The sequence below is a fragment of the Bacillus rossius genome, chromosome 1 (assembly GCF_032445375.1).
Source record: "Bacillus rossius redtenbacheri isolate Brsri chromosome 1, Brsri_v3, whole genome shotgun sequence".
Taxonomy (NCBI): Eukaryota; Metazoa; Arthropoda; class Insecta; order Phasmatodea; family Bacillidae; genus Bacillus; species Bacillus rossius.
The window spans coordinates 165,018,902-165,090,990 of NC_086330.1; the positions used below are offsets into that span (position 1 = coordinate 165,018,902).

At 39.4% G+C, this 72,089-nt stretch overlaps 1 protein-coding gene across 1 annotated transcript; it reads right to left on the minus strand.

Moving 5' to 3' along the window:
- Positions 1-3,351: 3,351 nt before the first annotated feature.
- On the minus strand, positions 3,352-36,609 carry LOC134527092 (ribosome-recycling factor, mitochondrial). Its single transcript, XM_063359443.1, has 6 exons — positions 36,464-36,609; positions 24,122-24,363; positions 14,733-14,870; positions 12,670-12,880; positions 5,273-5,429; positions 3,352-3,475 (listed from the first exon to the last, which is right to left on the minus strand). Exons 2-6 carry the CDS (start codon positions 24,360-24,362, stop codon positions 3,392-3,394), a joined length of 831 nt encoding a protein of 276 aa, XP_063215513.1. The 5' UTR covers position 24,363; positions 36,464-36,609; the 3' UTR covers positions 3,352-3,391.
- Between the last annotated feature and the right edge of the window lie 35,480 nt (positions 36,610-72,089).

Sequence of the window (72,089 nt, forward strand, 5' to 3'; positions counted from 1 at the left end):
TCAAAACAAAGAAAATTAGGTCAGACAAACTTTTTTAGTCATCAGAAGTGAAGATATATAAAAGTGAAGAAGGGAATACCTATCACCAAGATATGCAAGTTAAAATTACATTCAAAAACCAATGTGCCATTTTAAATTGATTTCGGCTTCAATAATATTAACTATAGAAAAAAATTTTATTTGTTTTCATTTCAAGGTGTCGAGGATCTAGCCACTGTCCCTTCTTTCTCTCTGACTCCTTTTTATTATTATAGTCCGTTTTTACCTGTTAATATGAAACTGGTAAATATGTTTCTCCACTACTTTTGCTTTTACTGGTGTAGTGTCATTATTTATTGTGCTGAATATTATTACTATTTGTGGGCGCCATGATTATTCCCTTATTAAGCTTGAGTGTGTGACAATACCATAGGACATGGGTATTTCTATTATTATAAAACAAATTACTATCAAATATTAAGATTTAGCTCACACATATTTTTTTTTATTCTAGGGAACAAAAGGAATCCAAAATCATAAATCGAATTAATTATAAATACATAGCTCTATCTCCATCAGCACAAGAATTACTGTTAATGTTATTGTTACGATTTACCTGCGGGTTAGTAAAGGATAGCCCAATTAAAGATTTTTATTACACACACAGTTTTATTTATTACCACTACTTGTCACTTACAATTAATCTTCTAAGATGGCAAATAATTAACTACACTTAAAGAAATGTCTATTCCCCAGTCACTCGTTCCACACACCTCGCTGGGCCGCACCTCTGGCGCAACTCTCGCCGCAGCACCCCTCGTGGGTCTCTGCCGCGGGACTCCGTCGCCGCACTCCGCCGCCGCCGTCACACCCTTTGCCGAGATCCCACACGACGACTCGCTCGCAACTTCACTCGGGACTCCGCCGCGCCCGCAACTCTATCGCCCGGAAACTCCCGACTCCACTGAACTCACTCACTCCCTGCCCTGGAACCTTCGTCCAAGGACTTCGCCACTCTGCCGCACCCGCGGCACTATCGCCCGGAAACTCCGCCGCGGAAGAACTCCCCACTGAACTCCTCTCGAAGGTCGGCCCAACCTCCTTATATAGCCCTTGGGTTCCCGTCCAGAACAATCGGGCATGTCTCCGAGATATCGCGCGACCTTCGCCGTCGAAATGCCCAGAAACGCGTCGTGAGTCCTCGAAGGACGCGGCGGCTGCTCAAAGAACGCCGATAAACGCAACAAGCATCGGGTTCCCACAAAACGCGCCGATAAACATGTCTGAGTCATTTTATTCCGCAGTGCGGCCTATTTTAAGTAACTCGATCTGAGGCAGGTGCGCGCTGCGACGGTCAGGATGTAGCGAGATAGTATGGCACGAGATACCAGGGAGAGGATGCGGGTGGAAGGGGGCGCAGACAGGCCGAACGAGCGCGGCGACGCCAAGCACTGCAGCCAAGCGCGATCGTAACATTATTATAATAAAACCTACAAAGATGTTGGCACTCCAGAACACATGTAAATTTAAAAAAAAAAGTCTGGATTTAGGTTGCGCACATTTACTCCAAATTAACAAATGTCTCTCAAAGTCTATGATTTATTATTTTTACACAGTTTTATATTTTTACCTCGGCTAGTTCTCAGTTTTCTCATTGATATGTCGGTAGATACACAGAGAAACGTCTCCCTGGACCTCTAGATCCCCAAGTCGTATGTTAATGGGTATTTAACAAATATAATAATTTTTATAGATTTTGTGTGTTCAAAAATACTTTACAGTCTTTTCAAAGTCTCAAATCACAACAATAGATCCAATTTAATGTTAGGTAGTGTATTTTACAATTATTCCATACCAAAGATGAATGGTGGAAAATAGGGCATATGTTACTCACATAAAAATATGCACTCCTAATTACTTTATCATTTTGATAAAGCCCTACCAATAATTATACACTTTAATTCAATCAATCCTTATCGTCCATTTGTGCGGACGCCTATTTCCAGCTTACATTCTTGTTGATATTTATCTCTTTGATATACTGCATGCAAGTCCCATCGAAGCCATCATAAAAAACTATCTTTTTTTAAAATTATTTAAAACTTATGCCTTTGTTGGCAAGGCGGCTCCTCATTGGCCGGAATCTAGTGACAGTTACACTTAATTTACATTTAACTTTTGAATCAGGTGCTCAACAATAACACCAAAACATAATATTCACATTAAATTAAAAATAACAATTACAGACCATAAAATGTTACATAATTAAAACATCCATCAAAATATTACTTTACCGTTGTAAAACTCAATTGTTTCTAGAGGGGTCTCTCATATTGTTCGATTTTAATGTTCATATTATACTATAGAGTTTGTATTTCATAGATACTCATTAATAAAACCAAAGAGCATGTAATTAACATAAATAAAATATTAGGTGACACAACTATAATTAAAATAAACAAATAAATATAAAATCTGAACTAGACTATGGTTGCAGTACAAAGGATAACTTCATTGTAGAAGGCGTACGGGTTGAGTTATTTACTGGCAATTTATTTTAAAGTAAACTATTTTTTTTTATATCAGCCAACAGTTTCCATATAATCAACACACAAACAATGCAAAATTTCTACAAAAGACGTAAATCAAAACTATGTGCCCTGCTTTAATGCATAGTATGCATGAGGAATTTCCAAACCATTAGGATTTTTCTCTCCGCTAAAATAAATAAATACAGCCTTTTCGTATTCTTTGCCGTGGATATCAACAGGCATGTACAAACACATCCTTACCATGAGTTGCTATCCACAAATTGTTATAATACAAAGAAACACGAAAACTTTACTTTTTAATTTTAAGCCTCTTGCCTTCCAAGTCCTCAAAAAGCAATATCCATAATAAATTTGAATGAATTCCAATTAATTATAATTTTGAAAAGACAACTTTTTCAACATATGTAGTTTATTCCATTATCAGTGAATGATTGCTTACATTCTGTGTCCCACAGTTACCAGTGGTGCTTTCACGAGCCTAAAACTTAACTGCTTGGCTCCACCCCATTTCAAGTCATCCATTGCAATTAAATTTCTATAGTGTATGTGTGTGTGGTGTGTGTGTTTGACTGTCAGAAACACGTTTTTGTTTTATAAGTTTACCTTCTCAGTTTAAGTTTAAATAATTTTACATTTAAATTATAAACACATAAGTTTTGAACATTTTAAGAAATATTTCTAGTTAGGTATGAATTTCAAGTCCCCCCCAGGTATTCCAGGTATACCCCTACGAGGTATACACTTGGTATACGTATCAGTTTCAGCTTGCATAATGCCACATGTCAATAAGCCACTACACACTACTAAGACACACACCTACCTGTCTTAGAATTCCTGACACAAACATCTACACTCTAGTCTCAGTCTTTTCCAATAAGCTCAGCTTGTTTTTCTTCTAGAATTTTTTCAGCTGCCTGGATGTACTGATCAGCTAATGCAATAATCTGTACAACAAAAAGAAAACAGAAAAACAATTTTGCAAACATTCAAACAAGCATCAGCGACAATGCTATCACATGAAATTTCCTCAATAACCAGTAAGACAATATGTACTAGGTTTGTTTTAAATTCTTCAGAATGTTGGTAAAATTCAGGAAGATAATGATTGAATAATGAAAAATAAAAACCACAACCTCCCAATGATGATTGATAGGTCAACAAAACACCCCAATACAAGTCATAATTAAGAAGACTCTTTTGTTTTTATTCTATCTAATTTTTTTAACTATCCACAAACAAAATTAACGACACAGTAAAAACATTTTAGAATTGTGCCCATTAATATTTTTTGTCAACTCCCTGCATGATCAGTCCCATAAGATGCAAGTGAAAAATTGAATTTTCATGTTGACATTGTTGATAGTTTAGTTGTAGACTAAAATCTAAAATCACACCAAATCTAATGTTTCTCACTATGCTTCTAGAAATTACTACAGCAGGCTGAGCCAAAGAAAATAAACCGTACACCTATCCCTCACTTAGCACACCTTCAGATTGCACGGATTTATTTATCGCAATGTTAATTTTACTGCCCCAGTCTTAAATAGCACGTCTGTAAATTTCAGTTAGCGTAACATTTCCACAGGCAAAAAAAAGTCGGGTACGTCACCACGAAGTCTGTTTTGTAAACAACAGATGTGCCGTGGGATACAGTTAGCCTTACAATGGGGGAAGAGATGCGCGTGCAGATCTGTCTACGCTATCAGCTGTTGTACAAACATCAGCTATGGCAAGTTAAATTGCGGCTATGGAGTGTAAAGGACAAAATTTTTTTACGTGCGCGTGTATGCCGCCGCGCCATACCATTGTTGCCTGGCCACGGACCGGGCGGTGAACTCAGTCTAGCCAATGGCAAGGAATTCACACAAACCAAACCGTTTATAAAAAGGTAGCCAGCTCTAGTTGGCATCATTCATGTTTGGCTATGTTGCTTCCCGTATAGAGCGCGCACACGTAATCAAATATCGATATTGATATGTCGCCGATTGCATGCAACACGCGCTCTCTGTCTTATGCTGAACTATTACATTTGATAGCCTGCACTATTTTGTGGTGTGTACTACGATAGTTATGCGTTAGTTCAGGCTCGCATTTGGGTCACAGATTTTGATTTTCTATTTAAAGTTGAAGAAAGGTTTTTGTTGCATGACTTATTCATTTAAATTGTTTGGCGTGCTTTTCTATACTCTAATTTTTAAATAAATTTACTTTTCATGAATGGGTTATATTTTTATGAATAACTTTACCTAACAACAATTTTTTTTTTTCATAAAAATCTTATTATAAATTGTGCGACGTTTATGCGATAAGACACGGTAAGTACTTTAATTTTTGAAAAATTAAAATGGAAATATCCGGACAGATTTGTGACGTGAGTTGAAGGTCACGCCCGAGCGGGCAAGTCAGCCAGCCGACTGACGATAAAGTACATAACCACGTATCTCCTGTTACGTGGTGTCGTATTTGTCAAACAAAGTGTGATAAGAGGCATATAAAGATTAATGGTGTGACATATTTATCGTTGAGTGTTATTCTACGCATTTATATTATGTAAAGTATATTTTCCTAGACAATTTTGGAACAAGTTAATTAAATTAGCCTTGCTATTTATGGAAACTAATGCTTCAGAATACGTGATTTCGAATAACACAAGCATTTTTAGGAACGAATTAGTCGTGCTAAGTAAGGGATAGGTGTATCTTAGCAGTCTTGTGATATTTTAGGGGGAAAAAAATACTTACTTGCTCTTGACAACTATACGAAAGATCTTCAGATATTGTCTTGTTATTTTTCACAGCTTTCACGTATTTGTTTTGGACATCTTTGATTGAATCTCTGCATTTGATAAACAATGTCTTAGCATTTTTTGCTAAGTTCTCTCTGTGCTCTCTCGTAACCCTGTAAATATTCTTAGGTTAAAATTTTATTAGTAAATATTTTTATAACAATTAAAATATTAGGAATCTTACAGCTCTAGCAAACATTTTTATATTATTTATACATAACACATTATTTTTACAGAAAAAACACATAATTTTAAGTGTCCTCAATCTTTTTTGTGCACAATGTGCTAGAAGCTATGTTAAGAAACATCAAATTTCAGACCAAGTGATATTCTGCAAATGTGGTGTGCTGGTAATGATACTGACATCTGAAATACAATATTAAAGCAACTATAGATACAAAAGTGTGGGTGACTTTTTTTTTTTAGGTAAAGCCATATTAGAAATCAAAATATTTCAGTAGAGTCAAAAAACCAAAACTCCAAACTTACCCCCAGAATTGGTTGTAAAAGTATGCATGCCTCATAACTCCTTAGTTTTAATTAACATATTAGACAAGATAAACCACACTCATGACTGCTTACTCTAAAAATTACACCTACATAAACACCTTTTAAGCTAAGATTCCAAGCTAAACACTAACTTTCTTCAAGTTAGGAGACACAATGTTTGCTAATCCACTTTTCAAAGAGTTCAAAACTAATTTAAGAGGTTTGGGCAAATAGAAATTGTGTTCCATAGAAACATTTAATGATGAAGCTGGATAAGGACACGCAGAACAAAATTTTGAGAAATTTAACGCAAAGATTAAAGAGTAATAAATGTGGAGTTACAAGGTTTACTAATTAATTAGGCTGATGATATACAGTAAACTCTCGCCAGTCTGTGGCCCGAGAATCCGAAGTTCTCAGAAATCCGGGGTATTTCCGAAGTGACATGATCGTTACTGTTTAGATGTATGTATCACTATCAGTGGCGTAGCCAGGATTTGCATATGGGGGGTGTTAAGAAGCATGGCCCCCCACCCCCGTATTAAAGCGGGGGGTCCGGGGGTCCTCCCCCGGGAAAATTTGGATTTTAAGGTGTAAAATAGTGCTATTTTAGCAGTTTTCGGTACTTAAATTTAAATATTGTAATGGTAAAAATTTTATTAATTTTAATATGAAATTTGTTTGAGTGATGAATAAGAAATTAATTAAAGATTTGGTGCTAAGGGGGGGGTTCGAACCCCTAAAACCCCCCCCTGGCTACGCCCCTGATCACTATTCTCAGTGGATGATAAGAGCGACGCTCACTGATATTTATAGCGCGGTAAAAGGCTGGCGCGCAGTCATCTCGTTCCCGTCAGATAACTGTGAAATTTGAGCGGTGACCGTAACATTATATGGCGGGAAAATAAAGATAAAGGTGTAATGCCTTTTCCTCTGGTGCTTTCAAGAAATTTTTTAACGGTTTTTTACACCTAAAACTTCAAAACCATGCCTTTTAGCCATTTTAACTCCTCTTAATCCGATATAAAAAAAACAGTTGGGCATTAGCAAATTCTTAAATGCTTTTCGTAAACAGACTCCAGTCGGATATTTAGAGTAGGTTGGAAATCGCGTAGGTTTTCCTGAAGCTCTGGGCACCGTGTGTCAGTGTGTGAAACATGTTGCCAGTGACAAGTTTCCTAGCTGTGCGCGGCACACGACTGTAGTTGTCATGCGTCACACGCCGGGAATGCTGGCCGGAGGGAAGGTGAGTATAGTTCATTTGCGGTAAAAATAAATACTCTAACCGCCCTGCTAAATTTTTCCATTAAAGAAATTTTGAAGTTTCAGAGATTTTCCAGCAGAAATAATGTTCTGTAACTAACAAACAAATTGTATCAAAAAATTAACGGTAAATGGCTGCCGTGGGGGGCCTTAAAAAAATGTTCATTTAACCGGGAATGGACTATACAACCTGGCTTTCGTCGCATGCAGTGTGGAGTAGGGGAGGAAGGATGTTGACAGTTTCACACGCAGAAAATGGCTAGAGGGCTGGAGAGAGGGAGAGAGATGGTTTGTTGTCTGGGAGGGAGAGGTAAGCCGTATGACGTCATGCATCCGCTGCCTTTGCAGCCGCCAGCCTGTCTAGACGAGATTCTCGCACTCCCACTTACGTCGCACAAGCTACTGCTGCCGTGTTTTTAAACGGACTGTCCAATTTTTTTTCTCTTCTTATACGAACATTAGTAAGTGCACTATAAACCAACACAAAATATATGCTGCATGTTAAATAATAGCTTTGTATAAGCTTTTATTGTGAGTTTTACCATTTTTTCCCCGATTATTTTTGTTTTGTGCCAAAATTTCAGATTTTTGATGGTTCTAGTGTACAATTAACAAATGATTTTTTTTTATTTCTCCCGTTTCTCTTTAGTTTAACCATTGAATATATATAACTTATAGAAGTCGCGAGGGGATAGGATTTATTATTCCAATTTTCGGATCCAAAACTGTGGTAGTTGTTAGCTCCGCCGCTAGACAGCTCTTCTTTCCACAAGAGGGTACTCGTAGTTACCAGCTTCCACGCCAGAGCGCTGTAGCGTCACTTTTTTCAAGGTCGTGCGCGTAATTCTCTGTCTCACTCTATCGAGAGGCGGTGCCTTTTGTTGAAATCCGAGCGCTTAGATACGGGCGGGCGCAACTGAATTGGAGGAGTACGACCACCGAAAAAAAAAGTGGGGTTAAAAGATGCCAACATCAAAAATTAATTTTAATAATAAGAAAACTACAGAAATTTCTTAAACGTAATAACATAAAAAAAAATTACTGACATTCGTAGTTCAGAATTTATAAAATGTTGTGTTAATGGAGTGGCGCATTGAGTAAAACAGCAAAACATAATTTGGAATAATTCTTGACAACGTTGAATGATTTTGGTAGCTATGAAACAACTATGGCTGCGATGACTGTTCAAACACGTGCACGTGTTGTTATTAGTAACTGAAACTAATGGTATGATGTCATACTTTGTGGCTATGCAGTTTATAATTTTTTTAACATAAGATGAAGCACTTTTACATAATGTTTTGGTTGTTTCGTAATTCAAAATAAATAATCTTAAACGTTATATTGTGAATATTCCCAGTAACGAATGACCAAAAAAAAAAAAAAAAAAAAAAAAATCAATTTTGCCAACATAGATCTGAAAAGTTAACGATTTACTATGTTAAGTTGCTTATAAATAACGCACATTTCCCGGATCTCCAAATAAAATAAGAGTATTTGTTATAGCATTGAGTTCCCACTCTATATTCCTTGCTTTGAGGTTAGATACACAAGTTATGTTCGTAAAAACGATGCGCAAGTATTTTGAATACAAATATATTTTATTTTAATAACCTAAAGGTAAATATTATTTCCATTAAATATAATACAATTCTTTAAACACAGACAACATATAAGAGCTATTTTTTGTTTATTATTCCATCTGGCGTGATAAATATTATATTTTAAAAACAGTTTGTGGATTTTTAATATAAAATAAATATTTATTTATGACATCAATTTAAGTTGTTCAAAAAATTCACTTTGGTATGAATTCAACCAAATTCATGTTATTCGGGGCACAAAATTAGAAACTACCAAAAAAGATTATCTACATTGCTGTTTTGTGTAAATCTGTGCACGGACTTAGTAAGTGATATATTTATAATTCCTCATTTTAGCAACCCATTTTAACACAAGAGAAAAATGATTTTATACTAAAAATTATTATGTTAAACCATTAATTATAAGGAAACATGTATGAATAATCTATTTAAATTTGCATTTGAACAGTGAATATTATTTTGCAATAATAAATATTTTTTATCATCGTATATTACGAATGAAAAGTTTGTATTTCCATCTAATCAGAAGTATTATGACACAGTTAATTAAATTGCTTTACAAGTTTTTATTTACATGAAAATCATTAAAAATTGGTTGGGAAGTTATATAAATATACAAAAACAAATCATTATACATACAATTTTATTATCTTAGTGGATTTAAATTAATGGTGTCCCAGTGACTACTGCGAAGAAAAAAGTCTTGCGAAAGGTTTCCTCGTAATTGAAATTCGTCAAAAAAAAAAAAAAATCTATCTCTCATTTTTGGTGACATTTCTGACAAGTGGTACGATCAAATTTGAGACTGGCAAATGAATGTTGTGAAGCAATAAACAAAATATCACATTAGTGAACTACAAATGTATAATTGTTTTTATTTTATAATAAAAGTGTACCTATCTAATAACCCGTGGCTTTGCTCACGTAATTTCCGGGTATTGCTGATATTCTACCATTTTAAGAAAAGTATGTATTAAATTCCAAAGATTTTTGAAGAATTATACACAAAGAACTGTCAAGTATAGAACATATTTAATAAATAAAAATATTTTTACGATTTATTTTTAATTGGTTTAGCGTAAGTCTATTTTAACTTTTATTTAAAATTAAGTACCTACCTTATTTTCTATCTCCCGGTTTAGTGACTTTGAGAATATATTTTTCCTTGATGAAATATTAACTCTTTTCCATCTGACGAAGAAGTCAATTAAAAAATAAACCAAGACTCGCGCACTTATTGTATGTTAAGACTGTCATCGTTGTAATTACTGTAATTTTTTTAGTTATAGTCATGCTTAGGATAATAACCAGTGTTGTTAAAAGTACTCGGAAAAAGTAATTGGGCTCAATTACAATTACTGTGGTGATAATGTAACTAATTACAAGTAAAATTCACTTTATATAGAAGTAATCAGTAAAATTACAATTACAATTACAATTACTTTCCGCTACCATTTTAAAACTGACCTACGCTTCAATTTTTTTTACACTTTGTTACATTAATAAACATACATATATGTTTTGTTAAAAAAAAGATTTCATGTAATGATTAAATTTATTATCTTTAATTAAATGAATAATATTTGAGTACAAACTTGCTTGAATAACATCAAAAGACTTCATACAAGTAGCTACCTGTAATAAAAGTAACACACTTTAAATTTTGGAATTGACCTTACGAAACAATTGCATTTTAAAGTTCTTATCAGATAGATTCCCTCTCTTGATGGCAAAAACATCTTTACCAACACTAAAAAGACGCTCAACGGGAGCACTTGACGGTAGCGATGTGTTAAATTTTAAAAATGCAGATTTTAGGATAGGGTAATGTTGGAGACACTGCAAGTCACTATGGATCTTCATTTTTGATCATAGATGTTGTGCATACGATCGTAGCACTACAAGCGTAAAATTATAAACTTTACTAATACAAAAGTGTATGATCTTCTTGTTCTTAATTGTATTCATTATACGTTCCGAGAATAAAAGTAACGGCAAGTAAATATAAAGTATCGATTACCTTAATGTATCGATTACAATTAATGTTATGTATTCCGATTACAAGTACGAATTACATTTTTTAAATGTAATTCGTTACAAGTATAAATTACTTGAAAAGTAATCATTACAAGTAATCCGATTACTTGTAATTCGTTACTTAACAACACTGATAATAACATAATATGCCTTATTACGCATACATTTCAGTATTCATGAAACCAATGCATTTTTATTTGAAATGTAGAGCAGTTACCAAATTTCTTATCTCGAATATTGATTTTTTGGTATGGCTAGTATTACTTAAACTAAATTTTTGAATTTTCACTGATGTACTATTTTCCCTTTTCTATGTGATTTAGAAAATATAGCAATATACGTAAACCAATTAAACCAAAATCATCCTGAATTTTTATTACCGAAAAAAGTTAAATACAAAAAATTTTAATATGCGTATTTTAATATTGAATTTATATATATCTTGCCAATACTGATTTAGTGGGTTCCATTTTTTTTTATTTTTAAAAATAATATCTACCTTTTACTACTTAATAGATAACGTTGAATAAGAGAAGGTTGTTTAATGTATGTTGATTTTCCTTGCCAATATCTAAAAGTAAATTTGTACAACGCGAAATATAGTTTAAATAAGTATTTTACTTTTAAAATAAAACCATATTTTGAACGGAACACTGACAATTGACCCAATACAAAGTTTTAATAGCTAATTTTCACTTCACTCGGGTACAGAATCCCATCATTCAGTGATTTCCGTGGCTAGCTTCTTTTGGGATTTCATCATTCTCAAACGACGGTAAGGGAAGCTCATCTTCAAGGTCGCCTAAAGATGCTGATAAGACCTGCCGGGTAATTTGAATCGTTGGTCTGGGATTTTCGAAGAGGGGGGGGGGGGGGGGGTGAAGGATGATGTCACGACTGGGCTGGTTAACCTAGTTCTGCCAAATACCGCCAGGGGCGTATACGGCCGATACCCAGCGATGAAAGCGATCGCAGCGGCGGAGCTTGGAACTACAACAATTCTTCTAAGAAACCGGACAGAAAATTTAACCTGGGCTCGCGACTTCTATACATTATATATATTCAATGGTTTAACTGGACTGGCCGTGTGTCTGTGAGGGAGTGGCCTTGAGTCTCTTGCCAGCTACGTATCGCTTCTCTCAACCGCCCCTCCTAAATTCACTTCCCCTTATCAAGGGGCTTCCCGTTTCAGCGCACGCCACATTGCTACGCCTAGCTCTTTCACATCAAAGTGCGACTTCGGGTGCCATTAATTTAATTTAAGATGACTTTAAATTACTTTTTACACAATTTACTACCAACTTGAACAAATGGGTGTGTTAAATTTAATCAGGCCAGGCTGTAAATTTTCAGGAAAAAAAATTTCTCGGGTGCTTCATTTACTATGAATGGACTATACTGGTATTGCTTACGTACCATTCTGTTAACTTCTCAAGTGTCTTGTTTATTATGACGTCCTGTGGTAGTATTACATGTTCATTGACTACCATCTTATCTTTTAGAATTTTTTTTTGTATTTTAATGAAAATTTTTCAAAAATCCGAAGTTTTCAAAAATCCGAAGGTCATAAATCCCCGACACCCACGGATTTGCGAGAGTTTACTGTATTAGCTATATTCTTAACACAATTACTTTTATACAATAAGTTAAAAAAATAGTAACAAGTTATTTTAAAAAAAGTTTGTTACTTTTTGATTTGACTTCCACAAAGTACTGAGGATTTTTAAATTGTATCTAGGAATGATTTAGCCTAGGATTTTACTTAATAAAGATTAGAATCTGTTTCATAAACCTGCTTTAAACATTAAAACATTAATTTTAAACATATTTTAAAACATTCAGTCCTGTCAAAATAACAATTTCACTGATCAAGAATTATTATTTTGGTTAAGAACTGAAAGAAGAAAAGGTAAAGACCAGTCACACCTCATAACTAACATTTTCTGGAAGTGAAACTCACTTTGGGACAGGGATGTACAGAGTTGTTTTATCTTGCTGTGGATTCAGATTGAGACCGCTCTTCTGAATCGCCTGCAACACAGCGGGAATCGCTTGAGGAAATATCGCCATGTTCACGACAATCGTCTTTGGATTTTTCCTCACTATCTGTGCCAACTCCTGCAAAGTGTGTTCCTTTCCTTCGAACTCTACAGGCAAGGATTCCAGGGAACCTGATTCATATAAGAAGCCATTAATTAAATGCCTATCCTCTAAACTCACTAAGCAAATACTTTTCCTGTATAAAATATGATATACAGAAGTTAAAACTCATACACCATAACCAATGAGCACCTTGACTTTTCACTTAGATATTTAAAGGTATTAAAAAATTACAAATTGTATGCACCTGGGTGACATAACTACTAAAATAATTATAATTGTAGCCAAGCACATTTTCAAAACCCTGACATTTCTAATATATAAATCTTTCGGAGTAATCACTAAGTATTAGAGGTGTGGTTATTAAGAGGTTCAAATCATAACTCACAAACAGAAATAATAACTACAAATATATTGAAAAATATGCAGCTTATGTGTATCACATGGAAGTATTCTTAGAAGACCACTGTAAAAAAAAAAATTATATTCTCCAAAATAAAAGTCTGACAGATATGTAAAAAAATTACAAATGAACTCCTGAACACAGTACAAAGGTGGTATGAACCTAGTAAATTTACTATACACATAGTTTTCACTAAAGAAAGAGGTGATATATTAAGTATTCACATAGACAGGCATACAATGAAAGGAGTATCCAATGCTAAATTCTTAGGCATTCAGAATGAGGAAAAGTTAAAATGGAAAGGTAATATTGTAGACTACTTGATTTTTACTTCAGACAACTTGCTAACATTCAGTGTCCAATAATTGAAAGCCACTTATTAAGCATATATAATATTCTAGGTGAACTTGTATTACAAAGAGAAATCAGAAATATACTAAATAAACACTCACATTAACACTGTAAACAACTTTTCAGAAATCTTACCATTCTTCCTGTACCATGAATTCAAAAACACAATATGTCATATGTGCTATATGTTTATAAAATATGCATATTTCATATTAATTTAATTTTTATAATTACACTAACAATACAAGGCAAAAACAAAAAGAAAATATTAAACTGGAGAACCATGCCACCACTTCTAATGCAGTACATGTTTGAGGAGGAAAGTTGTTCACTAAATAACCACAGGATAGCAAAGATAAAAAACAACTTTCACCTATATAAACAAGATGTTTTCAAATTTCTACTTAATAAATGTTATCACTCCACCGCTGAATATCTTAACATCAATTGAATTTCTCACGATAAAACCTTGTCAATTACATCTGTTTTATTGATTTTTTCCTTTTGCATTTAGAAAGTTCTTTTCAATGTATGTAATAAATGTTAGTTAGCATAGTCTTGTTCAATCACTATCATATCTTTAGTTTCATGTCTGTGTTTTTTTGGACCATTAGTACCTAAAAAGCTATTTTAACCAACTACTGAAATATAAACTGTCCGAAACCATTGTGTTGTGTTCTATGATTTAAAACATTTTGTTACGAACATGCCATATTGCTGGTATCACTGTATGTCATAGAAAAAAACCACAAAACTGAAAACAAAGATGAATACACAAAAACATAAAAATACAAGTGAAAATCAACTGATGTGAAATGTGTGAATGCAACGTCCATGGACGAATCAGTCAAAAAATATCACAGCACAAACAAACAAAGTGGGCTGACAAAGACAAGACACTTGTAACAAGAACAGATAATACAGACAAACAACAACCTTGGAAAACACAAGGACAAAACAGACGGACCCAACAATGAAACAAAAACACATAATTTGGACAATACGACAACAGAGCTAGGCACAGGCAAACTCAGTGATGAAACTGAACAAATATTCTAGAAAACACAACAGCAGATGCTGCTGTGAAAGAGATGCAAAACAAAAACAAATAAAAAAAAACATGAATCCTGCAACTTCACTCATGAATTATAACTGGTGAAACATAATACCTGTTGTTGATCTCAGAGATAGGTTCTTCACGTATTCTATCTTCATCACATCCACCACTCTCTGCAAATCTTTCTTTACAGCATCTACTTCAACAACTTCTGCCAGCTGATTAAAATTTATCACCACTTTTTTCTTAACTGCAAATATTACAGATGAATTATTACCAAACTAAAATTTCTTATAATTTCAGATACAAGCTTGTAAACGTTAACAACTACTGCAGACCTGCCAACTTTCAAATTTAAAAAATCATGAGGTCCTCGATAAAAATTTTCAGGCCCATAAATACAGGTTAGATATAAAAAACAACAAATGAGAATCTTTAAATTTAAGTGACATACCTGTACATATGTTACATGATCTCTGCTTCAAAATTTATTTCTACAAATTATAGGTTGCAGATTTAATTTAGTTGTACATAATTTAGCGCTGTCGTGTAGTGATCATGCAAGGCCGCAACTAAAAAAGATGTAAAATAACATTCTGCTCGTGTAACATTATTATCACTGTTCACAGCAAAAATTTTTTTTTTTATTGGAAGCAATACACTTCACGTGTTAGTTGTGTTTTTTTGTAGTGACATGTTTCACAATGTCTCCTCTTCCACTATGCGAGATAGAAAAATCAGCACGGCACATGCTACAAAACCCAAAATTGCTTCCTTACGTGACTCGAGTATTGATGGCAACTCGTTACTGTAAGCTTTCGTAAAACTTGTTTTGTAACTTTTACAAACAAAATCTTGGGGCCCCAAAAAATCGTGAGGAAACACTATTTAGGCGTGAGGGCGTGAGATGGACCTTAAAATCGTGAGCCTCACTCCAAAATCGTGAGAGTTGGCAGGTCTGCTACTGGTACCGAACACTTTAAGAGGATGTGGATTCATCTCGTTTCACACCATTTTTTTATTCATGTTGAACACAGTATGTGTGTATGTACTTACAATATAAACAGAGAGAGGGAGAAGCAGAAAGAGGGAGATAGAAAAAGAAAGAGATAGAGGGAGAGACAGATAGGAGTGAAAGAGGGGGAGGGAGGGAAAGAGATAGATGGAAAAATACAGAGAGAAAGAGATAAAGAGGTAGAGACAGCTGGGGAGATACAGAGGGGTAGATAGGGAGAAAGAGAGAGCTGGAAAGTCTTGGGAAACAAAGAGAGATAGAATGAGAGAGAAGAGATAGGAGATAGAGAGAGGAAGAGAGAAAGATTGAGAGGGAGAAGAAATAAGATGGGGAGAGAGGGAGAGGAAGTTAAAGGTAGAGAGAGATGGAGAGAGAGGTAGAGAAAGAGAGACTATTTTCACTAGTTAGCAGCCAAAGTTACAATGATAATATTTATGGAACATAAAATTAAGGAGAACTATGTGCTATTTCTTTATTATATAATTACCACTGCACTTTGTAGTGAACAGCAATAAGTGTTATTAATATGAGGCAGACAAGTAGAGAAGAGTGTGTGATACGAAAAGTAGTGGCATATGAATACATACAATGTAGCCACGAAAACAAAATGCTTCATAAATAATAGGCTGAAAACAAAACAAAAAAAATGTGAAATCATTTTTTATACAATCAGCAATGTCTAATAACATTAAGTTACACACTTAGTGTAGGTATGTACATACATGTGACTATTACCAAAAAATTTATTGTGCTATCTACCTTTATTTACTATTATGATATAAGGTTTTTATTTGACCAGTTCAGCCAATATTCTGTAATATACTTAAACAAATGCTTTTTATAGTTTTGGGTACAAACTATTTTGATACTGTGAAGGAGATAGGTCGAGCACATGCAGGGAACAAAAGTCTTAATATTTGTCTTGATTCAGATATTATTCAAAATAACACAACAATTTATTATGTATTTAAGGGTTTTAATAAAATATGGTTCGTTGCGGCTAACTTTAAAACAGTTGCAAGCTGTAAGACTATTTCAAACAAGACCACTGGGTCAGAGAGACTCTTAAATTCAGGATGATAATTTACAGTTATAATAGTTTGTTTGTAACTGTGGGTGTTTATTATTCAAATTGTATTTACATTACATTAAATCAGTACTTTGCTTTAATACTTTAAATGTTACTGTTTTCAAATGAGACGTCTAACATCTATTAATGGTACACATTGCTGTAGTGTTCGTGTGTAGAGGAGGATAGCGTTGGTGAAATTATACTTATACAAAATCACTCCTATTGTCAATACTTTTTGATGTATTACCTACAAACTACATTTACACACATAAATAAGTTTCAAATAGCATCTGTATCATTTGTGATACTGCTATAGGATTTTTTACTGATCTTCACGCAGGTGTCATCTAGTCTCGAACCAACATTATAGAAGAAGGAATTTTGAGTGTTCATTCAAAATTTACTTAAATCAAAATGCTGGCCCCTGATTGGCTGTAAAGGCCGTGCAGATCACGGTCATATAGATAGGTTTGGCCACTTACCTTCATTTTTCGTCAGCTTAGTGAAGCTCACAGCGGCCTGCGAACTAACAGCGCTAGTAGTAGTTCAACCATCATTAACATTGTGTTAAATGGGAATTTCATATAAAAGTGGGCATATTTTTTTAAAACTCTCTTTAGTTTTAAATTTTGGTTACAGTTTAGCATTTTAATTTATTTGTGAGGTTTTTCGGGTTTAAATGCTTTGCAATAACTTGTAACTTTGCTGCAGTTGCCAGTTAAATTTTGGAGTGTTGAGACTGCAGATCCCAAACAAACTGGGATCTCTCATAAGAATACAAGTTTTAAATGTTTAGATTCATTTGCTATATCATTTAATCATCAAACAAGTGTCATTCTTTCAAATGTGATTTATTTAATCTAGTAATTCTGTTTTATCTAACAAGGGGAGGGTCCATGTCGGGGATCACCTATTTGGCTTAAACTGTGTGAGTAGAAGCAGGTTAGGTGTCCCTTTCAATGTCCTAAAATATCATACCTGAGTGTACCCTAGGAAGCGAGAAAAAGCTCTGTAAAGATTTTAAAGAATATTTATAAACATTTGGCGTCGACCGGGGCTACGCCCTCCCTGAGCCCGATGTGCCTCACCCCGTTGCCACCCCTCTCCTCCCACCACCACCCTCTATTTCAAACCTCCCGCCCCGTGTGCAGGTGTGTGTGTGTGAGCCTTGGCCCTGCAAGAGGCAGCAGCTTCAGTACCACGTTCCCGTAAAAACTTAATTAAAATAATAAGTAAATTTTCATTTTTTTAAATTCCTAAGTGTTTATGTTTTAAGTTTTAGTTAGTAAGGACGGTGCAGCGCCCCAGGCGGGCAACCCAGGAACTACCCGCAACTACTTTTTTTGAACTTTAACGAATAAATTAAAAATAAGTTAAGTTTGGTAATGATAAATCACTGTGGTCAGTTTTTGCTTAATGTTTAAGAGGGTTTTTCATGTCAATATGTTACCAGGTGGATACCTGGTAACATAACGGGAACTTAACGCTTCCCGGCGGCCATGATGCCCTGGCCTCGTCAGCCAGCTTCCGTTCGCCGCCCGGGGTAGAAGGCCTGAGCGCGCCTCGTCGACTTTAATATTTTAGTTTCACTGATCTGTTAACATCCGTCGCTCCGTAATTATTTCTTAAACCTTTTTCTTTTCCTCGAGGTCTACCCCGGGAGGATGGCTCTTTAACGTAAATATTTAAATCCAGTTGGATATTTTATTTATTAATACGTAATGAACTTTCGAGGCCAGGCCACGAGGTGACCTGGTCTGCCTTTAAGCCGGGGTAATACTCCTGTTGCCATGTTATTTCAGTGTATCAGTGAATAGCTCTTTTCATGTAATTTTGTTTCTTTGTGCCGCTCGACATCAATAAAGAGCTTTCCCTAGATTTCTGTGAGTTTCACTGAGCAGCCGTGTGAGTCCCAAGGTGTGTGGGACGCCTTAAGAGCCCACTAGTGCTACTGCGCAAAGGGGGAGTCGAGTCTAGTCCCCACACGGGTCACGTCACGGCCCCGAGCGAGGAGTCTACGGCCGGGTCAACGTGCCCCTACACGTGGTGGCGCCCAAGTTACGCAACTTCAGTCTATCCGAAAAGCCCCCCCAACGACACATTTTTTTAATTATTGTTAAGTCAGTGGTTGGTGCAGTGTTCAAACACATGGCCAGGCAATCTGCGGACTCAGGTTCAATTCCCACTATCAACTTTTATTTCATTTTCATTCTTTTATTTTTTGCAATATTAAACATTTAATTGCAGAAATTGAATATATTTAAACAGTTAAATTACATTATTGGGTGAGTTTTTAAAATTAAATAACCATTTTCAGAAAAATCTAGCAACTAATCATCTACTATTATTTTTATTTATTATCAGAAGAAACATTACTTTTTTGTTAATTTTTCTATTATTATATATATTATATATTATATATAAATTTTTTATATAATTGCATGAAATATGTGTTTGTTATAATACACAATTAAAACTATAAATTATGTAGAACACCTCAGAGGTGGAAGTAATGAAACAAAGTAAAATTACGGCTACTGACTGTTAACCAGGTCAGCAAATTCTGGATCGTAAAACAAGGCGGAGAAAAGAATTAAAAGTAAATAGCAACGAGGTATCTGATGGTCTGTCTGTTACCTTTTAATAAGTGAAATTTTGAAACATTTCTTGTTTTGCAAGTTACTTTGAGGTACCACAATCAAGTTTCAGTTAGGTAAATTGTTTAAGTTAATCCCATAAAAAAATATAATATATTTTAGTAGTTATAACTTTCAAATCTGGTCAGTTACAGTAAATATTAAATTTTAAAGTCACTGAACTAATTACTTGCTTAATGTCCTTAGACTATAATTTTTGTAAGTAGTATAATTTTTGTAAGTAAGAGTTCAAAATTGATTTTAAAATGTTTTCTCAGATTATACAGAAATCACATTCCTGTGGGACTTAGCAGCTGTGCATTGGCCGAACGCAAGGGCGTCCTCAGTGGGGGGCCTCAAAGCAGTGCACAGGCAACTACGGGCCAGTAGGGAAGGGACGCATCTCAGGAGTCCTCGAAGGACGGGAAAGGCAGCCCAGAAGAGAAGAAAGCTGACGCGAAAGGAGGCTGCCATCTCCTATACTGGGAGAACCCCATGCCGTGGGAAAATCCAGCAGCTACATCCCTGGTATATTGAGAAAGCACTGTATCTTAGGCAACAAGGTGAAAGACACCAACACAGTAAATTTCACTACAACACTACATCTTCATATGAAATAAAATAAAAAGGGAAATTAGTTCCCTTTTTCTCACAGGACCACATCCCTTGTTCTCTTCAGAAAAACATCAGACGCAAAAAAAAACCACAAACAATAAACGGAGATTCGACCGAGGTTACTGAGAGACTCTGTGGAGGAAGGTGGTGGGTCACATAGTTAAAGACGATCTCAAAGCCAGAATGTGTAATATCAGAAGGAATTGTCTTTTATATGCCCAGCAGCGTTGCAATGCCTCTTTGTAATTTTTTTGTAATTTCTGTTTAAGATTGTACACATACAAAGCATCTCTATCTATCGCTCTATTTATCTCTCTGCAACTCTCTGTAATAGTTTCAACTGTTACAAACTGTAGGGAAAAAGGTGTAGTAATGGCAGACTACAGGGGAATTGGATCAGCTGCCAGAGCCATGTGCTCTGAATGCACAAAAGAGAATAGAGAAAAAATATCAAATAGGAATTTGGCAAAAACAAATTGTTGCTAAACATTTGCTTGATGTTGCTATTGAAGGACAAAACTTAAAATCACAAACCACGTATAGTACTACACTAAATACAATTTGTACAAAAATAAAATGTATCAAACAAGTCCTGTTCAAATATATTAAATAGGTAACTAAATTACAGTAAACTTTACTAAATTAAATATATTAATTTTAAATATATAAACATAAATGTTTAAATATATTTAATTTCTGTAATTAAAAGTTTAATATTGCAAGAAATAAAAAAATAAAGAAAAAAAAATCGTAAAATTGGTTGTCTGTAAAGTCTGTTTACGGACGATAGTTTAACGTGACAACGTCATAACAAACCATTGATGAAATAATTGATCACGAAGAAAAGGAAATATCATATTCGGCCTGAGACTGAGCCGTAATAGGTTTCTGCAACCAAACTATTTAGGCATTAAAATATTATATTCTTTGAGAAAGAAATTTTTTTTAATTTGAATCAAATTTATTGAATTATCACTATTTTGTATGGATACAAAGGAGTGAAATGAAATGTACAATTTAATTAATCAATTTACTTTTAGTTGCATTCATTCTTTAATTCAAATATATTTATTACTATTGAAATGTTGCGTGCGCCGTATATATTTTTAGAAGTACAAAAATAAATTTTACACCTGCCAGGATTCAAACCGACATCCTTTGGATTGAAAGATTGCGACGCTGACCACAAGACCACGAGGCCATACATGAAAATTAGTTGTTTCAAATGATATATATATATATATATATATATAAACTTTTTTCAGGGTAGGGGAAAAATATTATTTCGTTTTTATAACACGATTTCATAACAAATACGCATCCCAAATACACCAAACTTATTTATAATGTGTTACAATATTTTTTAAAACATTGTGCAAAAGATCCCGGGTGTAATTTGAATTATTATGTGTAACTGTAAAACTCCATTGTTGGTTCAAAACGTATTTGAATATTCAACATTACTTTTAAATAACCGTACCAATTGTGCTGAAAATCGGTGGACGATCGTTAAATTACATAATATTAATAATTCAAACAACGAAAATATGATTGAAAAGTCAAATCGATGGTTGTTCCAATCGAGTGGAAGAGAGATGCCGCGCATGCGTATAATGAGCATGAAGAGAGATGCCACGCATGCGTACAATGAGCATGAAGAGAGATGCCACGCATGCGTACAATGAGCAAACAGGACACATCCGTAGTGGGACACTTTTTCGTGCGTGCAGCCGGCGTTCATCGATTTATTAGACGTTGTCACGTCAAAAAAGTTTACAGTGGAAAATGAACCCGAGTCCGCAGATTGCCTGGCCATTCGCTTGACCACTGCACCAAGCCACTGACTTAATAATTTATTTAATATTAAAAAAATAATACAAATGATGAAAAAAAACTAAATCTTAGTTACAAAAAATTTTTAATTATTTGAGGCGGGACTACATGCCTCAAATTGAAAAAAAATTGTTTAATACATATATATTTTTTAAAATCTTTAAACAGCTTTTTCTCGTATCCTAGGGTACACTCAGATACAACATTTTAGGACACTGAAAAGGACACCTACCTGCTTCTACTCACACAGTTTAAGCCAAATAGGTGAGCCACGACTCGGCCCCTTCCCTCAGTAAGATTTAAACTCTAATAAATTTTCCTGGTTTTGCAGTTTGCCATTTTTTTTCTTTTAACCAGGTCACTTAGGTAGGTAAAATATCAAAATTACTTGACAGTTTTGAGTCGTAACCTTCATTACAGCCAGGCACAAAACATTAGCGAGGCCTTCTCTCTCGCCACTTCAACTTAACTGACAAATGTGGGAAAATATTAAGGCATTTGTACAGATTAGGCATTTACCAAGCACCCAAATAAATGAAAAAATAGTAATTTGGAAAAAAAATTCTAAAAATTGCAATGGAATTAGGAACAACATCATATTTTAAATAAAACTGTAATTTAACACTATGTTAATGATGGGATCCTCTACTAATAGCGTCGTTCGTTCGCAGGCGGCTGCGAGCTTCACTAAGCCAACGAGACACGCCAAGGCAACGGATAGGACACTGCAGACCTATCTATATGACTGTGGTGCAGATCAATGTTTTTATGTGCAACAATATCACAACCAAAATGTCAACAATAGCAATTATTTTTGGAAAGGCATTGTTTAAATAACAAATTCACACGGAAAATGTAATGTTTATAAAAATACAATATTTAATAAGTCAGTTGTCAGGGTCAATCGGTAAATAGAGGGGGGAGTGCATGTATCTGTACTGGACCAGGATGATACATAGAGTTCAGGCGTCATAGATACGACTTAAATTTATTGAAATACTACTGCTTAGCAGGACAATTGTTATTAATGCAACACATATTAAAAATACAAGTTGATAAAACCATCTGTGATACAAGTTTTAGCACAATTAAATGAAAATGGAACTGAAACTTTTCAAGTATAAAGGCAATCCCTTTGGCTACTTCATCTTACATTTTTAATTTCTTTCATAAAAATTAATTCCATTTTACTCATCCTTTACAAATTCTCAAAAATGTGTTGTAGGGCCTATAAGGAAAGCCTGATTACCTAACTTATTGCCTGTTAAAAATTACTGTGGTGTGAGAAAACATGATACTTCACAAGTGCACTTTGACAATATATTTGTGTGTCACCTACAATATTCCTCTCTTTCTTAACATCATCCAAGAAATTAATTTGGTGATTTAATTTAAAATATAAGAATCTTGCTATGACAACATTTGAAAAAATGAAATATTACTATAAATTATGCACTTGTACTTACAAAATTTTGCCCGTGAATATTTAAAAAAAAAGGATTTATTAATTTAAGAATTAGAGATATTATTTTTTTTTTATAAGTGTAACCTATTCAAAGATCTTCCTAATGTTTAAATTGATAAACCACATAAAATGAAATTGTTTTTCCTAATTCTGAATTAGATAAATTACTAATTAACTGAAGAAAACCCAAAGTCATCAAATAAAACCTATATTAAATTAAAGAAGACAGATATTAAATTGTTTCAAAATTCTGATTAATTGGAGAAATCTCTGCTTACTGGGAAAAACATGATTAATTTTACTAATGCCAATTAATATGAAAACTCCTGATTAATCAGGTAAAATTCTTGATCAAAGGTATTGACAATTCAAATTATATCAAAATATAATACAATAATTGCAAATGTAATGTTTTTCTACGGGGGAAGATTCAGCCAGCTTCAAATCCAAAAATATTTAATTCCAAATTTTTAAACCCTACTGAAATTTATTAAATCTGAAATCTGCAAGTTGCTGAGTGTGAATTGATCCAACACTAATAATATTCAGTTCTTATATCAAAATGATGATTTGGATGAACAGTGAACTGATCTATGTTAAACGCTACAGCCAAAATTAATGGTACCTATGTAAAAACAGAACTGCACAGCTTAAGACTTGTTTTGAGGCTTTCGGCTATAAGATCATTTAGACATGAATTATTTCAGGTATCAAATAACCATCTCTATAGGTGATAAATCCATCACCACAGTTGAACCAACACTTCACACGAGCATAATAAGTGAACGAGCATAATAAGTGAACATAACAACCCATAATGCTGTAACCACATAAAATATTTTTTTATTACAACAGTAAGATATACCTTTATCTGCTTTCCCTCTGTCTTTTCCTTTTGCGTAAGATCTTGTTACACAATGTAAAGGCACTACAGGAGATACCTTTCCATCAAGAAATCTTGAAAAATTTTGTTTCACTATGGAAGCAGACAAGCAACACACATGTCTGTCGAGGCAGTGAATCACTGGGACTACAGTTCGCATTCTGCAGCATTCAAAAACCACTGGCTTCATCAACGTAAACCAAAATCTTGCAACAGAATTCATCCTGAAACATACCTAAACTGCATTAACTTTCAACTTGACATTAAGGTGTTGAAAAACATAATTTATGTAAGAGTGCCTTAAATTATTCCTGAAATATCAACCGTCCATATTCTTTGTCCATACCAGAGCCATCTACAAGTAATCTTGCTTCATCATCGAGATCCATGCATTGTTCACCAAGAGCAAAGGATCCATACACCAATTTCAAAGCAACTCAATGTGCATGTAACAAATTTAATAAGGTAAACTGTTAAAAAACCAAATCAAAAAATCATATTTTGTCTAAATATTATGTAATAGGGCATTGCAATATTTCAAGACCATCATTTTACAAATGGTTAGATTAGCCAAATTTAAAAAATACAGCACAACAATGTGGACGGTTGGTTAGGTTTGCTACCTTTAAACTACCTAAGTATTCCAAACTTACTGTGAATATTATTTTACGGTGGACCAGCCTCAGCGTATGTCCAAGGAATTAATTTAAATGGTTTAAGTTCCATATCAGGTATCCAAGTTTTATCTCCTGATCCTGATAGAATATTTGTGTAAACATTGATAATGTGGTATTGATGCTTGCTATTTTAACTTACTTATGTTGAAAGATTCTGATTATAACAAAAACCTGTGAATACAAAAGAAAAAATTTCTAATAGACGTTATATAATTTGTTTGTATTGTAGTATTCAAATTTTTGTTTGTCCTTTGTCCAGGATCTTTTGAACTAAATTCAAACAGCAAGCATTATGTAGCAGAGTATCAATATATATACATGATCATGCCATCACAATCAGGGGATAAACTTGGATACATTATATGGATTTCAGATTTTTTTTATTATTACCATTGTGATTGTATTTTTATGGAAATCATAAAGTAAACTAAAATAGTAACAAATCTGGTAAATAATAAGATAATAAAATTTTACTATTGGTACAAAAATTGATTTGTTATGATATTGTCGCGGTTTGAAATTTTGCAGGGTTTTTGAAATCAAATTTAGGGACTTTACTGACGGGACTCTGGGCTGACTGCTCTGTTCACTCGTCAGCGCAAGTGGCGTGACCATTTAATTGGGGCACGGGGCCGGTGCGACGCGCTGCGGGCTTGCAGATTTTTGTTTTTGTTTGTTCGGCCGCGCGCGGGCGCGGCCACGGGTGCAGTTACTGGGGCGCGCTGTTGTAACAGGCCGCGCGGTGTGGCCTGCACGTCGGGTAGAGAGGGGTAGCCTTCCCAGATGTCCTAGTGAGTTGTTTAGTATATTTGGCTTCAATAACGAGCGGTTGTTATGCTAGGCGCGGCAGTGTGCGTGAATTTAAGCGCAAGTGAGTGGTAGCTCTGGGCTCACTCTGGCAGAAGCTATGGCCGTCGCCAGAGGAAACGAGTCGCTTAGATCGTAATGTAATTTAAGTTAGTTCATAATGTAGTCGTCTTCAAGCACTCGGGCGGAGGCTATGGCCCTCGTCACGAGTCGTTATAGTCAGAGTTTTTAAGAATGTAATGTTCGTTCGGGTTTTAAGGGCAGGAGAGGCCCCTACGTTAGTTTCTTTTTAAGTAATTGATCAAGAAAGGCTTCTTGGAAAATGTGAGTATGGAATTATCTTTGTTTTAATTTTAAGTATAAATTATGATTTGATGTATTCGGAAGGATTAGGGAAGAGTTTAGTGAAGTTCTCTCTTTCTCTCTTGTAAGGTCGTTCAATAGTTAAGGAAGTAATGAAGAGATTGTTGTTGTAAATTGTAATCCCGCTATTTAAATGTTCTTTAAAAATGATGTTGATTATTTGACTTTAAAAATAAAATCATTTTAATTTAGTATTATGTTATTTTGCAAAATCTCCTGAGTTCAACTCTCTCCAGACATCCTGTACGGGATGACGAACCTATGATCCTAGGTACAGTAAAGTATTTTATGAAGTTAAGAGTAGTTGATGCCAAGCGAGTGACTTAAGAGTTACGATTCTCTCTCCCCCCGTAACTTTTGATGCTTACGACTTACTTACGATCTATCTTCCTTCTTTCTTTTTCCCCCCCGTGACAATATAAAGTTTGTAATGTTCTCTGCTCTAAACCTATATTTACCAGTGCATGCCCCATAAATGAGTAGCTACTGGTGGCAAAAATTTATAAACCACCATTTTAATGATAACATCACTGATAATATTGAATTGTACCTTCAATTAATTCTAAAATTTCAATGTCAGAAGCACGTGTATTTATTACGGCTATGTCTTGTAACATAGCAGACCCCAGCTTGCCCTTTCCAACTTCAGTTTTTTTTTTTTAGGTATAATGTTTTTTCTACATTTACAGTAAAGGAGCTGATTTAATATGCCAAAGTTGTAGGGCTCTTGTTTGATAGTGTATATTTTAACTGCAAAGGTTTTGAATTTATTCTTAAAAAAATTATAGCAATTTATTTTTAAAAAGCCATATACGTAACTTTTTCTGTGTTTTGCATTTTGTGACCGAATTTAGGTTGTAATATAAAGTAATTTGCTTTTACTTATTTCTTATGGCTATTTAATTAACATGGTAAGTTTCATGTTGGTTATCAATTGTTACTGTTTCTGGCATAACTGGACAGTTTTCAGTATCAGAAAGAATGTCAGGGAGCGTGACAACCAGGAGTCTGCTCGAGAAACATAGTTAATTTCTTGTTATTGTTAATGGGAACATCCCGCACGTAGGCCCGTGACTGCGCTGTTAGGAAATGGTGTTACGTCGCATGTACGCAGCATGCTACTTTCAACAGCCAATCGTAATGCACCATTCCCTGGCATGATGTGTTGCTCCAGAACTTCAGGGAACAAATGTTAACAAATAGGTTAACCTTAGGAAGGTGGCCTTGAAGCTGAAGGGCCCTATGTTTTTCCTTATAAGGTAACGTTTGTTATGACTGGCCCATAGGGCTGCCTCAATCTGTCCACTTTGGATAAAAAAGGTAGCTGTGTTGTTAAACTAGTCTGTCGTTAGATGCCGTCTTAACCCGTCGTGTTTGGCGGCGGCTCACAAAAACCAATGAAAAATTGATGGAGAGATAATTTAACACTCATTGGTCTGAGTTGGCCATAAATAAACCTCTTTTGGCAATGCATGTATAATTTTGAAATTTATCGACCTCGAGCATTGGCATTGATCCATTGTGACCACAAATTTTTATGAAGCAATCGCCCAGTGGCCTTGTGCCCTGATTTGTACCGGCTAAAAATGTTGGGGAATTTTACGGGATGTTTAAAACAGTCAGAAAATAACCTCATATAAAATGGACTAAGTGTAATCACGTGTACTGCAATTGTTTAGAACTGTATGAGGGACTGTATTTGTTCAAGTGTTGGCAATAAGAATAAATTTCAAAGGACACGCACAAATTTCTTTTCTTTAAAAACTACTCAATAAAAACCAATACTAAATAAATAACCTCAGAATTTCAGTATAACTTGTTATTGTATATCAAAAATTCCCAAATATTAAAGGGTGTTATTAAAAATCTCCTCCCACGTTTAGTCTTCCTCTCAGGTCCCCAGCATTCCTTCCTCCAGCCCATTCCACTCCCTTCATGTCCTCACTAGGAAGACCTCTTTCTGTTTGCCTACATTCCCTACGAAGCTTCCACCTGACATCTCTCCATCCTCTATACCCACCTCTCTGCACCCTCATTCCCATCTGTTCCCAGCCCCGAACTCCCTTTATCAACTTAAACAGTCTGATCACCCTCCTCCTCCCCTGTAATGCTTCCCAACCCAACTCCTTAAACATCTCAGATGCCCTTATTTTCTCCTCCAAATACCCATCACCCATCTCACTGCTCTGCAGTGCCACTTCCCCAACTCCTTTACTTCAGTCACTAGGTACGGATCCCAGATCACAGCTGCATACTCCATCGCTGGCCTGACCAACGTGGAGTATGCCTTGTCCTGTACACTCCTCCCTGCTCCCCGCAGGATCCTGCAAAGAAAACCCCCGTACCCTCCTCCCCTTGCTCAACACCCGCTGAACCCTGTTTAGCCCATCCCAGGTTACTCTGCACGGTCACCTCTAGATACTTATATTTTTCTGCCTCCTTTATCTCTTGCCTCTCCAAGCTTTACACTTCTGACACAATTGTGCGGGTCATTATTTTTTTGGTCCTAATTATAATTTATAAAAGATTCTGTTTAAACCATTTTTTGTCTGTGTTGTTCATTTAATTATTTACTTACATTTGAGTTCTATTTTATTATAAAAGAGCTGGTTTACAAACAAACATTAAAGATGATTTTTGCTAAACATTATGTGTAGAAGTGGATAATATTTAGCCACTATGCTCTTTGTGTATGTATTTCAGGTGACAACTGCATGCACCGCTGACAGTCAAGTGGAGACTTCAGCGCGAAGCAACACGCACGAAGACTCGTACCCCGGTGCCCGGCAAGGTAAAAAGTGTGTGTTTGCAGCGCACGTGTGCCAGTCCACGGCAACAAACGATCAGCCCAAAACTGGGCAACTATTTGGGGAGCCAAGGTAGCCCGCACCCTACCCTGCAATGACCGGACTTATTTGATGAGCTCGTTCGAATTTATTTTGGGCATGTAGACAGTGGCTCATGAAGCAACTTAGTTTTGATGCTGTCCGCAACTGAAGTTTGTTGGTGATGGAAAATTGTAGAATGTTTAACACCAGTGCTGCCAAATTTAAGTTTCAAGATCATCCCGTGTCAGAAGTAGGGATTCTCGGGAACTGAGGACTGATTAGAATGGCACTAGCGCCGGCAAAGTTTTTGCATGAAAAGACTCTTAAATTGATTTCTGCTGCATTCCTTTAGCTCAGTTTTAGGCAGAACTTATTTATGGGACTGTACCTTCCAAACTGCAACCAGGGTACATAAAGTTTTGGTAATATTTTTTGAGGCATGTCCGCAAGTATATGCACATAGGTTAACAGTAAACTTGGCCCAAAGGAAACTGAGGTCAGTTATCTTTTGTGGATGTCATAAACATGCAAGTGTCTTCTACCTGCAAGGTATGTCATCCAAGGTTATTTAACTGCAATGACTTTAGCTCAGTGTAATCAAGGCAGCGCTGTGAGTGGAGTATGCATTCAAAGAGGGGCTTGGTAGTCTGAGGCGGCTGAAGGGCCGAGTGGCCCGGGCGAGCACCCGGGGCGCCAATTCCTAGGGGGTGCCAAACTGAGGTGAAAAATGTTTGAAATTGTTTTAAAAGGCATTATATATTCAGAAATGTTCGTTACTTGGATTATTACCCTGTTGGGTGAAATAAAAAGAATAATACTAATGATTAGAAGTGTGTACATTGACAATGAGCAAGACATCCTACTTTGCCATTTCATACATGGACTTGCTCAATGCATGATATACTACCTAAACTCCGTCTAGATATGTAGTCACGTGCACAACGCAAGTAGCCATCAAGTCTATATTTTTTTTTACTTTGGTTAAAACACTTTCTGTATTCCAACATGGTGTGTTTTAAAATCATAAATGTATTTTTATGAAAACTTTTTTTGAACTGCCAAACAAAGCAAAGCCTCCAGGATTTTTTATTGTAAAAGGAAGGTTCAGATGATTGTTGTGAAGTAAAGAAATAAGCATCAGGTCTAAAAAGATTTATTACAGTAAGTCATGGCATACCTACTGCTCCTAGTAATTAGGTACCATCTAGTGGTCAATATGTTGACGTCTACTACTAAGGAAAATAAATTATTTAATTATTCCATTTGTGAACTGTGCATCAAGAAAAGAACCATCTATACAAGATAAATTTTTTGAGAGTCGTCCTAATAGACAGTTTGACAGGAGATGCCCTAACAGACTGTCTTTTAAAGCATTTGAAAGAAGAGAAGATATAATTGCTATAATATGTGCATTCAAGGGTATGACAATGGTGCAAACGTGAGAGGAAAATGTGTATGTATCAATTACTATTAACTCTCTAGCATTTTTTGTGCCCACTACCTTAACTTGGTGGTTGCTGATGCTGCTCTAGCCTCCAATGAAGCTGTCACTTTTTTTGGCATTGTGTAAGAAGTTTACGTACACTTATTTTTCGGCCTCTACTCATCGATGGTTTGTGCAAAACAAATATGTGTCAGATTGACACATACACTGGCAGACTGGTGGAATATACAATACTTTGTACAAACTATCTGTTGATTCAAGAACTGATGCATTTGGAAAGAACTTAGTTAAGTCAGAAAACTGAAATTTTAAGGTTTGTGGGTCGTTTGATTGAGAAGCATGCAATATGGTCAACAAACACTTGCAAAGAGAAAACATGAACATTTCAACTGCAATTGAACTTATTGCAAAAATAAAAAAGTTTATGGAATATAGGTGATTGGATAAACATTTTAAAGAGACATTAGTTGACACAAAGGGAACAGCTGAACCCTTAATACAGAGCCATATTTCTCAGCTGAATTACCATTGCGCTCCAGAAAACTATTGCTAAATCAATTATGTATCACACTATGAATCTAAGTACTGTCAATACAGACTAAAAAAAGGCATTCAAACACAACATATTTTTATACACACTGGACTGCACCACCATGTCACTCAACGAATACACATTAAAATATATTTGGGTTCCTTTACAATATTATAAGTCCAGAAAATGATAGCCTCCTACAGAAGTATAGCCTCCTACAGAAGTATAAAGACATGCAGTTAGCAGTTAGCACTAACTTACGAAGGTCATTGTGATGATACTGGTAAACAGCTACATCAAGAACATTCAGTGCTTTACTCTTTATTTTATGATAAAAACTGCTAAAAAATCGAAATGGCCCACTGGGCCTCTGTGAGAACTTTCCAGATGTATCTATAGCGCTTAAAATTCTAATTACACTTCCTATGGCTGTTACATTCGCGGAATGAAGCTTCTCAAAATTAAAATGTATTAAGAATGACTAAAGAACATCTATGTCATTACAACATCTAGTGGGATTGGTAATGATGTAAATTGAACACTATGTTCTTCAAGAGATTGACAGAGATGCGAAAACTAAAGACTCAGCTGAAGAGAAGACTCATAAAGAGCACTTTTTATTTTAGATGTAGGCCTATAACTGACCGGTTACTATTCCTCCTAGCATTAAGACTGTTTATAATTTTAATTCCAGTAGTGGTTTTAAAAATGTCATAAAACTGCGCTTTGTAAAAAGGTGTGCGCCAGGCTACTTCTATTTTTGAAGTGGTTCAACACATCCACAAAATTTATTTGTTTTTAACTGAGTTTTGGTATTCGTCAATAGTACTAAAGCTACCTAATTGCTCTCTAATCCGCTCCTACCAATTTTTATTTTACTTTACTATTGTTTAAAAAGCCTCACGAATCACTATCGGAAGGGAATGTTCGGGTGGCCACTTTGGGGCAGTGGTAAAATTCTCGCGTCATGGCTTTTCCGTAGATAAAAAAATTAAATTCTGAAAATAAGGTTTTCGAACACTACAGATGTTCCTCCATTTACCCCCAAACAGCGTTTAATTCCAGCTGGTTTTGAGAAATTACTGTTTGTAGGTCACATTAGATATCCTATGCAATGAAGCGGCCGTCACTATATTGTGCTTTAATTGTGTTGCCGATCCTGTGTTTTTTCATACATAAGAACGTGTATATTTTTGATTTGGATATTTTAACGCTATGTAACGTAAATAATAACTTTAAAAAAAATTATGTGATGACCTATTGTGCATCCAAACCCAAGCATCAACCCTTGACAGGGATTTTTTTGTAGCAATATGGAGGCGTGAAGCGCCAACTTGTTAAATGCAATACCACATTACCTGACATATAACAAGAATTATTACGTTTGATACACACAATGATAATTCTCAGATTACGTGCTATCGCACGTAACTAGTAGGTGCTTCGCACCTCCATACAGCTAAATCAAATTCCTGTCAAGGGTTAATGCTTGGGTTTAGATGCATAATAGGGATTTTTTTTTTTTTTTAGCTGTTATTTACCTTACATTGCATTGAAATACCCAAATCAAAAATATACAAGTTCTTACATATGGAGCATCACAGGATCTACAACATTAAAGCACAAAATGGCGGACGGTTGCTTCACTGCATACGCTATCTAATGTGACCTAAAATTGGTAATTTCTCATAAATCAATATGAATTAAGAAACTCTGTTTGCAGGGTAAATAGAAGTTGGACTTTAGTGTTCGAAAAACCATTTTTCAGAATTTTATTTTTTTATTTACGGAAACGACGCGACGCGCGAAAATTACCGGAACTCTTTTTAGGGTATTTTGAGTTTTACTGTCTGCCCCACGATCAACATTGTGGTAGTGGGTTTGCTGCAGCCACTCTAGCAAAAAGAGGGCTACCACTACCTTCCCCTTCCCCTTACAACCATGGTCTTTCGATCATTCAACGACATCCTGTTCTCATCTGCCCAGTGTTCTAGTCTGCAGGTGTCTTTTTTTTTCACCAACTAACTCATACACCACTCAATCATCTGCAAACATTCTCATCCATCTTCCCAGTCCATCATTCATCATTATCAGGCCGCCGGGTGATGGGGGTACAGAGGTGGAGGCTGTACTTGAAAGGCTTGATAGGCTGAAGGAGGACAGCATGGTAGTTGTAGCAGGTGACCTCAACCTTCCAGGGGTCAAATGGCAGTGTGGTAAGGAACTGGTGGGGCCACTGGGACAACGGAGGGCAACTAAACTGGTGAACATGGGGCTACAACAGGTGGTGGTAGAGGAAACTAGGATGGGTGGGGGAGCTGGAGGATCACTATTGGATGTAGTGCTGGTAAGACCCGAGGAGCTAGCCACTCACTCTAAAGTGGTGGATGGGATAAGTGACCACAATATTCCCGTAGTGGAGATTTGCCTGGACAAGAAGGTCATGAAAGGCAGCAGCAGGCAAATATGGTTGTATGGGAGGGCAGTACATATAGATAAGGGTGGAGGAGTTTCTGGAAGAGAGATTCGACCAATGGAGGGTAGGCATCGATGTACAGGAACTGTGGAGGGATTTTAAAAAGTGGTGGGAGATGCTCAAGAGCAATAAGTACCTAAAAAAAAAAATTGGTTGTCTGTAAAGTCGGTTTAAGGACGATAGTTTAACGTGACGTCATAACAAAACATTGATGAAATGATTGATCCAGAAGAAAAGGAAATATATTCGGCCTGAGACTGAGCCGTAATAGGTTTTTGCAACCAAACCATTTAGACATTAAAAATATTAAATTCTTTGAGGAAGAATTTTTTTTAATTTTTCAATCTTTTGCATGATAAAATCTACCTCTGCATAATTTTATGAATAAAATTGAATCATTTTTATTGAATTATCACTATTTTGCATGGATACAAAGGAGTGAAATGAAATGTGCACTTGAATAAATAAATTTACTTTTATTTGCATTCATTAATTCAAATATATTTATTAATTTTGAAATGTTGCGTGCGCCATATTTATTTTTACAAGTACAAAAAAAAATTCGCTGCTGCCGGGTTTCGAACTGACAACCTTTAGTTTAAGAGTTAAGTACACTAACCACACGCCCACAAGGCCATACTAAGATAATGTAGTTTTAAATTTTATATATATGTATATATATATTTATAAAAACTTTGTTCATGGTAGGGGTATAATATTAACACGATTTTATAACAAATACACATCCCAAATACACCAAACTTATTTATAATGTGTTACAATATTTTTTTAAATATTGTGCAAAAGATCCCGGGTGTAATTTGAATTATTTTGTGTAACTGTAAAACACCATTGTTGGTTCAAAACGTATTTGAATTTCCAACATTACTTTTAAATAACCGTACCGATTGTGCTGAAAATCGGTGGACGATAGTTAAATTAAATAATATTAATAATTCAAACGACGAAAATATGATTGAAAAGTCAAATCGATGGTTGTTCCAATCAAGTGGAAGAGAGATGCCACGCATGCGTACAATGAGCATGAAGAGAGATGCCACGCATGCGTACAATGAGCAAACAGAACACATCCGTAGTGGGACATCCGTCGTGTGTGCAGCCGGCGTTCATCAATTTATTAGACGTTGTCACGTCAAAAAGGATAAATGTGGGAGGGGACCCACCCTATTATGGAAGAGAAATTCGGTAACTAAAGAGGAAGGGTAGAATGTTATATGCGTTGGGGAAAAAGGAGTAACAGAGGAGCTGAAAGAAATAGGAAAGCAACTGAATAGGTAGAGAGATAAAGAATGCGAAGGAGGCCTATCTCGGGGACCTGATGGTACAGGGGACCAAAGGCAACTGGCAAAAGCTATACGGGTTTGTTAGGAACACGAAGGGCACAGGGACAGGGGTACCGATTCTGAGGAATCAGGAAGGTGAAATTGCAGCGGGATCCAAGGTAAAGGCAAACATGTTGGCCACGCAGTACATGTCAGTGTTCGAGAAGGGAAAACAGTGGGAAAGGAAACATGCTGAGCAAAGTACAGGGCGACATGAGAAACGGCGGGAGATCAGGAAGGAAGAAATTGAGAAAGTAATGAAAAGGTTAGACAGCAGGAAAGCCATAGGCAAGGATGGCATAGGGAATGGGATGATAAAGCTGGGGGGGCAAGCCATGGTGAAGTACCTGGAGTTGCTATTCAGTAGATCGCTGCAGGAGGGCAAATTGCCGCAAGAATGGAAGGAGGCGGTGGTGTACCTATACACAAGAAGGGGGGTAGCAAAGAGGACCCAGCCAGCTATAGACCAGTTAGCATCACGTCGGCAGTAGGAAAGGTAGTGGAGAGGTTAGTGCACAGGCATGTAGCAGGAGAACTGGACAGAAGGCAGTGGATTGACAGGAGACAGCATGGATTTCAGAGGGGATATTCCTGTGAAACTCAGCTGGCGGGCCTGTTGGAGGAGCTGGTGGAGGGGGTATATAAAGGTCTGCAGATTGATGCCTGTTTCATAGATTTCGAAAAGGCATTTGATAAAGTTCCTCGTGAGAAAATGATGAAAAAAGTGGAAGGAGCTATAAGTGGCAGGAGGGTGGTGGCTTGGATTGGTAACTTCCTAAGCAACAGGACACAGAGGGTACGTGTGGAGGAGGAGATGTCGGAGGAAGGGTTACGTCAGCGATGCCGCAAGGCAGTGTGCTCGGCCCACTGCTCCTCACTATAATGATGAATGATGTAGGAGAGGAGATAAAAGGGCATATCAGGCTTTTTGCAGACAACTGCGTAGTATACATGGATGCTGAGAGGAATGGGCTACAGGTTGATCTGAAAAGGCTGGAAGAGTGGGTGGAAAATAATGGCATGAAAAGAAATGTGGGTAAGACAAAAGTGGTCAGGTTTACTGGGAAGAGGAAGATTGACAGGAGGGAATATCGCTGGAGGGGATACGTGATAAGTGAGGCCACAAGTTATAAATATCTAGGGGTGGTGCTGCAAGGCGACCTGTGGTGGGGGGAGCAGGTAGACAAGGTAGTCAAAAGAGCAGACAGGCCCTGGGCATGCTGGGACGAGTGCTCAGGGGTGGAAGCAGCATCCTACGTGATAACGCCTATAAAACTATGGTCCGCCCCATGCTGGAGTATGCTGCAGCAGTGTGGAACCCATACATGGCAGTACTTGAGAGGGAGCTGGAGGGGGTGCAGAGGAGAGCAGTTAGATGGCTGAAGGGCAAGTGGAGGAGAATGGACAGAGAAGGGAAGGGGGAGTGCAGTACCACAGAGATGATGATAGGATTGAGATGGGAGAGCTTAAAGGACAGAAGACAGAAGGAGAGACTGGTCAAGATGTACCAGGTGCTGAGTGGAGTGGGAGGATGGGGAGAGCTGGGGAGACGAGTCAAAATCGGAACGCCTAGAAGTAGGAAGTAAAATACTAGGAAGGTTTTCAAAGAGAGGAGAACAGAAAGGGGAAAAAATGCGATGGTCGTGAGGACGGTAGGGGAATGGAATAGGCTGGAGGAGGAGTGTGTGTCGGCTGGGAGTGTGGATCAGTCCAGAAGAAGAGTGCGGGGAAAGTAGGGAGAATGCTTGCCAGCAAAACTAAAGTCGGTAAAAATATCCCTTAGAAACACGGAAACATAAAGTTTAGAAGTCATTTAAACGCAAAAAATAATAATAATAACAGTAACGAACATACCTTATTTAAAATCGTTATCAAACATAAGCTTTGTTTACTTTTGTATACTATTAGCGATGCTCGATATACATCGATGTATCTAAAACATAGATTATTTTTCTATTTGATGCAATGAATTAAGCTGATGTATCGATTACTATCTATGCATGGAAGTATTTCTTTCGAGTTTCGATACATTAGATAGGTTTAGTTTTAAACGAAAGAAAAACAGTAATGGCGGAATATTTATAGGATTTGTTTTTACAATTGTGCCGATTTGTGATAAATTAAAATTAATAGCGACGAATATATTAGTGTGTATTCTGTAAATAAGTGGCAAACCAAACCTAATTGCAGGTCAGTTTATTCAAAATTGATTAAAGACTAGACTTGTGTAGTTCGCGAACGAACTAGTTCGGAAGAGCGCTCCCACAGACGAACTACGCGAACTAGTTCCCAGATCCCTCGCTCCTCAGTTCATTAGTTCGTTCTTTTTCCGATCTCCTTCTTTTAGTTCTGTGCACATGATCTGGCTCTTATCAAAAGTCGTCACTCGTTCTCCCTTTCGGGTATTAATTACGGCTTTGTCGCTGGTCTTTTTGGCTGGCTATCGTTATCTGCTCGGGTCGGTTAGCTGAAATTTCGGACGTCTAATGGATACTGACTTTACAAAAATGTTGACTCTTGATCGCTGCAAATGTTTACTGCAATGAAACATTTTCAGATGATAGCTTTATACTCGTGTCCGAGCATGGTAACTTCGCGGTGGGGAAACCGTGGTGTATACTGAGAACAAGTCAGACATAATTACATTAGGTAGTTATATCAGTGTTTACAAAATGATTTCAATTTTCATAAAATAATTTTGACAGCTGATAACTTTAATATTAAAATTTTGACTTATATAAAACCATTGTTAAAAAAACTTATTTTTGACGTAACGTCTAATAAATCGATGAACGCCGGATGCACGCACGAAAAAGTGTCCCGTTACGCACATTGTCACGTTATGCTTGCGCCGCATCTATCTCTCTTCCACTCGATTGGAACAACCATCGATTTGACTTTTTCGAGGCACATTAAACTTGAAACAATCCCATTAGTTTCCTACGTTTCCTATCATCGTCCTATCCTTAACAGGATAACGCAGATTGGAAGAAGTTAAATAGCAAACATGTATAAAAGTTATAGTTAAAATAATATCTTCGTTAAAGTAATAAACATATTTTAATTAATGAGTGCAAATAAAAGTAAATTTATCAATTAAATTGTAGATTTCATTTCACTCCTTTGTATAAATACAAAATAGTGATAATTCAATAACAAAGATTAAATTTTATTAATAGAAGTATGCTATCATTTCATCAATGTTTTGTTATGACGTCACGTTAAACTTTCGTCCGTAAACCGACTTTACAGACAAACAATTTTTTGTTGATTATTTCTAAAACTTAAAAAAAAATTAAAATTTGTATTTTTATAGGCATAAAACGATACTGTATTCACTAAAATAAAAACACATTTCATAAATAATATTTCTTAAACTAGCTAATAAATAAATTCTTTTAGAAATTAAAATTTTTCTATTATAGTGTATGTTAAGTGTTTTGAACTTGCTAAATTTAGTGAATTATATAAAGGTCCTAATGAACATACACATTCTTAAGCAATATTAGCATACAATATCTTACCTAAGAGTTTTTATTAGTTTTTCTATGTCTAATTGTAAGGTAACAAATTAGAAGAGTAATGGGTCTTTTTTCTTAATAATTTACGTAAATTTGTAGCCTGTACATAATAACGCATTTTTTGTTGATTATTTCTTTAAAAAAAATATAGTTTGTATATTCAAAAAACGGTATTTTATTCACTAAAATGAACGCATTTCATAAATAATATTTCTTAAACTAGCTATAAAATAAATCCTTTTATAAGTTAAAATTTTTCGATTATAGTGTATGTTAATTGAAGAATAAAAACAGAACTGTTATATACGCCATTTTACCCAATTATGTAAATTATTGTTTTATTTACTCATTTGATGTATAATAACCCAAAAAAGGATAATAATCTAGGCGTTCACAACACTGATCATTATAAAAAATAACTATTATAACATACAAAGAAGATCGCCTGCAGTAGCGGTAGCAAAGCGAACGAACTATCTGTGACCTGTCTTCTTTGAATTCGAGATGGGAGCGGACGAACTAAAAGAGCGACCTAGTTCGCCAAGGAGCTGCGAACTAAAAGGAGCGCTCCCAGTCGCGAACTATTATGCGCAAGTCTATTATTTAAGACCCTATCAGACAATGACTTTTCTTTGGAAGGTTTTCCATGGCCAGAGATTAGAGAAAGTTACAGATGGAGCATAAACTAGCTATGGTGAGGCCGAGTATGTTTCGCCATTCCGGTTCCAATATGGCGGGTGGTTGTTTTGAATTTTAGTCAACTGATTATGTTTAGGATGGTGAAATGCTGTAATAACTATGAATTATATAGATTTCTGCTATTACCGGTCTCATTTTAATGACTTCTGACAGTAAATGATAAAATTATTAGACTTTGATAAGGTATTATCAATGCTAATGTCGGACAGATATGTTGTAATTTGCTGTAGTAAGTACTTGAAGCTATGATAATGTAGCCTACTGTTAAATCGTAGTGTTTATTTTTAACCAATTATCCAGGCTGAATTGAGTTCGTCCACCGGTTCCATCAGCATGAAAATTCAGCTGTGCACCAAATCAACATAAATGTTTTAAAGATATCTGCAACCCAACGATCAAGCACCCCCCCCCCCCCCCCCCCCGGTCTTCAACATCCGGGTTTCTACAGTTTCATTAGATAATATTTTACTGCTCCCATCCTAAGAAATACCATTGCTAGTAATGCCTATTTAAAAATTACTTGCACTACCCATTAAACCAGAAACTTACTTACCCAGTTTGTAACGTAGCCTACAATGTCATAAAATTATGGGCTTTACTGTGTGTATGCAGTATAACTTACATGCAGTGCAAGAGGGACTACCGACAAAAAAAGGCCTGGATTGTTTCAAAAATATAGTGAAGTGGCTGTTGCAGTACTATTCTTACATATGTTACTGTGTTCTTACATATGTTACTGTGTGTGCAATTAAAATGTCAGGTCTAATAACATAGGCAAACTTAAGCCCTACTCTATATGTAGGCTAATTTCTTAGTATATAGGCTGAATACTTAACTTTATATTAGCTTGTTATCCTATTTTCAACACTAACTAGGTACCTAGCAGATAATATTTTCCACGAGCATCCAAATGTGAAGTATAATTATTCTTCAAAGCAACAATGCAAACTACAAGTTGCACTCTGTGCAAATTGCACATGTAGGTACATTATGGTTGGTACACTCAAATGAGTTATAAAACAAATTGAATGTAGCCAATGTGCTAATTCTGTAATAACTAGTACCATCAAAGAGGAGGAAAAAAAATTGCTGCTGTTAACATCAATTGGGAAAGTGTATCTGGTAAAATTATCAAACTACTAAGTTTTGGGTAAGCCATCTTTAATGGCAATGGTGCACAACATTTTCCTCTCAGCTTCTCACTTCCAAGAGGCACTTACAAAAATGTTGTATGTAGAATTGACTCAGTAGTTTTGATTACATTTTCTGATTTACGCTATCGTTGGATTTTTACCAGGTTTTTTTTTTCCAGAACATACCTAATTGCAACAGCTTCTAATTTATTAAATTCAGGTAAATGAAATTCACTATGTTGTATACTTCTGTGGATTAGTAGGGCAACCCCTCCACTTCTGGTATCGCGGTCGTGCCTATAAATAGTGTAATTTAAGATAGTTAGACGATATTTTGCATTAAATGTGATTCGTTTATCGCCGCGATGCTAATGTTATGTTTAATTAAATGATCGGTAAATTCAATTATTTAATTCTAATTCCTCGTGCATTCCAGTAAAGGATGGTACTTAATCTACTGTCTACGGGGGTAAGATTAATGGCAGAACCTAAATTAAGGGTGTGCGGCATTAAAGCTGGCTGCTAATGCTGTCACGAAGCCCATGGTGGCTCTTATTTTGTCCTCTATTGACTTTAACGGATTACACCAAATAGCCATTAAAATGCACATTGGTTCCAGGATGTGTGCCAGGTTAGGGTCATGTGTAATGGCATCCGATTGGCCTATGAGCTTCAGAAAGTCGCTCGCGCCCATCGCTGGCTTCTTCGCGGGATTTAGCTGCGGTGAAGCAGTTGGCAATACTGTTGGTGAGTCAGTCTGCAATGGGCTGGCTTATTGTTTCCCAGGAGCGACTTTCTTGGAATCACTGGGGGGAAGGGTGGAGTTGGGTGGCACCCTAGTACCTGGCTGATCCTTCACCTGACCTTGCGCCCGGCCTTTACCGTTTTTTTTTGCCCCGAATTGTGTTTCTTCTGGGCCTCTGGGGAAGGGGCTGGCCTCTAGGCCTGGGTGGGTTTGCCATGACAGGGTACTCCAGTTCATGCCTATCGCTCAGCACTGAATATTGTGACGCCAACCGCCGGTGCTCCCTCTGGTTCGCGCAGGCCGTTACGTCCCAACAACACTTACTCTCAAGTGCATCGAACACGCCCGAGCGTGATGTCCGCCAAGTGTGTGTAAGTGCGCCGCGACAAACACCAAGGCGATTACAGCGCCCGGCCGGGTGTGGCAATGCGCTAAATTAAATCATTAATACTTATTTTAAAAGAACCAAATTAATAACAATTAAAAGATACTGCAATAATGTGAAAATGATGTACAATTGTTAAATGATCATGTAATGTCAAATATATCATTTAAGTCGAAAACTGGTCGGAGCTGTTTTCCCACACTTCACGTGTCTTGGCGCGAGGTCGCGCGGCGTCCTCGCGCTAGTTGCCGTCGGGAACTTACAGAGGCCGGTCGCTCCACGAATGCAGAGCCTACAGATTTCGCGCCACGTACAGGTCATCGCAATAGTTGTAAGTTTATTCAAATCCTTTTTCATTAGCTCTGCGCCGACCCCACTCAGTCGTACGTCTTCATTCATTTAATCCCAACAGGGATATTTAACTTACTACCTAATTTTCACGTCCTGAGCATTCAGACAGCGGACTTGAGTCATACGCAGTTTCCAGGTTTCGAAGCCAGCAAATTATTATTCGTCAAGAGCTCCTAGCAAGCCTCGTGTGTCATGTACTAACTCTTTAATCTACATGTTTACAATTTAGCTTATTTTACTGTGTAATATACGTCTTGCAATCTAACCAAGTAATAACTCTGTTAACCTGTAATAAGTGACTGTGTCTCGTATATGTTATCATCTAGTCGAACTTATGTACATTTCGAAGCATTCGCATCTTGTAGTAGGTTAGATTGCAAATACCTTTAAGAACATTTAATTATATAGTGCTGTATTACATGTGAACGTCATTCACTGTATAGATCGTTGCCGCCTATCAGCTCCGCGATAGTTTGCCACGTCCTTCACGTCAGTAGCGGCCGCAGGATAAATCATTACACACAATTTTGCCATCTATCCTGTTCGCGCGCATCGTCTACGTATAGAGACTCCAGTGAAGCGACGGTGAGACAACAGACACGGCCAGGCATTGGACAAGCAAGTGTAACGGTCTTAATAAAGTGCAGTGTCTTTTCAATCAGTTTACCATTTATTTCCAAGGGATCCTGGGTGACCTAAACAGCCCGGGTAGTTTCAAAACCGCGACGCACTCCTGCCTGCAGCCACGAGGCCGAATCCCTGTTTGTGCCCCCTGAGATCATTTTCAGATTAATAATTACTCAAAAACTTAAACGGGCAGCGGGAGTGGCATCAATTGGTTAGGGCTCTGCCATTGCAGGGGGCGGGGTAGCTCGGGGCTCGCCAAGACTGCCTTGGGGGCTGGGGGCAGTAGCCTGAGGGGCCGGCTTGTTGTGGGGGCGGGCGGACTTGAGCCGCGGCTGCTGCTCGCTTGTTTTCGCGCACTGCGCATTTGGACTTCAGCTCTCTGTCTTTCCACTCCTGTTGCGGGAGGTGACGCCAGTTATCCCTCTTGTAGGCCATGCAGTCTCTGTAATTGGCGCAATGCGGGCCTTCACATCGCGTGCACTTTGCCTTCGTCCTGTCTCCTCCCTGGGGGCAAACCTCGATTTTGTGCCCTTGGCTGTACCACTGGCACACAGGGGAGGCTCTGCAGCCTTTTGCGGGGTGGCCAAACCTCTGACAGTTGCCACACTCAAGGCTTGCTAGATGTCCTTAACAAATAACGATTCACTGGCATCGAAGCCTGGAAAATGCGTATAGCTCAAGTCCGCTGTCCGAATGCTTGCCGACACCCGACCTCTGTGAAAGGCCCGGGGGGTACCTGACGGGCGCTACGGGCATCGCGATGCTATTGTTGTCCAGAGGGGGGCTAGGCTAGCAGGCTGCTAGACCATTGATGTTGGGTCGTGGGTACTCTGCCCCCGCATGCCCCGCCAGTTACACGGCTTGAATCTAACCTGAATGGTTTTCCCTTGGCTGTGAAGGCCACTCGGCCGTGTGGAGGATTGAAGACTATGGAAATGATTGTACACAAGTTGGTGAGAATTACATTTAATTTAGGAGCTTCACCAGGGGTCCGCATTGGTACACGGTACGCTCTACACGTCCGCTCCGCGGTTCAGTCCCGCTACAAAAACTCTCACCAACACTTGGCGATGTCTAGCGTTTACACAATTAACAAAAAAACACAACACTATGTGACACTGAAATGGTTACTGCGGCAGTCTCGCGGGATGTGGAACGGTGCTCGCTGGAGACGGCCAGCGCCGAAAATTAATGGGTGCAGGGGGGGCTCGATGAGCGGGCTCCTAAGTTCGGCGAAACACGTGAGTGATACGATACGCAGCGCGGTATCACAATGAAGATGGTCGGGATAGGCCCGGTTCCGCATAATACGCGCCGAGTCGACGTGGGCAGCGGTGAATTAATAAAAGGATTTAAATTTGAAGGTATAGTGCAGAATAAAAAAAATCAGTGAAACTAACTTGAATGCTGCCCACTGACACACATCTGTTCCCGGCGCGGAGTGGTTGGAGACTGCCGAACATGGCCGCCTCGCAAGGAAGAGAAACTTTCTCTTCTTTGTGAGTCGGCACCAAAAACTTATAATAACTTAATTTGTTATATGATGAGTAAAAAACATGCTCCAGGTGCTTGATTAAAACTGTGCATCTGGTAAATAGTTGCCTAAGGCTTAACAGTTGTTGTAATTGATTTACTAATTTAAAAAGCAGCACCAAATTGGCGACTGTAAATTTAACTACAAATTGTCTCAATGTGCACTGTTTGGGTTTAAATTCCCTTAGTTTGGCTAGACCACTATCATAGGCCAATTAATCAAGGCCAGTAGCCACTGTGGCTAGTAACGAGGAATGTTTTCTGTTCCGTGAGTCTCTACGACGCACTTGCTCACTGCTTGTAATTAATTAATTTCGTCCTAATGCCTCGTTTGGGAATTGTTTTCCGTAGTCGAGCCCCCGGGGTTTCGTGTCCTGATGTTTAATTCAGTTAATTGAGGTCATGCCCAGGGCGCTCGCTTGACTCAATCCGGCTGGGCAATGGGCGCACTCCGAAAATGGGATACGGTACTGGCGGTGCGGAGCGCGGGCTTAACGGCCATGGTCGGTACGACGTCATGCTTAGGACGTGAAAATTACGTAATATGCCGAAATATCCCTGTTGCGATTTTAAATGATTATGCGAAGAGCCGCACCTAAGAACGTACGGCTGAGTGGGGTCGGGCGCAGAGCTAATTGAAAAGAATTGGTAAACTTACTACTATTGCGATGAGCTGGACGTGGCGCGAAAACTGTAGGCTCTGCATTTGCAGAGCGACCGACCCCTGTGAGTTCCTGACAGCAACTGGTGCTAGATCTCGCAGCAAGAAGTGGGAAACTTAAGGGGATTGGTGCACCAGCATCGTATTAAAAAAACAACATATTTGTTAATGATTCAGCTGCTAGAGAAGATTTGAACCATTCTGGTGTAAAATTTATTTTTTTATTTTTTTATTTTAATTAAGTTATTGCTGATTTTCGGGAATTTTTTAAATTCAAGCTTTATTAAAAAACTATAAAGAATTAAGTGGTAAAACTTTCGCAGATAAATTTTCAGACACGGGAGATATGACTGTGGCCATTATTTTATCTGTAATCATTATTAATTTAACGTATTTACAATTTGAATTTTAATAAATAAGCTGCTACGAAATTACGTGATATTCATTTGCGAATTTAATAACATTCGCGTTTTCATTTGTAATTCAAACGCCTACATATATGTCGGCTGAATGATTGACTTTATTTTAGTCTTTAGCTTATTGCAGTCGGACCTAAAGTAAAAATGTAGCTGTAGAAATTTGAGCAGCGTGCAAGCTCGGATACGAGGAATTATGGAGCGCGCTGGACAGTAGTGACACCTTGCGACAGTTTTCCAAACTTTTTGCAGCTCGTTCCCACCCAGCCACAACTGTCTGCTGTTTACGAAGGGGAGACGGGATTTCGCGGGAAACTGATATGAAGGTCAACGTACTCATTTTCAGTAGATAAGAGAACGTGTTTGGTATAGCTCGGCGTATAATTGAATGGTTATTCTCTGTTATTATTTAGCACAGTGATTTAGCTAGATGTTTTTTGTTGTAAGCGTGAGATTTATTCAGGAATAAAATGCAGAAGAAACCTCCACCAAGCAGCGTACACAAAAGAACAAAACTATCGAAAACCATTAGAGCGCTTAGAAAAAAGAATAAAGAAAGATACGAGATTATTTTATTATAGCTTTTTTTACCATTTATATTTATTTTTCAGAGTTGCGTATGTACAACGCGATGGACGTGATGTGACAACAAAAAGATGTGTAAAATTTTAAACATGTTTTTTTTTTTTTTTTCAGAAATGCGTGAACCATTCATTAACTATACTCAACATGTATCCGTATAATTACGTTTGAGTTTTTTTTTATGACAGGCACCAATGTTAACAAGTTTATTAAGCCACAATAGACTTTTTTCAGAAAACTAAGTGTAGCAGAAAACACTCAACATAGTCTCACACAAAATCAGTTTACATGAATGCTGTTTTAAGAAGTAAGCTACGTAAATAATAGTTAAAAATTATTTAATATCTGCTGGTAACGTTTCCAAAGTATCAGCTTCGCCTTCATTCACGAACAATATTCGTGAGCTTATTTATTTATTATGCTGGCTATTCGTTGGTGACTGTTAGGACTGCAAAATTAGTAAATATTTTTCACCCTATCCTGAGTTAAATCTAAGTGTGCGCGGTTAGATGAGGACCTAGATGTGTCTCAGGCTTACGCCTTTACACTCTACTCATGCGGGGTATTAACCATGCGCGTAAGGGCGCGTTGCCATTGACCTGTAGGATAGTCTCAACAATCCTCTACGAACTCGAAAAATGTCACCTGCTCATTGCCTACTGGACTTGTGACAACTGTTTGTTGTAATGCCTGTGATTCATCGTTGATTTTGTTGAGGAGTTTTCAGTGATTCAGAGCCTCCCATTTAACTGTGGCCGAATTGAAGAAGCATGTTACATGCTTGAATTCATAGCGAATGGAAACCACAAATATTTACTGATGTAGTGGTTGGTAAAAAAAAAATATATTATTCGTATCGCGTCCATTGCTTCGCGCCATTATGGCTCCTATATTATATGGATTTATAAAATATAACGATTCATTTACGACACTTAAGATAAGGTGTGTAGGATTTTAAGAATTCACTTGAATTAATATTTAAGAACATATTTCAGGATAACTTGTGAAGACGCTCGTACAGACGGCACCGGTTGTGATGACTCATTGTTACCAGAGCAGGGGCCACGCATGTGAAACCTCAACACAACTCGAAAATCAGTAAGTGTTACATTGAAATGTGTCTGCTACAAATGTTCAGGAATTATAACTTTGAAATCGAGTAGAAATATTCCTGCAATCAGCATTAGGTATATTTTAATAGACATTGAAAGCGAATCATAAATCCAAATACCGGAATACAGATAGTCTGTAACAATACAGACCTCACAGACTAGATATGGTCCAGATTGTTAATACTAACACATTTGAAAAAAAACTGACTAGTTACTGAATATGTTGAAATTTTGTAAACCTGTTACTTTAGATGATTGGTGATGTAATAATGTCTCTTGGAAACTACATAAGATTTTAACTGCTTTTATTTCTCCATAAATTCGCAAATCACCATGGCAGCCATTTTACGATCATGATTTGATTCTTCAATTTTAAATTAGTTTATTTGTTGAGAGCCTGGTACAATGTGTCTGACCACTAAAGCGATCCGAGCCGCGTAGTGTATACTACTGCGAGGTTGCCGAAGTAGGCTCGGGTCGGGACGAATTTCGCTGTGAAGAAACAAAGGTTTTTAATACATGGAAAATTATCCCAAAGCCGAAAATTTGTACAGTAGTAGAATGAAAATTCTTAGTAACACGTCAAAAGTTTAAGTACTGCCGCAAACCTTGTGCGTCACACCAAAAACGGGCAGTTAAGTCCAAAATGACAATTTTATGCAACGATCCACAATAATGGATATTGCAAATGCACTTTATGGAGTAGACCGTCAGTATGGAACCCAAAATAATCTAGAAACATTGCCCTATCTGAGGATAGTGATAAAAAGCACAAAGTTTTAACATGTTTCTATAAAATATACCTTTTAAATCATTAAAGTTAACGAATTCACTTTCATTCAATTTTAAGGAAATATAAATACATCTTACATAAACTTAAAGAGCCCAACGTGGAAATCGCTTAAAGTAAACGTTGTTGCATATTTATTCATCTTTAAATTGGTATATTTTTTAAGTGTCTCATACAATTAGTCTGACCACTAAAGCGATCCGAGCCGCGTAGTGTATACTACTGCGAGGTTGTCGAAGTAGGCTCGGGTCGGGACGAATTTCGCTGTTAAGAAACAAACATTTTTAATACATGGAAAATTATCCCAAAGCAAAAATTTTGTACAGTAGTAGAATGAACATTTCTTAGTAACACGTCAAAAGTTTACTGATGAAACCTTGTGATCACACCAATAATGAGCAGTTGAGTCCTTGATGATAATTTCTACAATGATCCACAAAAATGTTTCGTAAATTTAATAACTTTAATACTTTTTTAAGCCGGTTCTCATTATGGCACCAAAGTAATCTAAAAGAATGTCCTACATGGAAACTGTGATAAACACCTCAATGTTTAAACGTCCTATTATTAAATTGGTAATTTTAATCATAAAAGGTAAGAAAAATATATTTTTTATAGAAATTTGACTACATGTTACATAAATATGTCGAGTGTAGCGTCAAAATCACTTCATAAATATTGTCTGTGTGTTTTTTTTAAAGGTTTAAATGTGTATATTTTGAGTGTCTGGTACAATAGTCTGACCACTGATGTATTTCAAGATGCGTAGTGTGTGTGCAGCAGTGTTAGTCGCTCGTGCTGGGACGTTTTTTGCTCCAGAAAACTAAGGTTTTTAATGTATGGTAATTCCAGACTGAATTTTACTCTGAAAGAATAAAAGTTTCCTAACTGCAAGTGATTTTTGCTGCTTACGTAGATAAAAATCTTCCAGGATGCGATTTGCTTAGTTAAAAATGTTAGTATGATCGACTCTTTAATTTCTAAATTATAAATAAATAACAATAGAACTTCCCGGAAAGTTGTGATAAACTGACGATATTACGCGAGTAGCAGACCCGTACGTGACTACAGAGAAAGGCTATTTTCCTTGACCGTTAAGATTTCTGGGACGAACACCCTCTCACAGCTGGGGTCATAAAATACGGTCAAACTCTTGAAAAAACATCCACCACCGCTCTTTGCCACTAGCAATTCAACGAAGTAAGCTAGGCGCAGCACTCCAATGAATTAACTTAGAAAAAAAATACTAAATATGTAATTCTATCAATACATTTTATAACACAACTTATGTTTTATTTATTTTCTGGAAAAAAATAATATTATCATACGAATTATGTTATAAAAGTGACAAAACTCAATAAGCACATTTACGGTGTATCGTTTTCTTCAATTGTTATGTAGTAAACTAATTTCATATAATTAAATATATATATTTTATAATATAGGCTACATTAAAATTTTGCACAGTTCTGATCTAAAATAATATAATGTATTAGAAATAAAAAATAATTATATTTTTTGGTATTAAAATATTTTTTTAATAATAAAATTTTTGTAACAAAATACGAACACACATATATAAAACTAGAGGTCCTCTAGAATTTTTATTTACAAGTTCCAAGCAGAAATTGTTTATTGTTAATTTTATTGTATCAAAAATCATTCATATAAGAAAAAAGAATATGTATATCTCAATAGATGTAACATGAATACACCCTATCATATGCATTAAATATATTTTAAGTAATTCCTAAATAAGACCAAGTTTATTGAGTGTCGCAGTACGCAGCGTGTTTCAAAGCCCGCCGGCCGTGAAAGATCAGTACTGCCGCAGTACACTGCAACGCTCGGGCAGCTTTAATGAGGCAACTAATTATGCTAGACTCTTTATAAATATACTATCTTAAAGCTAAAAGTATAATTAAAAACATTTATTTAGACATTTTTTCTTATTGGGCTCTTCAAATCGGTGTAAATCGTATTTTTATCTGGGTGGCAAAGATAAAATAAATATATGTCGTGAATTAATCGCTTTATATCATATCTTAAATATTAAAAATTTAAATTTTTTCTAACATTAATTATTACTGTTTCTAGATTATTTTGGTAAGTTTACGGACAGTCAAAATTAAAAACTGTATAAATGGGTAGTATTTTAATGGACTGATGCTGTCACCTAGGACTTAAATGCAAATTTTCGGTGATAACGCACAAGGTCTTCAGCGGTAAACTTTCGGTATGTTATCAAGCATAGTCAACTCTACCACAGTACAAAAATTCAGCTTTGGACAAATTTTTCACAGGTTGTCTTGGTTTCCTGGAGTAACATGAAAGTCTACGCGGGGAAGGGCGGCTACCTGATCCGAGAATGAAGGATAGGGCGAGATGGGAAGCGAAGATAAGAGCTGGTCGGGTGTCCGTGTTGGAGAGAGAGAGAGAGAGAGAGAGAAAGAGAGAAAGGCGATATTGTGGAAGACCTTCGAAAGATTCCCGCTAGATGGCAGGCCTCAGAGCTGCAACATTCGACAACCTCCACCCACAGAAGCTCTCTCGCCACTAACTTGCCAAATCTCACCCGCTAGCTTATATACGTGCTGGCTGGCCGTACAGTAGTAATAAACAAGCATTTATAAAACACTTAAGCTCATTTCCAACAAATTCTGACGAATGACTGTTTTTTGTCCTGCACCAATCCCCTTAAGGCGCCTCCACCATTGTTATGATTCAACTATAAGATGATCTCAATTACTTACTATTCTAAGACAGAGTGATAGGGGGCTCCAGACTTAGAATGAAAGACAATTCAATTTCGAGACTTCATTTACTGTCACGTACTATTACAGTTTTAGCTGTCACCTAATTCCGACAATGATCAGGGAGCCTCGCTACCACACCTCGGCAGGTTCCTTGCCCACGCTGTGATGGGTCGTGCTCGCAGCAGGTCCTCGACGACGGAATGCGGCGGCCGAGGACCACTGCGCTCCGTGGTTCCGATGTCACGACTTCAGCCGTCCAGTCGCCGGTGACCAAAAGAAGCCCCTTCTCGACAGTAGCTGTCGTTTTTATCATTCTATCTGCATCTGTGTTGATGTTCCGTGTTGTCCCCTTTTCTCTCGCAGCGGCGGTCGGCCTTCGGCGACCCGTGTCGCTGTTTCGCTGGCGGTGTTGAAATTTCTGACACCTCGTGTTTGACTCAGGGCGAGCCTCGAAGCCTCTTGCCAGAGTGCTCAGAGCGAGTCATAACAGCGTGTAGCGCGGGAAAACAGCTACGACCAGTTTTGGACCTTAATGTTAAATTTGATAATGCATGATTATTTAACAATTGCACATAATTTTCATATTATTTCAGTATCTTTTATTTTTATTATTTTGGATTTTTAAAAAGAAGAATTACATTTTTAATTATACGTTAGCGCATTGCCACACCCAGCCGGGTGCTGTAGTCGACTTGTTGTTCGTCGCGGTGCACTTTCAATCACATGGCGGATATCACGCTTGGGCGTGTTCGTTGCACTTACGAGTAAGTGTTGTTGGGACGTAACGGCCTGTGCGATCCAGACCAGAACCAGTGGTTTGCGTCAACGTACAGGAGTTTCACCTGCATTTTCTTAGCCTGAGGAGCAGGGTTTGGCGGGGCAGGGCTGGAACCTGCGGACGTGTTGGTGATAGTTTGACTGGCTGAGTTGTTTGCCCTTCTGATGGAATGCTTGCGAAGTCGCTCGGCCTGCTGCCTGGCGATCGCGGGGTTCGTCAGTGGTTGGCGCAGCCTTTCGCCATTTCCTCCCGTTGTTTTTTTTTGTTTTGTTTTTTTTGGACGACTGTTGTGAAGCCATCGTCACTGGGCATTTCGGTTTCGTCGTCGCTCGGCAGGGGCACATCAATGCACTCCTGCATCACCTGCTAGTCACTTAACTGATAAGTCATGTCGCTAGTGTACACCCTACAATGCACTAACACCCACTGACCACACACCCGGGATTAAGCCGGGGTTGTGGCTAGGCTTTAGGGTTAGCTACAACCCGGGTTGTTTTGCATGCTTACACTTCTTAGAAAAACCTGGGAATACCACCTGGCCTGTATGTGGGTAAACAGGCTGTTCCTGAAATCTCGCAGCTCCACTTGACGCGTCCGTCCTCAGCCTAGGCTCGAAGTGAAGTCCGGCTTGACGAAGCAATCGCTAAAGACAGCCGAAAAGACATGAGCATATACAAACCTTGCCAATTTGACTCGTTCGTTAAATATTCTGCTACTTTTCTCACAGAGCACTGAAATCCCAGAATTTGAGTTGTGTTTGTACGTTGAGGTGAGCAAGATTTTTTATTCTTTCAATACTCTTGAATCACTCCTGGAAAAACAGGTGTTTTGCAACCATAAAGATGCAAACCTTCTATTAAGAACTTGCTAAACTTTTGTCTTTCCTGTGCAAGTTGAATGTTAAAACATTATGTATCTAACGATTTAATAATATACAATTTTAAAAATAATACGTAAATAGATTAAAAAGTTTTTAAAATAGCTCTGCTACATTTCTACAGTTATTTTCACTAATACGACATAAAAAAACAATTTAACACATTTTACCATATCATTTATGTTGCTAACCTAAACTAATTAATCATTTTTACTATATAGTTTTTGTAGTTATCCTAACTTAATTAACCATTAACTTGGTATTACCGTTTTTCAAGTATCACTACCCTAAAATAGCATCTCTATAACTGTTATTACTGAATAACTACTTTTTTTTAAAATGCAACGAGCCTTCACTAAATGATTAAAAAAGTGTTTCAGCTGATGAAAAACTGAAAAACTGCCCTTTGTATGTTTTTGCGGAAATGTCACTCTACTTCAGCTGCCATCCGCCGCGGTCTCGTGTTCGAGGTCGGGCGCAGGTCTAGCGGGGTGGCTGGCTTTCTTAGAGATTTCTGTTCCGGGAGGGCGCCAGGCTTGTTCGGTGTCTAACTGTGTGATGGTCGTGGGTTCGTTGCCCCAGAGTGGTCCGCTAAAACCGTCGGCGGTGATGGAATTTGTTTCCTGATTAGGTTGGGTTGTTTAGGTTAATTTACATACACTGTTCTGGTTGTTCTACGGGTCGCACGTCGCGCACGGAAGGTGCGGGGTGGACGTTTTATTGCTCACGATTTACACTGGTTCATTACATTGGGCGCGAGGTCTACTCGGCGGTACATGACTGCCAATGAGGCGTCGGAACACGTAGAAGTTTTTATTACACTATTATTACAATTACACTTGACAAAATGGCACTCTGTGGTGCTTTTACGTACACGATTACACTGCACACGTTATCTGAGAGGGACACCTGCGTGCCTCTACGTGTGTTTACTTATTAAGTCCTCACGCCAGTCGCAGTTGAGGGAGAGCGTTCGATTAGCATCGACTAATCTCGTAATCGGTAAATTACGACGCGTGGGCCCACCTGTGTGGACCGCGGCTCGCTACTAAATTAAAAACACGTTTAAGCTTGGATGTAGCTTGTGCCTGTGCACTGGGCGATTAACTAAAGTTCGGGGGTGGTGGGAGACGGCCCGTACCGTATACTGCACGGCCCCACGTAATGCTTTGTATGGGGCGTGTTAAATTGACGCGGCTGGGTTAGGCCCTACACCGGAAAAGGACCGGGCGCACACGGGGAGTATTTAAAAAAAGGTTTTGGTTGTGACTATAATTACCAGATGGACGTTCGGTGAAACAAAGAAATGCTGGTTCCCCGTGGGACGTGCGTCCGTCCCGGTCCGCGAGTCGCGCTGTACTGGCGTCTGGCCCTGGCGCGAGGGAAGGGGTGAGCTCCCTGTCGCGCCAGAGTTTCTAAAGTTCCGTTATTCGTAAAAATCTATATAATTAACTAAATTTAAGTGGCTCTAAATTCACATAATAAAACATAATTATTAATTTAATATCTATATATGTTTTAGAACTGACATTTAATAAGTTTGTCTAAAATAAGTTTGCATATTAGAGTCAAGCTGGAGACTGTCTGTTTCTTGGTAACTACTCCAGTGGCGAATGATAATGCTAATTTGGGGCGGTTTGCGTTACGTCACACGTTTCACTACCGAATTTAGGCTGAAGGCCGCAAGGGTTGCACTCACAGCTGTTTTAGTAGAAAGCTACACGTGAGTGACCCGGGCACTCCTACGTCGCACTCTATTAATTAGGGGCTTTTGTTTGTTTTTGATTACTTTATTATTGTGTGGGGAATTTTGTAGGCATGGGGAGTGCGTTGCATGCGTAATTAAAATGGTTGGTCATTCTCTACCTTGGGCTGCGGTACGCTCACTTGACTCAGGTGGGCCATAGCTAGGGGTGCTTTCCGTTAGCGGAGCCGAGTACTGGCGGGTGCAGGTCGGGCTTTGGGGTGGCCTTCGGCCGTACTATGTCACAGCTTCAGGAAAATAAGGTAAATATTTGTTTAATAAAAATATAATATTTAACTACACAGCAAAAGAAATTTTAACATTAAATAAGAAAAATTTATGATTAGAAATTAAGCAATAAGTTTGAACGAATCTAATAGTGTAGGCTACGAAGGAAGAAATTTTAAATTTTTAAATCCCTTTTGTTATTCCAACCTACAACAGTAATATTTCCTCTCAAAAATTGTTCAGACAATTTTTTTCAATAGTGTTTTAGTACTTTCGCATCCCTTACGGTAATAATTGTTTGTATAAAAACTTATTTTTAACAAAAGTTCAACATAATATTAAAAAGGTTAAAAATAAATTAGAATTGATTTGATTGTATACAGAGTACAGAAGTTATATTTTTTTTCATTCCGAATTTTTTTTCCGCTATTCCTTGCAGTAATGGTTCGTCTTATAAAAAATTATTTCATAGTATTTGAAGATTTACAATAAATTGTAACAGATTTAATAGTGAAGGAAATTATGAATTTATTTCTCCTTTAAAACCTGCTTTTTCCACCCCTTGCAGTTATAATCGGTCATATTAAAAATATATTACGAAAATTATTTGGTATTGCTCTGACGAGATGTACAAACTTCATACAGATAAGATATTGGTTTTTTTTAAGGGAGTTTGTAAACATGTTAATGACCATTGAATCAAATGTGTAATGTTATAAAATTTCAGACATTTATTCTAAAAGTATGTAACCTACAATTAATTTTTGATATCATGCTTTCTGCGCGTTATTTGCAAACAAATAACTAAGTTGTCTTAGTATTGAAAAAATATTAGATTTAGGCTTGACGAGATTGAATTTGAAACTCCAGTTACATAATATTAAAAGGATACGAGTGAATTGGGTTTTGCTTTAATGTGTCGTGGCCTCGTCTCTGGTGAAGATGTGGAGACGGGGTGGACGTCGCTCGGTCGTTCGGTAGTCGTGGTGTTTGCCCGGCGCCAGCTCTTGGGTAGAGCAGCCTCACACTCTGAGGCGGGAGTGGACCGTTCGGCCCAGTGCAGCTGACCGTGGACGTGCTGACAAGGAGTCGCTAGCGGAAAGTCTTAGAGCAGGAGAGAGGAATGCCCACCAGCTCACGAAGAGTCGCTAGCGGAAAGGTTGGTAGAGGGAGAGAGGGATGCTCGCGGTCTCACGAAGAGTCGCTAATGGAAGGGTTGGTAGTGGGAGAGAGGGATGCCCATGGTCTCACGAAGAGTCTCTCAAAGAATCGCTAGCAGATGGGTAGGAAGAGAGAAGTAGGATATGTGTGTGTGTGTGTGTGTGTGAGAGAGAGAGAGAGAGAGAGAGAGAGAGGGGGAGAGGGGGAGAGGGGGAGAGGGGGAGTGGGGGAGAGGGGGAGAGGGGGAGAGGGGGAGAGGGGGAGAGGGGGAGAGGGGGAGAGGGGGAGAGGGGGAGAGGGGGAGAGGGGGAGAGAGGGGGAGAGAGGGGGAGAGAGGGGGAGAGAGGGGGAGAGGGGGAGAGGGGGAGAGGGGGAGAGGGGGAGAGGGGGAGAGGGGGAGAGGGGGAGAGAGGGGGAGAGAGGGGGAGAGAGGGGGAGAGAGGGGGAGAGGGGGAGAGGGGGAGAGGGGGAGAGGGGGAGAGGGGGAGAGGGGGAGAGAGGGAGAGAGGGGGAGGGAGAGAGAGAGGGAGAGAGGGGGAGGGAGAGAGAGAGAGGGAGAGAAGACCACAGCCTCACTAGGAGTCGCTAGCTGACGAAAATGATAGAGATGGAGTGAAAGGTAGGCCCATAATTCCACAATTACTTGAATTGAGGCTTGTTAGCCCGCACAATTTATACATGTTTCTTCTACAATCATTTGTGTTAGAATTTTACATATTCCCATCCCTTTGGATCTTTCGCATTTACAATATTATTTACAAATTTACAAAGCATACTTACAATTCACACTTAATAATCTTCATAAATATTTACAATAATAACATATATAACATAACTATAATACATTGTCTCTTTATATTTACAACTGCCATCTGATGACGAGTGGTGGCACTACCAGGGCCATGGCTGGAATATTGTGCCGCGGACAGGGCTGTGACCCGGGTTTTTGTTTAAATAAAGAGGAGGTACGACGTCAAATGTAAGGCTAACAAGCACATAGTTAATTTCCTTTAAAGTTATCGTTTATGCATAGATAAAATTAGACATTCATTTCCTAGTATAATAGGTTAATTTTTCTTGTTCAAGTTACTTGTGATCTGTAATTGAATCTTATTAGAAGCAAAACAAAAGTCACAAAGCCTACCAAGTTTGAAATAACCAAACCAATGGACTTAACTATATATTATAATATATTGACGCCGTCCCCGCTACCTCTGACTATTTTAAAATGATTTTTGCTTGGGTTCGTATTCTCAGGGAAGGTTCGGCCTTGTGGCTAGAGGTAGGGGTAAACGCAGTACGGCCCCCCGAGCTGTTTTGGCCACTCGGGATGACTGAAGAATAACACAAAGTTCCTGGAAGATATTTGATGAATTTATTACGGCACAGCTCTCTACATGGTGCTGCCCGTTCTGGTCGTAACGGTTTTCCCGACGCGACTAGTCACACGCGCAGCTCACTTCCTCAGTGGCGGCTCACGATTTTAATGCGCATGAGGGGCGGACTTGTACATGTGGTGCGGCGGTTACAAAATACACTCTAACATGACGAACGATATCTTGACGAACAATACACTTCACTATTACCTAACACTTAATAAACTGGGCTAGTGGCACGTAGGCCCGTGTCTCCGGCGACTCTACCTGATACCTAGATGTGTCCCAGGGACTGATTCGTTAGTACGTTTGGTGGCACATGTCGCCTTCTGGCTGCCCCGTGCGGGCCAAAACTAATTAGCCGGTAAGCTAAGTTGGGGCGTGAAGCGCCGATGTAACGTCTTGTAGACTGCCCACAGTATAGTCGCCGCATGGTAAGTTCATACTTTTAGGAAGCCCTGCTTCAAGCTGGGATCTATTTTCAAGGTGAATATGTATCCTTCGGCCAAATATCAACAATAACATTGCCATGTGGAAAACCATGTGACTACCACATGGCAATGTTTTGGTTGGGTAACTGTCAAATAGGGATGTAATTAATGGATAATAAAATTACACTGCAATTTTTATAATTGGTTAAATGTCAGTAGAAAATGTCATAACACCATGTTTAATAATTCAAATATTTAATATTAAAAAATCTAAGCAAATTTTTATAGTTTAGAGTTTAAACCCAGCGTGATGCTGTGTCTTCACATAATATCTATAAAAATTAATGTTAAGTTTTACTAAAGAAATTTTGCTGCTTCGAGATTACTATATCACAAAGTGCTATGGTTGAAAGCATGAAAATTATGTCAGTATCATTTATGAAGAATTTAACTTTAGGAAATTATTCAGTATGAGGTAGCTATGTAAACTGTTAGTTTCCTAAAGCCGTGAGTGCCAGGCACATCACTGCCATTACATCGAGAGGTCATTTGTGAATAGAAAATAACAAGTTGGTAACACTTTTCTGGCACTACGAACTAGAGGTGGGTTGTTACAGCAATTTTCGGTATCTGTCCAACCTGATACTGATACAGCATTGTACCATGTTACAAGTCTCTGATACTTCTGTATCAGACGGTCCCAGGAGGCAACAAATCTCCGCGTACGCAGACCGTGCGACCGGAAGGAGAATCTGATACATTATTTATCACGCCTGGTAATTCCCTACCTCTGATACTCTCATGCCTGCCTGATACAGCCAGTATCAATCAGTTCAACATTCACTGCAGTTCGTACTGGCCGTGTATCAATATGTTGCGGGCTGTCATGCTTTGTAGTTAGTATCTTTATAGTGAAATAAGGAATGGATAAGTGCACGAAAAAGACTTCATTTGTGTGGAATTTTTTCACGGAAAATAATGAGTTTGCTAATTGTAATTTGTGTAAACAAAAACTGAGTTATAAATCATCGACTAATCTGAAGAAACATTTGAAAAAACATTGATATAGTATGCTCACTAATGTACCTTTTTATTTTTGATAAAATCGTGAATTTTTAATGTATAAAAACACTAGTTACTAATTGTTTTCGAAAAAAGAAAGTCCATATGTTGATTACATCTGTTATTAGTGTCAACTGAGAATTTATTTGCATTTTCATAGCTGTTAGGTGCACAAATATAAATATTATATCTTGTATTAATGTACTTTTTAATATTAAAATTTCATTAGTTTTATTATTGAACGAGACGGTGCACGCACTGCGCACTGAGCGTACTTTGAAGTAGGACAATAAACAAAACGACTTGTAACCAGGGCTGCCACTCTGATATTCATGAAAAACCTAGATAACCTACAAAAAAACCCAGACACATGGGTAAAAAACCCAGATGTGTCTAAAATGCTATCGTTGAAAATGTTTGCGTACTAATTCAAAAATATAAACATAACTGGTTTTAATATAAAACAATTAATTACCTTACAACACTGAAAACAGTTAAATACAACCAATACAAGAAAATTACACTGCAGCAAAATGGCTGTATAAGTAATTCTTGGACCAGCACATATCATAAAAAAACCTACAAATATATACATGACAAAACAAACACCATCACTGCATTCTTTAAACCGGTAATTGTTTTTTAAACTGCATCATGTACGTTAGTCTTTATTCAGAATCTGATTCTACAAGATTGGTTTGAAGGTTAATTGTTGCATTGGTTTTGTGTTCTGCAAGCCTCTTTGAAGAATGTGTCTAATTTAATATTCGACTTAGCTTCTTGAAAACTAGTTTTGTGTTTATATGTATTTTTGTGTGTGAAACACATAGACTTGTTTGCATATTTCAAACAGATATTGCAACAGATACAGTAGCTACTACCTTTATTATTGTTTTAGGTATAAAAATAATTAAAGTTATAAAAAACCTAGAATTGTTGGAATTCATTATTTAAAAACCCAGAAACCCAAACACCATTGGAAAAACCCAGATCTGGGTGGAAAAACCCATGAGTGGCAGCCCTGCTTGTAACAATATCGCTTTGCGCCTCTCCTTCAAGGCTTCAACGCCTTCCCCTGCGCTTCCTCCCCTACATTCTTTCCCTTCTTTATCCCTTATTCGTCGTTCCTGCTCCCTCCCCTTTCACAAGCTCCGCCCAAGTGACCGTCATCTGCGATCGGGTACTGCGCTCATTGACCGTGGTGTTGTTCCAGGTGAATTCTGAACTGATACTAAAGTCTCTGATACTTTTCAAGTGTACTCGTTTGCCGTTCCTGATACAGGCGCGTATCAGTGACAAAGTATCAGGTTGATACTTTTCGACCCACCTCTACTACGAACCGAGACAAGTATCGGTTAAAGGTTATGGCTAACCAACATGTGTTTTGTAATTAGAGGCATTATTTTCTATCAAGCAGAATAAATTTTAAATTTAATTCTAAGTTATACATTAAACATTTCTGTAAGTGTGTATTTTTATGTGTCTATGTGGTTTGTCTCATATAAAAACTTTATCACTTAAGTATGTACAATGCAGAAAAGAAATTGTTGCCATAAAAAACTTAACTTAAGAATCTGTAATAAAATAAATATATTAAATAAATCGAAACTCAGCAATAAATTATCACTACCATCAATATTATGTTATATCCTGTAATGAAACTAATGTTTAAGAATCACATATAAACACAGCAGAGAAATTACATATCACTAAACACGTTATCCAGAACACCTGTAATTAAAAAGCATACATTAGCACATTTACCCTGAGCATATATTCAAATGCTGTATCTTTTTATGGTTACAGGTGTTAACAAAATGTCATGACAACAACCTACGTAGAGTTGAATTTCTACTCAAGTTTTTTAAAATGCATTCTAATTATTGACAATTATGTTTCCTAACCTAACCAAAATTTACCAAACCTAATTTCATGTAAATAAACCTCATTTGGGTTGGGTTAGGTTACATTATGTTGGTTGAGGATAGGTTATGTTAGGTTAGTATCTGTGTACATGCCCTTACATTTAATATGTTTTGCTTGTGGGACATTACCTAATATATAACCGAAAATATAAGAACCTGTCTGTTTGTAATTTGCCCGACATTTAAAACAAGAAAGCTGCGAGGAAGGTACTTTTACACTATTTTACAAACACGCCCCAACCTAACGGAACGTTTTCACGCACATACTTTCATAACGTGTTAATTAGTCACTCACTTTTTCACGGTCGCGACGCCCTGATCTAGAAGAAATGCTGTCATTTCTGCGACATCACCCTGTTCCAGTTGACCTGTATTCATTAACATCGTAACTCGTCGCGCCACGTTGATAATATCGTGCTGTCTCTGATGACCTTCTTCTTTACATTCATTTTAATAACCTAACAAACCGTAATAACTAACACAAAGTTACACTGTAAAAGAAATCGTTCACTACAAGTTACAATTAAGACAACCCTTTAAAGTTAGAAAATTAATTAGTACACAAATACACTGGATGTTTTCGGAAAATCAGAAGTCGTTTTGAGCAAACAAACGTTCAACATGGCTCGGGCCGACACACAGTTACGTAGGTGATTTATCCGCAACAGCTTGCAACGTCATCTGTAAACAAAATAACTTAACTTTCGTATATATTAAACAATATTACTCCAGGATCTGGAAGTAAACATATGTGAAACATTTTAAGCAATATTTATCGTTATTTCAGCTGTTAAAAATTACATACTAAGGAACTATTTCTTCAAGTGTATAGCCAACATACCGATAAATATCGTTGCCACGCGTGTTTAAAAACTTACATATAAAATTAACAAATACAAATTATTTCAGTATTCATACACATGTACGGAAACGTAATAGCTTGATAAATTATGTCGTCCTATTTTGTTTATTTATTTGTCAAACAAATTGCACAATAGTAAACCAAATATTCTTAGTTCCATTTTTCAACAGTTCTTCCCAAAAGTACGAACTTACCGTGCGGCGACTATACTTATGTAATACGTTGAACACTCATCTTGGAGCACTGATTCAATTAAGTGAAATACCTCATGGTAAATTGAGGCCGACCGCGGAACTGTACATAAAAGATTAAGAAGAGATTATACTTTTCAAACTACATGTCGGTGAAAGCAAGAGTTGATGGTTCAGTGTTGCGTGAAGGCTGCCGGACTATCCGAGCTCCTGAAGGACACTGCGTGTCTCACCGCGCGCGACACCCCTTCCCCCCGCCAGCACTCCCGCGGAAACGTGTGAATTTCGATGGAAACTGAACCGGCCAGGTTCGGGACCAATCGCACAGTCAAACATGATTTTGAAAGGTTTGAAATATTAATTGATTAAAATAATGTCAAATAAAACCTGTGGAAACATATACATAAATTAATTTGTTGTAGTGCGGCAGAGGGATATGCCACACCCGGCCGGTTCCTTCCGCCGACGTAGCACTCGTTGCCTGGCGTTCGCCTCGTCGCACGAACTACACTTTGCTGCGCGCACGAGCGCGTTCAGTGCACACGCCTTTGCGAGACGTTGATGAGGCATAGCGGTCTATGCGACATAGAGGAGCATTGGCGGTCGGCGTCAAATGTCCCCCCTTCTCTGAGACCGTTATGTGCATCAATGCCTCACTACACACACACACTTAAAGATACGCCGGCACACTGACCTGGTACAGCCGGGGCGGCTGTCCATGGTGCGGCGTCGGGTCCCTTTGGGTCAGCATCATCGGCGGCCGAGGTGGGCGGCGGCGGCACCGCGGCTACTTCAGCGGCAGGCGACGGCACGCGTGGCAGGCGACGGCGGCGCGGCGCCTTCAGCGGCGCGCATGATGTGCGGATGTGGCGCGGCTCCCTCAGCTTTGCATTTGATGTGCAGAGGCGGCGCGCTTGACGTGCGGAGGCGGCATGGCGCCTTTAGCAGTGCGCATGGCATGCGCAGGTGGTGCGCCCACAGTGGTGTGCGTGGCGGTGGCGCGCCCTCGGTAACGTGCGCGGCGGGCGCAGGTGACATGGCCCCTGTGACATGCACAGCAGGCGGAGGTGACACTCCCTCGGTGATGTGCGTGGCGGGCGGAAGTGACACGCCCCCCTGTGACGTGCGCGGCGGGCGGAAGTGACATGCCCTCGGTGACGTGCGCGGCGGGTGGAGGTGACATGCCCCCTGTGATGTGCGCAGCAGGCGGAAGTGACACGCCCCCTGTGACGTGTGCGGCAGGTGGAGGTGACACGCCCTCTGTGACGTGCATGGTGGGTGGAGGTGACACGCCCCCTGTGATGTGCGTGGCAGGCGGAAGTGACACACCCCCTGTGACGTGTGCGGCGGGCAGAAGTGACACGCCCTCTATGATGTGCGTGGTGGGCGTAAGTGACACGCCCTCTGTGACGTGCGCGGCGGGCAGAAGTGACACGCCCTCTGTGACGTGCGTGGCGGGCGGAAGTGACACGCCCTCTGTGACGTGCGCGGCGGGCGGAAGTGACACGTCGGCCGATTGGCACCTCGTCAACCCCCCGTGAGCCTTCACACGGCAGTTGGGGGCGGCGGAGTCGGGGGCGGCGGAGTCGGGGGCGGCGGCGTCTGTGGTGCCGGAGGTGGCGTGATGGATCCGCAGTGATGCTGCGTGTGATCGACGACATGGCTGCCTGCCAGGCTGCATCTCCCTGTGGCTGTCTCGGTGTGCACGGCCGCGCCAGTCGCTTTCTCAGTGGCTGGGGGCGGCATCGTTGTCGGTGCCGGAGGTGGCGTGATGGATCCGCAGTGATGCTGCGTGTGATCGGCGACCTGGCTGCCTGCCAGGCTGCATCTCCCTGTGGCTGTCTCGGTGTGCACGGCCGCGCCAGTCGCTTTCTCAGTGGCTGGGGGCGGCGTCATTGTCGGTACTGGAGGTGTCGTGTTGGCTCTGCAGTGACACTGTGTGTGATCAGCGACCTGTTTGTCTGCCAGGCTGCATCTCCCTGTGGCTGTCTTGGTGTGCACGGCCGCGCCTGTCGCTTTCTCAGTGGCTGGGGGCGGCATTTTCGTCGGTGGTCGTCGGAGGCGGCGTCGTGTTGTGGACGGACATCCGGGTTGTCAGTGACGCGGGCGGCGTCATGGCTGTTACAGCGGCGTGGTGGTTGGCCGCATGTGGCAGCGGCGATGCGGGCTGCGTTATGTGCTGTCGTAGCGGCGTCCGGATTATGTCCGGCCCCTCGGTGTCCGCTGCAGTGTCGTGTCCTCCTTCCATTCGTCCTGTTCTTCGTACTCCCAGTTGTCCCCTGGACATGGGTAGCCCTCGCTTGCCCATGCCTCGTAGGCCTCCTGGAAGTCGTTCATTTTTAGTGACCCATGGTGACTTATGACATTGCTCCACTATGCTTGCTCGCGGCTCCGTCATGGCTCATGTCGATGCGCTCAGCAGCGACGCAGCTGCGCCACCTGATCCCTGTGTGAGGCGCACGGATTTCCGCTCCCACAGCCGTTATCGCGCCTGGCGCGTAACTTGATGTGCACCTTTATCGCGCCTGGCGCATAACTCGACGCGCGCCTATCGCCAGGTGCCCGCTCCTTTGGCCATCTGCGCGTCGTGTCCGTTTCCGCGCGATTCCTTTGTTCCTACACAAGCCCTTACTGGTACACTAAATTTGAAGCACTATAAATTTGAAAAATTTTAAAGTTTATTTAAAAAAAAAAGCCACGCAAGTTGAGCGCTATTTTAACGCCGTCCCCACTACCTCCTATGATTTTTACGTGATTTTTGCTTGGGTTCGAGATCTCAGGGAAGGTTCGGCTTTGTGGCTAGAGGTAGGAGTTACCTTAGTAGGGCCCCCCGAGCTGTTATGGCCACTCGGGACGCCTGAAGAAGAACACAAAGTTTCTGGAGGATATTTGATGAATTTATTACGGCACAGCCCTATACATAGTGCTGCCGGTTCTGGCCATAACGGTTGTCCCAAATCGACTAGTCACACGCGCAGCCCACTTCCTCAGTGGCGGCTCACGATTTTAATGCGCGTGAAGGATGTTCTTTTATGCACGATGCGGCGGTTACAAAATAAACTCTAACATGACAGATTATACCTTGACAAACAAAACACTTCACTATTACACGATACTTATTATACTGGGCTATCGGCACGTAGGCCCGTGTCTCCGGCGACTCTACGTGATTCCTAGATGTGTCCCAGGGACTGATTCGTTAGTACGTTTGGTGGCACGATACCGTGTGGCAGTTACAATTAAACTCTAACATGACAAATTATACTTTGACGAAAAAACTCTTCACTATTACATAACACTTATTATACTGGGCTAGTGGCACGTAGGCCCGTGTCTCCGGCGACTCTACGTGATTCCTAGATGTGTCCCAGAGACTGATTCGTTAGTACATTTGGTGGCACATGTCGCCTTCTGGCTGCCCCGTGCGGGCCAAAACTAATTAGCCGGTTAGCTAAGTTGGGGCGTGAAGCGCCGACGTAACGTCTTGTTGATTCCCCACAGTACTTACGTAATACGTTGAAAACTCATCTTGGAGCACTGATTCAATTAAGTGAAATACCTCATGGTAAATTGAGGCCGACCGCACTTCATGTCGGTGAAAGCAAGAGTTGATAGTTCCGCGTTGCGCGAAGGCTGCCGGACTATCCGAGCTCCTGAAGGACACTGCGTGTCTTGCCGCGCGCGACCCCCCTTCCCCCCGCCAGCCCTCCCGCGGAAACGTGTGAATTTCGATGGAAACTGAACCGGCCAGGTTCGGGACAAAGCACTCAGTGAAACATGATTTTGAAAGGACTGAAATATTAATTGATTAAAATAATGTCTAATAAAAACCTGTGGAAACATATACATAAATTAATTTGTTGTAGTGCGGCGGAGGGATATGCCACACCCAGCCGGTTCCTTCCGCCGACGTAGCACTCGTTGCCTGGCGTTTGCCTCGTCGCACGAACTACACTTTGCTGCGCGCACGAGCGCGTTCGGTGCACACGCCTTTGCGAGACGTTGATGAGGCATAGCGGTCTATGCGACATAGAGGAGCATTGGCGGTCTGCTTCAACGTGTTGCCTACTAGCTGCCCCATGCGGGCTGAAACTAATTAGCCGATTGGCTAGAATATCGTGTGAGGTGCCGACGTACCATCTCGCAGTTCGCACATAGTACTTACGTATCACATCGAATACTCGTCTTGGAGCACTGAATAATTAGGTTACATACCACTCGGTTAGTCGAGGCCAACCACGGGACTAAAAGAAACATTTTACGGAATTATACACTATTGAAAACTACATATCAGTGAAAATAAGAAATGGTGGTCCCATGTCGCGCGGAGGCTGCCGGCCTCTGTGAGCTCCGGAAGGATACTGCCACTCTCAACGCACACGACCCCCCTCCTCGCCAGCCCTCCCGCGGAAAACGTGTGATTTTCGAGGGAAACTGAACCGGCTAGGTTTAGGACAAGGCACACAGTGAAACAGAATTTTGAAAGAAATAAAGTATTAAACAATGAAAATAAAGTCTAATAAGTTCCTGTGGAAAAAATACATAAACATTTGTTGTTGTTGGGCGGAGGGATATGCCACACCCGGCCGGATCCTTCCACCGACGTGGCACTTGTTACCTGGCGTTCGTCCCTTTGCACTTTCTTCACTCCGGTGCGCGCACGAGCGCGTTCGGTGCACACGCCTTCGTGAGACGTTGATGAGGCATAGCGGTCTATGCAACATATAGGAGCATTGGCGGTCGGCGTCAATATTATTAATACAATTTTTTCTTAAAGTTATATTTGTATTAAATAACCTGTAACTAAAAAAAAATTTTGGTATATGACAAGATTTTAACTATAGATACCATTACAACTTGTCATATCTATCCGAAAGCTATCACGCTAACCATTATGTTACCGAAGCTCTAAGGGTATAGAGAGGGAGATTAATTATTATTACTGTGAATGCCACACTTTGTTTTATTATTTTTTAATGGATTCTGGGTGTCACGAATGTAGATTTTATTTTTTTGATGGTGATATGTACTTCATCAACCATCATTTAACTCATCGTCTTCCACATCCATTGTACTCGTTCTGTAATCAATATGTAAATAAAAGGGTCTGTTTATCACTTGCGGGAAACTGGCTCTTATTGAAATGGTGTTTCAGGAGGGCACCAGGTTAGCTCAGCGTCTAACCAATTTTGGGTTTTTTGGATGCGTTGCCCCTGCGTGGCCCGCTAGGACCGTCGGTGAAGTTCGTGGTTGGAGGGGCCTCTAGCTGGTATCACATCACAGGCCCTGTGCAGCATAATACACTGATTCCTAGCTGGGATAGGGAGGCGCAAAACAATTACAAACACGAACTCGAGATTTATAGGGTCACTGGCATGTCGCGTGCGGAGGGTGCGGAGTGGCAGTTTATTTAGATGAATGATTACAGTCGCAAATTACATATACATTACACTTGCACGTCGCACAAAGAATTACCCTACAAAGTTACAATTAGTTCAATATGAGTGCTCTGACGCACTGTCACTAGTTAAGCCCTCACGCCAGTCGTGGTTAAGGGGGAGGTTGATTGGAGGTGGCCAATCCCGAAAATGGTTAACTGGGCGGCGTCCGGGTTCACTTGTGGGAGCCGCGGCCTGCAGTTAAATTAGATACAAAGTTTACTCATAGTTGTCGTCGGTGCCTGTGCACTCGACATTAATGAAAATTCAGTGGTAGTGGGAGTCGGCCCGTGCCGCAAAGTGAACTACCCGCGTAATGTCTCGTGCGGGGAGTCTGAAGTTAAGCGGCTGGGTTAGGCCCTACACCGTAAAAAGACGGGGGACGCATGGGGAGTTAATGTAACGAATAAAATAGGTTTGGGTTGTATGACTATAATTACCAGAAGTACTATTCAGTGTGAACAAAGGATGATGGCTCCCCATGGAACGCACGTCCGCCCCGGTCCGCGAGTCGCTCTGTACTGGTGTTTTCCCTTGGCACGAGGGAAGGTCTCAGCGTTCTCTCGTGCCAAAGTTGCTAAAGTTCCGTTATTCGGAAATTATTTTAATAATAAGAAGCTGAGAGCAGCTCTAAATCCACACATTAATTATTAATAATTAATCTGATTGGCAGATACTCTTTAAGAATTATGGTTAAAAAATTTAAGTAAATTAAGTTTAAGTATTAAGAGTCACACCAGAGACTGTTCGTCACTTGCTGACTGCTCCAGTGGCTAGTCACACATAAAAAACAGGGAGGTAATATTTATGTTAATACACCACTATAATTAATTAAGGCTGAAGGCTGCAAAGGAGGCACTCACAAACTTATTAAGGTAAGTTCACACATGAGTGACTCGGGCATCCTGCGTCGCACTTTCCTTAGGCGGGCGTTTTAATTAATAGTGGAGTTACTATTAATTTATGTTTGATTGTTAATGAACTGGGGTCGAGGTGTTTGATTAATTAGACATGGCCCTTGGTTCTACCTTGTCATCAGGGGCTCGCCTGACTCGGGTGGGCCATGGCTAGGGGTGTTTTCTGTTAGCGGGGTCGGATACTGGTGGGTGCAGGTCGGGCTTTAGGGTGGCCTTCGGCCGGACGATGTCAGAATATATAATACCCTCCATCTTGCTGGTTAAAAAGAACATTGGTGGTGGTTTGCTGTGACATCACACAGTGCACTCCAACAGCGGTGGACGATACTGGGACCCAGACTTTGCTTACTATCCAGTGCAGTACCAGGTCACACACCCATCCCCTTGGGTAAACCTGGGTAAAGACCATCTGTGATTTTACTTTGGGCCACAGGATTGGGGCACTGTCTCAAGTGGTGTTTGAAAGCTTTATAGCCAGCCACATCTTCTGTTAGGGGACAACAGGCAGATAATCATTTCCCATGTACCTTACCTCCAGGTCCTCCAGGTCCACCCCTGTGATTTGGTCCGAAAGTGGCATGGAGGGGATTCCAGTTCTACCAGCACTGCAGGTCATTATCCAGCTCCTCCACTGGCACCTGGACCTCGGCATCTGCCAGGGAGGCCCAATGGCTCCAGCTGCTTTGAATGGGTGGTAAGGGCTCTGCCGCCCTTATCTCCTCTGGCTCCAGCACCAGAGGGACCTCTTTTCCTGCTCTGCTGCTTCTGCTGGTCACATTCCAGATCTGCACACTTGCAGGGCGTCCACACTGGCATTGGCCTGAAGTGTCAGCAGGAGGACTTCTTGTCAAATCTAGCTGCTACTCCTGTGTAACCAGGGTCAGATACATGTTCAACAGGCATTATCGTGTCTGTGGTGCTGAGCCTGAGTCGCCTTCTAATGCTATTTCTGGTACACACGCTTCCAAGTATAATTGTAATGTCCAGTTGATGTGGTTCTACTGGTATCCTGCACCTGTCTCTCCGAGAAGTAGCTGCTGGGCTGTCGGCCGCATCCCACAGTAACAACAGCATAATTAGGCTGAAAGTCATGTGGAACAAGATGTGCATGGTATGTGGTGTCACCATCAGCTCTTCTCCTGGTGGTAGAGTGCCCTCATCACTGGTGGTTTGTAATTCATCTGTTGCTAGTTCCTCTGGGATCACTATGAGCCTGATGTCTTGGTGGATTTTCCAAAGCCATTGCCCATATATATCATGAACGTACTGCGACTTAGCCAATGCTGTATGGCGGTCGTTGTCCTATATGGGTTCAGTCCAGCACAGTAATTTCCTTGCACATCGAACAGGGGGTGTGTCCTCACACATGAGCTCGCTGTGTTGCAATTCCATTGATAGCCAGGTTATTTGCAGCCATTTATGCTTTGCACTTCCTCTGCCATTCCTCCATGTCCTCATCTTCACTTGTCACACCATGTGCTGTACATACTCGCCTGGCAGCAGTATGTTTTGACCCCGAACCATCTCTGCTGGTGTCATGCTGGTGGCCACATTCGTCCCTTGATGGGTACACAATAGTGCTTCGGCCAGCTTTTTATTCCATTTCGTGTGATAATCTCAGAGCCGAAGTAGAATATGGACCTTCAGTTCTTAATTCCGTCAATCATTAGAGTTGACCAGAGGGTGGTAGGCTTGCATTGTTAGATGTTCTACACACCAGGCCATGCACTACACTTGCCACCTTCCCACGATGAACTGACTCACATTGTTTGTTTAAATGCCCTGCATATACCCCACATGGGGAAGAACTCTTGTTGAAGTACATTGGCAAAAGTACTGGTGCGTACATTTCTAATGTTATGGCCTCCACACAGCATGTAAACAGGTCCGTTACTACCACAAGGAGGAACATTCCTTTGGATGTGCAAAGGCTTGGCCCCTCGATGTCCAGGACGATTGAGCTGAATGGAGTGGTGGGAACACCAGACTGTTGCTGCTCCATCTTGTCACCCCTTCAGGTCTTGCACACCTGACACATCTCGCACATGCACACATACTCCCACACATCATAGTCCAGTCCTGGCAAGTGGTAATGCAGACTGATGCCTCTCCACATCTCTTTGCCTCCTGAGTGTCTCGCCAAGTCATGGCCGTGCATGTACCCAAACACTGCCTCTCATGCCTCTCTCTCATGCACCACTCTTTCTCCTTCCCGAGTCCTTATAGTAGATCTTGTATTATGCGCATTCTCCACATGCTGCTTGACTTCGACGAGGTTCGTCGGGGGCGAATCATCGCCCATGCCCAGAGTGAGTAGTCTGCCGGTTGAATCAACTGGGTGGCCATGAGAGTGGTCTTGACTCGGGGGCAGAATTTTTTCCCACTCGACATCAACCTGAAGTTAAATTATATTTTCCAGTTTTAGGGAGAGGGCATCGGGCAACTGATTCTCCACACAAACATTTTCTGCTGTGAAGTCAAATGACTGGAGAAAAGGGGTCACTTGACTAGCTTACTCTTGTGCCCCTGGAGAGTTTTCAACTACATCAAAAATAGTTATTGGTTTGGAGCATGGACAGCAGGCCATCCAGTCATAGGTGGTACCACTTTAATGCCCAGACTACTGCTAGGTTTTCTTGATTCTCACTATAACAGTTGTTTTCTGTTTGTCCGAATCTTGCACCACAGTAATCTATAAATAGGCAGATGCTAATGTCACCCACCTGTTTCATTACCACCCCAACTTCCTCAACACTCTCATCCATAAACACATAGAGCATTCGTTCAAGATCGATGTGTGACATAAGGTGGCAGTGGGCGGAAGACTTTTCAATGATTCCAGCACCGCCTGCATGGCTGGGGTCGAACTGCATTTCTGTAATGACTACAGCAATGGTTAATAAATCAGGTATGTAATTTCGAAGCTAGTTGATCAGCCCCAGAAATGTTTGAATTTGCTTCCGTGTTCTGGATTGTTCTACATCGGAAATCTTTTGCAAATGTGTCGGGTGTGTATAGTTACCATCCATGTCCACAATGTGGCCCAGAAACTCCACTTTGGCCAGGCCATTGTAACATTTCCAGGTGGCAGAAGTCAAGTGATGCATCACCAATATTTCCAGCACCAGTGACAGGTGATGAACATGGTTCTCCCAACTTTCCAAGTTCATAATTACATCATCCAGGTAAGCAGCTACAAAATGTTTAGATACCATTCGAGCACGTGGACTGTGATTGATAGAAATGTGGCCAGTGTGCATGGGAGCCCGAAGGGCATAGTATTGAATTGGATGTGTCTTACATCAGGGACTGTGAATAAAGTTATTTTTTCCTTTTTCTTTTGAGCAGATCGGCACCTGCCAATATACAGAGTGTAGGTGTAGTATTTAAACAACTGGATATACCCAAGGCATTACCAATACTTCCTCTACACTAATCTGTTAGGGTGGCGAGGGACAATCACATTGTTCAGTGGCTGTTAGTCGACACAAAATCGCATTTTTAAGGGCCTGCACAATCAAGCCATTGTAAGCCATAGAGGAGGGCTCAATTATACAATCACATGACATTTATTGCACCTGTTCCCCTAATTATGTTCTGGTCCCTGAAGCCACATTATCTGAAGTACTCATACACATGCTGATCTTAGGTATTTGGGATTCAGTTTTCGACAACCATTGTTGGTCTTAGCAGGTCGGCTGAGGCAGAGATGCCTTGCATCTCCTTCAGAAGTCACCACAGTGCATCTTGGTAGGCCACAGACAAATAGATCTTGATCAGGGTCCTTGACTTCTACTGGGTCACCAGGTGCTGGGCCACGAATACAAGGTTCACTACCGTGTCGATGAGGGCAGCCAATGGCTGGCCAATCAAGCAGATTGGTATGCGCAGGCGGTGGTCGTCCGAAGTGATTAGCTGGCCCTACATAATTGCAGCCCTTTCCTGGGCCACATTCAGGTTGTTGTAGGAGGATACAGGATGCATGGTAGGCAACATCATGTCCTAAACCCTCTGTTGTCCATTTACTGCAGGCAGTGGTGGCTGTCTAGGGCAGTCACTGTTACAATGGTAGTTTCCCAGCGGATACCGCTGTGGTAATCTATAAATCTGAGGTAGCCATCCTTCAACACATCGGTATTGCATGTGTTGCATTCTGGGGCAACTTGCTGCTGTTGCACTGCTGGTGACCCTTCAACGATGCTGTTCCTCAACCACCATTCTTGGTCTGGCAGTGAGTCCGAAACCAGCAGTGCCAGTACCTGAGCCTGCTACCTCATATCTCACTCCTGCAAGTTCGGTTTTATTGTGACCACCTGCCACACGCATTCATTCACTGTTTCTGCACAGTAGGGTCTCAAGAAGGACTGCAGCTCTTCATGTGCGAACATTGTGACATCCAACTGTGAACTTTCTCTTGGTTACTAGTGGTTGATGCATTGGTATAGTTGCAGCTTGCCTACTACAAAATTTCCAACCACCTTATTGTTTCTCTGCACCTCACCATAGAAACTGGCTTTGTAGCTCAATATGGCTTGACCATCAGTGAAGCATCATGTGAGCCATTGTGCGAACCCACACAACTGCATATTGTACCTTCTCCATAGAGTCCACTTCTCTCATGTCCAGTGGCGAGGCGTGAGGTTTTGCATGAGGGGAAGCAACAACTCCGTTCACATCAAAACTAGGGGGGGTGGGGGGTCCAGGGGCCCTCCCCCGGGAAAATATGGATTTCAAGGTACAAAATGGTGCTATTTAAGTAGTTTTCTTAACTGAACATTGACTATTTCACAGGTAGAAAAATTGACATTTTTTTTGAATAAATTATTTAAAAAAAAATAATGTTTGACTTACTTTATTCTGATAGTAAAATACCTACTCTACATTACTTAAATACTAAGTGGGAGTGTAGTATCATCGATATCTGGTACAAAATATATAAACAGACAATACATGGCAAAGTAAGTACTTAAAATAAAGAGAAGAACCTCATAAAATGTACTAGAATAGTATAAATTAAATCTTGGTATTTTTCGTACCAACACAAAAGAAATTATCTTCATACGTGATCAGAAACTCTGTTAACTGGTACGTGTACCAAGAAACTGGCACGTCAATCATTCCTGAAACGCCACGATTTTTTTTCCTAGCCTAAATTATTCTAAGTGTGTAAGGGGAGAAC

Excerpts from the sequence above, each read along its gene's own strand:
- LOC134527092 (XM_063359443.1), bottom strand. The coding sequence starts at position 24,362 with ATGAATTCTGTTGCAAGATTTTGGTTTACGTTGATGAAGCCAGTGGTT. Across the intron at positions 14,871-24,121 it reads CAGAGGGAAAGCAGATAAAG|TTAAGAAAAAAGTGGTGATA; the intron begins GTATATCTTACT and ends TAATATTTGCAG. Across the intron at positions 3,476-5,272 it reads CGTATAGTTGTCAAGAGCAA|ATTATTGCATTAGCTGATCA; the intron begins GTAAGTATTTTT and ends TTTGTTGTACAG.